Here is a 60,948-nt window from a genome sequence, read left to right on the forward strand (position 1 = left end):
CAAACCACTCTCATGTAAACAAATTTTTGGTGGCAGTTCAGAATCAAAAGGCTGCTGTGGTCTACTTGGGGACTGGCTGAAGTGTTAAATTACACAACCTCTTTTCCTACCTGTTGTATACATAATGCTTTAGTCAGACACAAACAGTACAAATATCCATGACTTTCAGGACACTACCCAGGGCCAGATTTAGCTTTTACTCACCACCCAGGAAATGCCATTGATTCCTAAGCTTTACATGAGGAAATCTAGCACAGCATTTGTCTTTGGTTGTATTTGTTGTCTTTCTTTCATTATAGAGAAATGGTACTTTGATTCTCAGTCAGATTCTACATGTAACCTCTCTTCATTTCCTTATCACACCTTTTGGTGACACTTGGAAAAATGAGATAGTGTTGTCAGGAGGAGCATGTACTGTATGTATTTCTGTATATAATGTATATGTTGAAATTATACACGTGACAACATTTAATGTATACAGATGTGTATATTTGTATTTATTAAACCCATGTATTTAAACTAATTCCAATCTAGACCAAAAATTGTTGCTTCTGCCCATAAATTGATTACAAAGGAATTGTCCACTGGTGTCACTTCCTTTTAGAAACTGGTAGAGGAAATTGGTAGTGTGGGCAGTAGAAACAACTGTAGATGTTGCTGTATTTAGCTCTCTACAGATCTTACTATCTAGAGCAATTATTTCTGCCCTTAGTTGGGTTACTCTTCTTTCTTGGGCCACAGCACTGTGGTGATTTTTAAAAGAAACTGAACAGGATTTCAGAAAAAGGTTTAATAAAATAGATACTGTTTGAAAGTTTTTGAGTTATATTGGAAATTATCTTAATTCTGATAGAAGTCTAATTCCAGGCAGTGAGATATAATGCCCTGTGTTTTCATTAAGGGGTAGTATAGATCACGCTTCCCTTTTGTAACCACCAGTAATCATTTTGTACTGTAAACCCACACACCAGTCAGTTTTTGTATGATATATAGTTTAAGTGAAGATATTTTTGTAAGCTATTTTCCAAAATTTAAAATAGATTTTAATATATTTTTTAAGCATCGAGTTAGTCATATTCTCACCGTATAACAGTATGTGTTGTGTTACGAAACTGTTAAATTCTTCATAATTTTAAGCTCCTCATGATTAACACAGACTAGCTGGTTATTTTACCTTGGGATCAGGGAGCTAGACCCTTTATGAAACTTTCCAAACCAGTTTGGCACTTGCCATAGAATCTTTCCAACCACTGAAGAAATACACTGAAGTCAGCATGGCTGGATGACAAACATTAGTTGTGGCAGACTCCCTTTCCTCAAATGCCCATTGCCAGCCTGGGAGCAAATATTTGCATTACCTGTTTCAAGACGAGCTCTAGAGCTGATGCAGTCAGTTCTAACCTCACACAGAGTCACTGGTAGTTATGACTTCATCTGTTTTAACCTCTCTTGGAGATTTGTCTTAGTAAATACACCTCCTGTAACGTGTCCTAAGTGTCTAAAGAGCGGCACCTCCTGATGGGAGATTCTCTGTGACCTGAAGGGAGTGTAGCTTAAGGGTCTTCCTTGGAGCGCAGACACACTCTGGTAGTGCTTCAGTTCTAACATTTCACTGCAGCAAACTTCCCTCTCCACTTCCCAGACGTGCTTGCCACACCCTCATTTCATTTGGAGTGAAATCATATTCAGAATCACTCCTGTGTGCTTTTAGTGACAAGAGGTGTGTGATAGAGGCAGCAGCAGCAGAACAGTGGCCACACAGAGATACCGATGTTGCATTTAAAGGGAAATAAAAATATTGCTTGTCCCTTGAGATTTACTTAACGCAAGATTTTATTTCACAGAATCTTTTTAACTCGCTGTAGACAGAAAGCTAATTTTGAAAATCCGGCTGTTCAGTTTTTCATTGAGAGCAGGGTAGAGCTGTGTTTGGGCTTAAGACATACATTTGGTATTCTGGCTAAACAAAGCAAAGAGCATCTTTAATGTGCTTTGCAGTGAAACTGGCTTTTTTTTTGCAGCCTTACAAGATGAGAGGTATGGCAGGACAGGGAGCACACTTGAGACAGATTAGTGTTTAAAACTTCATTTACAATTCAGTTGTCAAAGAAACTTCTTTACTAAATCTATAACGTGGCCCTCCTCTAAGAACACCATATGCCAACCAACTTGTTATAAATAGTTTTTGGGCCAGCTACCCACTGGCCCATTAAATAAAGTTTAATTTGTGTTTCATTTCAGCATGCCCCTCCCTTGCACTGGGTGCAAGAGTGAGGAGTTGGAAACTACAACCCATTGTAAACCAGTTCTTATTTGCAGGATTCAAAGTTTTCTTTACTATTTATGTTCTTTTCCAGTTGAAACGGAATGTGAGTTTATTTAAATCTTTTCTAAAGTGTATACTCAGATGTCAGTTCTTGCCTAAAGCATCAGGTAAATGACTGTGTGTTCCTTTTGCCTTGGTAGGAATGCCTTCTCAGCACCAGGACATTGCTTGTTTCTTAAACCACCAGCAGCATTCCGAAAGCACTGAGTAATGAGTGAACAGGTTCAGATCAAACGAAGGGGGGAACAAGTGGAACCTTTTGGGTTAAAAGTAATTTGTTGATATTTAGTAGATTTGCCTTAAGAGCATTCTGTCTCACCATTCTTCTTTTTCAGTGGCTGTTAGCTATATAGCAGATAAGGAGGTTGTGTCAAAAACACTGCAAAGACAGTTCTCCAAGAGCAGCAGACCTCGTTTGTCTTAAGATTTTGTGGAGCTGTCAGGGCTAAGCATTTATAACTTCCTAAATAAAAGAAATTTGAGGGTATAATGAGCAATAAATATAGCAATAAGCAGTTTAATGAAATTCAGTCATTCAGGATCTTACCCTGTGGTTGAAAGGGATAGGGTGGGAGAAGATGGGGAACTGATTGAGTATGTTCATTGCATAGATCAGAATTTTTTCATGTACAATCCCAACTGAAATTTCTACTGAAGGTAGAAATCAACAAAGTGACAATGGTAGGTGCTTTGCTCTTTTAAAACAATTTTGGTTATGAGGATACAACTGATGAAAGTTATAAGAGAGCAAAGTACTTCGCTAGTTTTTAGGTAGTTTAAGTATTTTAAAGTGAAAACAAGCTGCTGTAAAAACTAGAGTAAGCAATGTAGCAAAATTTTGGGGTAATTCATTATGTTAATTTTACCTAATACTAAGATTTTGGGTGAACTCTTTGTGCATGCTAGCTAAGTATCCATTAAAAATCTTGAGAATCCCACAGTCATACCCAGGAGAGCTTCTATTGTATACCAAGTTTTAGCTGTATTCAAGTAATTGGGTATAAATGCTGCAGAGCATTTGTGAAGCATGTGCTGCTTTTTGTCATGTGCATTTTTGTGTGAGCTTCTCATTCCCATCAGTCCGTGTATCCACACCAGCAAGTTGGATAAACTTGACAAGGATAAGGTAACGCACCCTGTGGTGGGGTTTAGTTTGAGGGCAATGATGAGCAAAAAAGCTTGGAGCCCCAACCTGAAAAGAAATTGTACTCTAAGGAAAAGGAAAGCATATAATTTTAGATGTATGTTTAAGTTTAAAAAAAAAAAAATGCTGAAAATACTGCACATTGAAACTAAAAGAAAAAATAAAATATAACTATTACTGTAAGTGATTTTTCTCTGGTTATTTAAAAAAAAGGTCTTGATGCATTCTTGCTGGAGTTTTTTCCCCAGTATCTCTTCTTTTCAGCTACTATCAAATAAGGAGCATTGTTAAGATATGCAGAAATACTTGAACTCCCTGCAAATATAGGTACACTTCACAGTCACAGTGCTCTTTGCAATTAACCAAGGACTATCACAGTTGAGCTTTTAATTGTATCTAATAGTCACGCTTGCCAAAACTTCTCTGGGATTCGAAATGAGATCAGAAAAGGCAAAATTGAAGTGTACAGCTGTATTTGTGAATGAGAGTGTATTTATCTGCAGCAGTCCTGGGGAGGGATAATGTTACACAGGAGAAGAAATGGTTTAACTTGCCGAAGCTTGGTTCCCCAGCTGTTCGGCTGCGGCTGAAAAGAAATTTCTGGGTGGTCTTGCTGCTGAACACTGGAGGATCTCTTGCAGTACTCAACTGCTCAGAAACATCTTGTTTTGATTAACTTTGCAGCACTTGGCTGTTCTCTGGAAACTCTGGCATAAGGTTTAAAGTAGTAGCTTAATGCAGAAAGCACGTGCTGGTTTTGTCCTTAGTCAAAATAACTTTTTTACATCTTGTTTTTCCTTGTCGGCGTCGGTAGCGAATGATCGGCCACTCTTGTCACCTTTTAGTTTAGCTGTGGAACTGAGGAACAGAACTGTGCTGGGGTAAGTTTCTTTGTCTACAGAGCTGACAACTTCTTTAAATAATAAAAAGTCTTCCATCTTTTTGTCACTCAGAGAAGAATACCCATTTACTTTCTGGAAATATTATCCCTAAAAATGAATTGCCGGGCACGGCGAGATGAAGCCTTGCGCTTCGTAGACTAGAATTTTTGAATTTGGTATAACTTTTCTGCTTTCCTCACTGCCTCTCCTGTCCTCTGTAGGTGTTGGGATTTTTCCCTTCTTCTTAGTCAGTGCAGCTGTAAGAGTATTGCAGCCATCATTTGGGAATTGGCAGGGCTCCACCCCAGCTACAAGACAAAAAGCTTTGATTGCTTGTAGAACTATACTTAATTATACCATAAGTTTTGCATACCTGTTTGAAGAGATGAAAAGATTTGTAACTTGTAGGTTTGTTAAAAAGTTGGAAGTAGGAACATGAAAAAGTTTATTCAATATATAGAATGGTATCTCCTGAGCCAAACCTCCTGTTCTTCTATTGCAGCCGTAATTCTGCCTTAATTTTGTTTCTGATCTTTCCCATGGTTTGTACATTCAAGTATGGCAGAGCAGTCCTTACCCCAGGTGCTGTTTTCATATCCTTCAAACTGCAAATGTCAGGGGTAGATTTTGATCGAGTGCAACCTGATTGTTTTACCTCATGATTTACATTTTGGAGTTCTTTCAGCCAGGCCACAGTTTGGGCTCCAAGCAAAATGCAACCCTGAGGGCTGGGTTTGACCATGCACCAGATGCCTACAGAGCTGTGAGCCAGGTTAAGGCAGACCATTTCAATATAGTGGTTTTGCTAATCTAGCTCATCTGGAATTGCATGCTTTGTAAAACTTCAAGTCAGTGTTGAAATAACATCTCCAAATGAGAATCTTAGTCTTTTCTACCCCTTTCTCCCCTTGAGGAAGAGGCACAAAGTGTGTTTTCATCCCTATCTTGCCGTTAAATGGGATTGAAGCATCTGTCGTGTGGTCTGATGGAAATGCAAGTGTAAAGCTTTGCTAACTTAACTTTTCTTGATATGTCTTGTTAATGTTGATGTTTCAAATGCCATCTTTGGCATTTGATTTAACGTCTATGAAAATAACACAATTCATTGTTTAACTTTTGTTTCAGGCAAGTTTGGGCAGATACTCTTAATTATACTTTGTTCATAGTCATTTTTCTTTGCCTTCAGAACTGCTTCAGACTAACACTTTTAAATGAACACTGGATGCTGCAGAGCTGGGGAGGTATTTTTAAGTGCTTTCGAGGCTTCTGATCCTTACATCTCCTGGTAATGTTGCTTAAGCTCATTCCTTCTCCTCCTGCCTTCTTTCCTCTGCCCTGGCTCCTAGAGTAAATATTTCACCTGGCAAATGCTTTGAAATAAAAGGTGTGTGTCATCAATAGATTGGTATGTGACTAAGTAACAGAGAGTTTATTAATTAATTGAGGGTCCTGAAGAAGTGAATTTTAAGAAGGGGACCAAACACATCTGCATTTTTTTAATACTTATTGTAGCAATCTAAGAATATTGTTGAGGTGTTCATCGGTATCAGAGTCAAATGCTTTCACAAGTGGTATTTTGATCTGTGCTTTTGCTGCTTTCCTGCTTTTGTGGTTCTGTCTGCGCTCACTGAAGCAACATGTTTATATACTGCAGAGTTACCTAAATGTGAGCCTGGGGATAATTCCTGTTTCCATTGCAGTGTGATCTGGTAATATTAAAAATGTGAGAAGCGTGATCTGGCACCTGGGAAACATGCAGGCAGCACTGACAGTAACACAACTGCTGCTTCAGAACACATTATCTGGGACCAAGTTACGTTATCAGTGGTAAAGCAGAGATTGTATTATGCTGACAGGTTAGTTTTCCAACTCTACCACTGGCCTGCTGTGGGGTTTGAGTACCCCTCTGTGGGAAAGATACAGCAAACCTGGCCTGATTAGACTTGAGTTGTCTCAGATGGCAGGATTAAGCAAACCTACGTGTCTTAGATCCATAAAAATCCAAACTGCATATTATACCTTCAAAAATAATGATAAATTTGGTGATGATGGAGTGTTGTAAGAAGTCATATTGAGTTATTGTGTTACACTTGAGAAGATTGCTGCACCATCTGTACTGGTGAAAGTCTGAGGGACTCAATTTGTTGCAGTAAAACTTGCAGTGCTTAAACTTCTTTTGCGTTTTTGCCGATGGGTTAAATATCGTCAAAGTGGTTATTAATTATTAACTTCTGTGGGAGGTCTGGTTCTCCTTTGTCTATGCTGCTTTTGTTCTGAGTTAGGCTGAATTAACTCTAGATGAAATATAAATGCCAGTCCCAAACTAACAATGATCAAACTGCATTGTTCTGTGTAGCTTAATTACAAGAAAAAAAATGCGGAACAGCAGATGAAATTTATTGTTTCGTGTGTACTCGGTCATATGTTTCACTGGCTATAAAATCTCATGTAGGCAGGATAACTTTGGGAGCTGAGTAGCATAAACAGGAATTTAGCCCTAAATTACGTATTTTGAAGGGAGTTTCAAAGCCTGTCGTAAGATGAGCATTCATTCCAAAGGAAATAGTCGAGAGTTGACATTTTAGCAGGACCCAAAAAAGAGGTAGTGATGAGAGTTGTCTGACATACGCTTTTTTCCTTGTGCATTTCTGCTCTAAAGATCCAGGATGTGGTGCAAGAAGGAAATAATTGGATTTGTGCAGCAGCCTGGGATGTACCATATATGAGTAAAGAACCTTTTGTCTGCTGGTGGCCAGTTATGGGAAGGGAAAAGCATCCACGTTTGTTAAAAAACCCCAACATTTCCCAACCACAAGCAGTTGGATGGTTCATTACTGTCTGGTGCATATCATCACTTTTCCTCTGTGCAACCATCATCTGATACAAAGGTCCAGGCACTTTGTGGACCTTGAAGATGTTATCTTCTCCCTTGAGACCAAACAGCTGTGGTGCACCCAAGGACACAGAAGCACCTGTGACACTTTTAAGGACATTTCAGGACAGAGCCAGGTTGATAGTTCCTGAGAAAGGGTCCAGGAGCTGAAGAGAGGGCAGGGAATGGCTTCATGTGCTGTGTCTGCAAAGTACAGCCCAGGGACAAAGGAATGACAGGAAACATCATCTTCTCATTCTTCACCTTCAGTGGCTGTGTCCACTTCACCACAGTGTGCCTGAAAATGTTGAAAGGCTCCTGTTGTTAAAGATTTGAGAGCATTTTTTTTTCAGCTGCTTCCAGCTTTTGTGTTTAGTTTTCCCTTGCTCCACGGGTGTTTATAGAGCATCAAGGAAAGGAAACACATTTTTAGTGAGCTGTGATGGCAAGATGAGGGAAGCTTGCAGAACTTGAAACTGCTTCTTGGTAGTGTTTTTTAACCCTTCTAATTAGACTTTAACTTGAGTATTTCTTTATATTTGATTATAAAAAGAATAAATACTTTATTTGTTCTTTGAACTACAATTTTCCCTGTAAATTACTGCTCCAGAGTCAGCCAGAACTGTTATTCTTCTTCATATACTGCTGCCTTTCATCTAGTTGAGGAAAGCAAATGTACCTTTTTTTTCTCTCCTGACAATCAAAAAACCTAAAAGTTTTTCTTCTTTTTCTAGTTACAGTTGCACCTCCTCGTAGTGCTGCATTTTTCTCTAGTGACAATCTGATGGTTTGAATTTTCACAGGTAATATTCTTGCCTTATTTGGTTTCTTGATCACGTGGCAGAAAGTTACTTCTCTGAAAAGATGTTACTTTTAAGTTACACAGTTGTGATGTACCAGTTTTCACATGCAACATCAAGGTTTATCAGACACTGGTTCTTTTTGGTTTTGTAAACTGATCTCTTGACATAATGATTTAAAAAAAGGAAAAAGCATGACTGGAGATTGGTTGTAAAAACTTGGTAAGGCACAACTTATTCCAAAATCTTTAAAAGCTGAGTAATTCTTAGCAGACCTGATGTCAGGGAAATCATTAGGAGAAGGGTTTTGATAGAATGAAGAATTTTGGCTGCTGACCAAAATGCTTTTGGTGTGAGGGATAGGTAGTTTCTTACTTCCCTGGTATGGTTTGGTCTCTTCCAATCCTTGAGCTTTTCTATCTTAGTCAACAGTTTATGTCTAGAGGGTTTTATTGGTTTAATTGAACATTTATGCAACTTTGTCCTGCAAGATTAAGCATGAGGGGCTGGTTCTAGAAGGGGATGTTTTCTGGTGTATCTAGATCTGCTATTTTTATCGTGGGAGAAGAACAGTGCAAGGCAACAGCATTAGTGAAAGAGAATTTAAAGAATTATTTTTTCAGAGAATGTTCTGGTATAAGACTTTTTCTGGAACTTGCGTAAAGGAAAATACATTAAATGTTCATGACTACTCCCAAGTCATATGCCTAAGTTGAAAGTTTTGCTGTTTGTCTCAAACCGAAAGTTATCAAGGCTCCAGAAGGCAGCATAAGCTTTCGTGTGTGCTGACTTTGTGCTCCTGGACAATGCAAGGAGACACCTTTTTCCTCTGATCTTCCATCATGTGAGAACTTTGGATCTGTAAAAAAACTTCCGGAAACCAACTGTAGTGCAAATCAGGGTATGTTAAAATGAGTAAGTAAAAAATACTATTATGGTGAGCCTTCAAATGAACCTTTTTATGTCAACTCTGAGCAAAGGGATGTTTGAATGATTTTGCAGAGTCATTCCTTCTCCACCAAATTTGGTGCTATTGGACATGAGTGTTGGTTTTTTTCCTTTCAAAAACATGCTTTTATTATGCTTTTAGTTTTTAGGGTTTTTTTCATAGTAACTTGAACTGGAACGCAGCACCCAGCAGAGTGCCAGCACAGCCCCTCAGTGGAGCTGTGGGCTGTGTGTCCCGCTGTTCCCCATGGCACCCACCAGCCCCATGGAATTCCCATCCCAGGAGAGGTTCTGCTCCACACTGGGATTTATGTGAGCTGGTGCAGCTGCTGCCTTTGAGGCGTGGGGAGGGAGAGCCTGTGGGGGGCTATTGGTGGCAGATTAAAACCTGAATTCACAGCCGGCTGCTGAAGTGGTCTCTTCCCGAGGTAAAGGCTTTTGTAGCTTTTCCAGTTAACTTTGAGCACTCCTGCCTTTCTGCTCACACAGTTTAGCTTTGACTTTCTTCTCCTTATCTGTCACTAGAGAGTAATTGTCCCTTTCATAAGGACCTTGCTTTAACCTTGAACAGCAGTTCCTGTGGCACCTGATGTGCATTATGAACTATATATACTGATGAAAGAGCGAGGTACAGTCCTAATGTTTTCCTTGATGTTTTCTTTTTAAATCTGTTTCAAGGAGCCCTTTCAGATGGGACATGAAAGCTATCCCACTTATAAAAGTCCTTACGAAATATTTTTATTTTGAAAACAGACATATTTAGAATTGTAGGGAAAAATCATAGTCTTAGCAGGCTGAAGCTGCAATATCCAAGCTGTTTCCAATTGCTTTTATCTGTCCTTTCATCGGGGTCTAAATGTGAAATGTACATTTCATGATTAAATGCATACAGAGCCTTTCATTCTGGGGAATACTCATGCACATACTTCAGTGCAGATTCTTGCAATGTGTGGTATTTTACAGGCTAAAGGTTTATGACAATACTTATGCCAGGGAGTGCTGCACCAGGATTATGTACTGCAGAGGGAGAACTTTCAGGATATGTTTGAGGAAACCCATAGAAGGGTTCAGATTGGAAGAGACCACAGTGGGTCATTTGGTCCAACTTCTCTGCTCAAGCATGGGCAGCTTGTTGTCCTCCAGGACCCCCAGGTCCTTCTCTGAATTCCAGACAGTTCTCTGCCCATCTTTCCAGCCTGCCAAGGTCCTTCTGCAGGGCTGCACAGCACTCTGGAGTACTGGCTGCTCCTCCCAGCTTTGTGTCTCAGATTTGCTGAGGAGGCATCTGCCCCTTCATCCAAGTCATTGATGAATAAGCTAAACAATATTGGGCCCAGTACCGAACCCTGGAGGACACCACTAATGACAGGCCTCCAAACAGACCCTGTGCCACTGATCCTGTCCCTCTGGGATCTGACTTTCATTCAGTTCTCAATCCACCTCACTGTCCACTCATCCAGCCCATATTTCCTGAGTTTGCCTATGAGGATGTGGCGAGACATGGTGTTGAAAGCCTTGCTGAAGTTGAGTTAGACAATATCCACTGTCTCCCCTCATCCATCCAGGTAGCTGTTTCATTGTAGAAGGCAGTCAGGTTGGTCAAGCATGATTTACCTTTAGTGAATCCATGCTGACTACTCCTGATCCACCTTCTTGTCTTCCATGTGGATAGAGATGGCCTCCACTCAAAGGAATAAAACCGAGTTGTTGATCTGAGCAGCCTCCTTGTGCTTGCACCCAGTGGCAAACGTGAGCTGGCTGTGGCAAGTGGACTCAAGCAGAAATTCAGAATTGCTTTGTGAATGGAGGGCACAGAATGGAGGCCATATAAAGCTTCCATGCTTTCTGCCTCAGCTGGGCTTGTGGGAAAAGAAACAGGTGCAGAAACTGAGCCTTTATTCATCTCACAAGAGGAAAGCTACAGAACTGCCAGGCAGTTCTGCAAAAAAGAAAGGAAACACACACAAAAAAAGAGTAGATGTGTTGTTAAGGGCAATGAGCAATGCACATTCTCTAGCAGGATGAGGATAGGAACAGGAACAGACTTGCCAAGCTAAGGGAAAATCCTGTTTTTGAAAAATGAAGGGGAAAAAAACCCCTGTAATGAGTTTTGATAGGAAAAGTAGTGACAAGAGTTACCAAAAATCAGGAAAAACAGCAGTTAAGTGGCCAAGCTGTGCAAGATGACTAATGTTCATAAATCTTCAAAGATGAACTCAGCATTAAATGTGAATAAAACTTGAGCAAAAAGGCTGGAGAGTGCTTGAACTTATTAGCTCATTATCGTCAGAGATCCACGCTGATGGTGTTTGAACAAGCATAACCTGGGCAGATGTGAGCCCAGCGATCACTGCAAGTGCTGCCCTTCTTGTAGGATCAAGCCAAGGAGCAGTCCCAGTGAGGAGCAGGATGTTTTAGTTCTGACCCAGTGTTGCACTAATGCAGTTGTTTGGTGGGGCCTGGGAACAGTAAACTTTCTTCTGCCCAGAATGGAACGTGTGGGTTCTCCCGTCCATCTCCCACAGCCTGCAGGACATATGTAAAACTAATGGAAAAGAAGTATGCAAGCAAGGAAAATTTCTGAGGTAGCTCAGAGCCATAATGAAAAGCCCTTTGAAAAGCGCTCCTAAAGTCTGTGCAAAGGCAGGACACGGAGATGCCAAGAGGAGGAAGGAAAATGCAGTGAGTGAAGTTAGTGGACAAGAGAAATGCAGGGAGATGCAAAGCACCGTGCTGAGATGCAAGTGGCGACTTAGAGAATGAGTCTGTACAGGCATGACCAGTGCAAAGCAGCAAAACCCATCAGTTTTTGTGCAGAGCTCAGGGAAAGCAGCGCTGCTGCCATCAACAGTGATACCGAGAGGAACATGTGGAGATACAGAGACTTCCTCAGTCTGATATGAGACAAGAGAAACTTGCAGGAAGCCAAGCCAAGTGAAAATCAAATGACAGCGTGGTGATTGTGGTAAGGACAAAATAAATGGCATGCAGGGTGTTTTGGAAATCCGGCGTGCTGGGATTGCAGGCCATGAAGAAAATACAGGATTGCTTAGTGAAAGTCAAAGTAGAAACCTACCCACATTAAACTGTGGCCAAATTGTTTTAATAATATATAGCAAGCAAAACCGTTCCAGTTAATTCACAGAGCAGTGAAAACAGCATCATGGGCTCACTAGTTTCTTTAGTCACCTCCCTCAGGATGCAATAGCTGTACTTGATTACCAAAAAATAAATGCAGAGAGAAAGAAGCAGCCCAGGAAAACTGAGACAGAGCCACGGCCCTCAGAGGGCACAGAGGTGAGGGGAGCAGCAGAGAATGGGGTTTTATGCAAGTTCTCCAGGGAACAGCAGGGCTTTCCCATGAAAAGCCTTCTTGACCTGAGGCCAAAGGCTTCAACACAAAGAAGAGACTTCTGCTCCTGATACTACCTTTTTTTCTCTTTTCTCCCCTGAAGAAAAAGAGGACTGGTGAGTGATCTAAGATTAAAGGTGCAGTGTCGCAATTTTAGGGCATTATGTGAGTTGTGAGAGATCAGACTCTGAATTAGGGGGGAAAAAAAAAAGTAAATTGAGAGGCATTACTAGAAACCCCATTATTAGAAAACCCAGCCATAATCTTTGATAAACCCATGAATATTTGCCAAGCAAAGGAAATTCCCCAGCGCATAGGAAAGCTTAAGAGGCAGCAGGCAGTGCTCTGAGCATGATAAAAAATTAAAACCATTACAAGAGAGAGAGACCTGGGGTAGTATGTCCTGCAGAGCTAAAACGCTGCTCCCTGGGGATCTGCAATGCAAGCCAAGCAGCAGTCCAGTTCTGGGGGAGAAAAAGAGGTAAAATCTGCAACAGATTGTGTAATTTTGCTGCAGGTGTACAGTGTGGGCCAGGAGAGGAGGGCTGGCATGGAGGGCTCCTTGGCAGGGGGAGCTGATGCTGCTGCAGCGGGAGATCATCAGCCTGAAAGGAAAATTGGGCTCGTGTGGAGCTGGATGCTTTGCAAGCCAGTGTGAAGTTAGCAGTGCTGAAAGGGATTCACAGTCAGGAGAAGGTAAACAGATGAAATTCAGGGTTAGAGCTGCACATTTATCCCTGCAGAGGGAAGATGGGAACGAGCACACACAACAAATGGGTAAAGTTGCAGTTCGTAGCTTATGCTGGCTAGGATGTCAAAAGATTATGTCACCCTCCTGAATCCAGGGGAGAAAAATTGATTGCTGTGTTTTGGGGTGTCTGAGGAGCAAGGAGATTGCTCAGCAAGGCCATGTAAAGTATTCAGAGGACTCAGTTTTTAACAATAGTTTCACCAGAGGCTGAAAAATCTGGTGAAAGACTCCCTGCTCTGGGAATTGCAGTGGTCAGAGCTGAGTGAGCATGTCCTGAGCACAGTGGAGCAAGTACAGCACTTCAATCTGTGGTCCAAGCCAGAAGAATTTCTGATAATATGTATCTTTCTCTAAAAAATGCTTCACTACCATTGGATTATCACTTGGCCAAAAAGCCATACCAGTAAATGCATATGAACCAGTGATAGTTTTAGTCCAACATCTTTGATTTTTTTTTTCCCCCCAAAATAAACACAGCACTATGAAGTGTCAGCACAACATGTTAAAGGTGCTCAGCAAAATACCTGTCTGGGAGACAGGCAGGATAGAGAAACTGGCGTGCTGGGCTACGCTGGGAATTGCTTCCCTGGTTTAACTTGTGCTGTGGCCAACTGCAGAGCTCTGCTGTCCAAGGGCATCTCTTGGGCATGAGGGGTTAGTCCTGATAAGGAGCTTGAGAAACTGAAGATGAGTTTGAGAAAAGTGCAGCAACCAAAGGCAATCTGGTGAAAGCTGAGTTTTTTGGGGACCTTTTGTTCCACAGAAATACATGACCCTTGTGTTCTTTGATAGACTGAGTATGTTTGATGAGCCAAATGCAGCAGTGGATAAAATGGCTTGAGTTGCCCTCAGGAGGGCTGAAGGGCATCCTTAGCAGCGTGGGTGGGTGCCTTCTGATCCTGGCTTTGGGATCAGGGTACATTTGATACATTTGCCCAGTTGCAGCCCTGAAAGGACAGGCACACACAGGACTGTGACACTGCTGTTAGGAAAGGCATTAGTGCTGTTGCAAAGCAAGCTAAGCATCAATGTGCTCAGAGAAAAATGTTTGAGCATGGCCTGCTGAGAAAAGGATCAGCCTTAGCTAAACTGACTTTTTAATGGTCAGTTTACTGGCACATACTTTTTATTGTCAGCTTAGGCACTGGAATTACTGTCCAGCACTCCTTGGAGATAACATATCCCGTGGATGATGCTGTGTCTGATATCAGCATCCCAGCCTTCCATTCCAGGCACTGGGATGATCACAAAGGGAGTGTAGGCAGAGATGTGTCTGTGGTCAAATCCAACCTCTGCCCACCTGTTCCTATGGCTGTACCTGCTTGCTGTCAGCAATATAGACCCTGGAAACACCTAGAGCCTTGCCCTAGCTTGCTCCTGCAGCTCTGGGAAGGTTGCTTCTGCAAGGTCTTTGAAATGGGAGAAACCTATCAGAAGAAGTAAGCAATGAGGGAGGGAGGGGATATGCCCTGAGAAGGAGAGGACAGCAGCTGCCTTTCACTGCTGTGCTGTGCTGTTCTGGCTGGGTTATTTGTAGGACCTGCACCAGCTGGAGAGCAGTTTGTTAGGACTGTCTGGAGGTACCACTATCTATATATACCCTTAGTTCCCCACTAGTAAGTCTTCCCTGAAGCATTAAATACGAGTTACTTGCATTAAAATCTCTCCTGTTACTTTTATTCAGCCTGGTTTGAGTTGCCAAGCAGCTTATTACATTTTGCCCTAAACACAGAGCAGCTGTGCAAGTTTCTGAGCGAGGGGATCCCCAGCCCGTGTTTCCAGCCCCCTCGGGGATCACAGGCACCAGCCACAGGTCAGTTTGGATTTTGTGAAATGGCTTTGTCAGTCCCACCATCATGTCCTGGTCACCTGTGGGCTGGTGTCTGCTGAGCCCAGGCATGTGGCTGGGATGATCTCTGGGGAGCTGCAGGGTGGTCAAGCCCAGAGCTACATCACTTTGGTGTTGGGGGAATTTTGCCTCTAGCTTTAGTCAGCATTTACAAGTCTTGTTAAACCTGAATAACCACAATCCAGGACTCTTGCTTCAAAAACTCTAGTGAAGTAAATTTGTCTCTTCAGAATTCTGCTTATGCACCAAGATTTTTTTTTTCCTTTAAGAAATAGATGTATTTATGGATTCTAGTTGCCAGTGTTGGTGTCTACTCTTAATTTGTTTGTACTTTCACATGCTTTCCACTGCAGATATTGAAAAGCTCGTGTGAAGGGGGTATTTACACCTATTCACTCCCAGGACTCTGGCAGGGAGGTTTCAGCATGCAAAGTTCCCCACCCCCTCACATGCCATCAGCCAGTGACTGCCAGGTCACATCTGCTTTAAAAGTCACATTTGTTTTTTTAGTTAAACTTTGAAATCTTCAGTTAAGCTAAAGTTAAACTTCGAAATCTGTTTAATTACACTGGTGTAGACCCGTTTGTGGATGCTCCTCTGTGCTTTAATTGAAATCTGCATTGCATTGCTTTTTCTTTCTTTCGGAAAGCTGAATCTGTTTAAGAGCGTCCACATGGATTTGCAATTGGTTTCAATAAATAGAATTAAAACCACATTTTGCTTAAATTGCTGCAAGTTTTAATGCAAACAGGGCCTTGGTGAAATTCTAAATCCCCCTAATTCTTCTGGAGCATTTCTCTCCCCTGTGACACCGAACGTTTTCATGTGTTTTCATGCACACTGCGAACCAGCGAGCAGGTTCTCCAGTATCCAACCTTTTCCTGAAACAAGCAGCCTACTTTGAGTTTAGCAGCCTCTCCCCTGCCCCTGACTGGCTCTTGTGCTTCCAATCAGGCACAGAGGAAACATTTAAACAGGCAGCCCCTCTGCTTTGCCTCCCTGGCTCTGCTCAGAGCAGGAATCAGCCATGCAACTCAGCCCAGGTAAGGCCACACCTCACATCCCCGTTGCGGCCAAGGTACATTTAACAGGTTTTTCCCCTCGAAGTGCCCCGATTTACTCTTTGCCCCCTCACCGCACAAAGAGGGGCAGAGAGTAAACCCCTCCCGTCCCCCGGGAAGGCAAAGTGGTGGTGAGAGCAATCGCACCCAGCTGTGGCTCTGCCCTGGTTCAGCTGACACCAGCAGCTTTCCCAGAGCTGAGGGCTGGGATGGGAGAGGCTGGGGGTGAGACAGGAAGGCTGTTGGACCAGCCCAGGTCCTTGTCCCACTTCTGCACAAGAGTGGTGAGGATACTTTGGGCTTGTGGCAGCCCCCCATCCTTCTGGTGCAAGTGGATGTTTTCACCAGGCAGTGGGTAATGCAGCATCAGGGTTGCCACCGATGAACCGATCCACTGCAGAAAATCCAGGCGGGCGTGCACCTCCTAAAAACCTCCTCTCTACCTTTTTCACACATGCTGTTAAATTACTCTGATGCTTGAGTGTAATCTTCTGGCTGTTCCCTGTGCCCATGAATTACTCAACATGGCATGCTGGATCCTTAGCTGCAGGACAGTTTTTCCAGTTGTTTGTTTTGAAAGCTCTTAAGAGCAATATACTATCAGCTGAGGTTTCTAATTAACTCTGAATAGCTAGTCTGCTGCCACTCAAGTATAATTCTCATTAGCATCTCAGCTAACAAGCCTCAGTGTTTGCCCTCCTAATTAGCTTCTAGTTAGAAGTCTTTCCCTATCCGAAGATGTGCTGTTGTTAATTGCAGTTCCAATTGCTTTTACGGCAAACTCCTGAGAGACTGCTAAAGCCCTGGTTTATATAGCCTGATAGAGATCAATATCTGGGATACTTACAACTGCAGGTTCTTTTATTCTCTTCTAAGTGTGTGTCTTTACGACATCTTTATGCAGACAGGAGGGGGGACGGAGCCGCAGCTTTTAAAATGAATGAGGAAATATTTTGCCTTTTAAACAGGTGGTAGAACTCGAAATGAGTCTGCTTCAAGCAAAGCACAACTTTCACAGCTAATGCTGCATAAACGGCTCTCCAGGTTTTTTCCACGCAGCTGTCCATACAATGGCTAGTTTTCCATGCCCACGGGTTTCCAAGGGTTTGTGAGTGATCCACAAAACGCCCTGTTGCTGCTGACTTTAAAATCACGGACAGAGAGTGTGTCGGGCTGGCTAGCTATTCCTTCTGGGCTGCGAGGTCGGGATGGTATTTGTGTGGAATGCTCTCAGCACGGTTTAATGTCTGCCTGCGAGCTGGATTAACCCCTTTGTCCCTGCGGCTTGGGAGTACTCCCAGCACAGGGATGCCAGTGGGCTCGCACAGCTGAGCCCGGTCTGGGGGTGGAAGGGCTCCCACTAGAGCATCCAGAGGAGAAAGGTGAGTCTAAGAGTGTCACAAAGTACCTGAAGTTGTCAAGTGCTTGTCCCATGGAAGTAAAACCCTTCTATGCGCTTTGAAATCTCACCTTTAGTTCTCAAAGAGGGGAAAATACTGCTCAGCTCGTGAAGTTTTACTAGTGCACTTTTCACCGCAAACATACCCAGAGCCCTCCCGTTATTGCTTCCTAAACCGAAACCCACTTTTTGCTGAAGGTTCTGAAACGGTTTTAATGCATCAGACTGTGTGCATCCTACTGCTCTGGGTAGGATAAGAAAAGGGCTGCACTGAAACCAAGTACTGAATTTTATTGTAGGATGCCTGGATTTTTCTGCCTTGGTAACTTTTTGCTTCTCTTTTTCTAAGTTGAGAGGTAAAGTCTTGAGGTAAAGTCTTGATGATGCCAAGACAAACAAAGTTAGAAAATAAAAATGAGTCTTTTTTATTTTTCGGGGGGGAATGACTGTAATCCTGTGATGCTTTATCATGCTGCAGCTGAAGGCTGTGGTTCTAAAGGACCCTTGCACACAAACAGAATCCCCCTAAAGCAACATATCGGTGTAAGGATGTGCCCCATCAATCCAATTGTAGTATCAGGCTTCTAGAAAGAGAGAAATTCTGGTAATGAATACACTTGTGGGTCATAACCCATTAAAAATTGAATTTAAATATGGCCTACTCAGACTAATAGCAATAGATTTAATTAGTCAGAGATCTTTCAAATCTGCTTTAGAAAGATGTGTAAGAGCTTAGATGGGCCTAAGGTAACTGGGCAAGTTCAAAAGGTGGGAGTATGTTGACACAATGTTGCGTATATGTCTTGTGCTGTTCATGTCAGGTCTAATATTCTGGTCACAAGTTATTAATTAGCATTTTCTAGCTGTAAAATATTTATAATTTAGAATACAGTCCTTGATGAGAAGTTGATTTTCTTGATTTGACTGCCTCTATCTAATTAATGTGTTGGAAAATGGGGGTAATGATGGTGAGCAAATCTCAGTGTTCGAATCTATTTTAGTTACATATCAAAGCAGCATATTTAAATGAACTGGTTAACCTCTTCTATCTACAAAACTGGATTCCAAATCACAAATATGTCATTTACTCTGCTGTACTTTAGTTCCAGATGGCAGCATAAAGTGGAGCACATGATATGATAAAACTTTTTTAGAAGCTGTAAAGTAAAACTTGAATTTGGGTTTAGGGAAAGAAAGAAAGATATTTCCAGTGAGGGATCTGGAGAGAAAGTGTTAAATACAGATTAAGACAAGGCATTGATCAGAGGTAGCAGAAAGAAAAATTCAGAACAAAGGGTTCTGTTGGTAAAGCAGAGATGCTACCAACGTGTTAGTAATGTGAGCCATCAGACAGGAACTTGCATGTCCGGCAATGCAAGGGAGATGTTAACTGTTTTATCTATTTGTGATAATAAAGTAATTCCTTCTTCTCATAATGTTCACTTTGTGAAGACTTATGTGCTCTCAGTGTCTGGGGGGGAAACCACCAAAGAGCTTGGGCTGTGACAGCTACTGCCCTTGCAAGTGGCTGAACAGATAAAGCCACGTAAGGAGGGTGTCTCATGATCTCTGTCCTCTCTACCATGGTCTGCCCTAAGTATTTTTCTCATCAAATCAGTTTATGCAGTGCTGGCTTATTGCCAATTTTGTCACATAAAGTATTTTTCTTGATGTGATTATAAGCTAAATTGGTGTCATGATCTTTTTTCTTAAGGCAAGCAATAAATTAAACTGTGGGATAGAAAAATGGTGCTAAAGCACCATTTATGCTGACAGTGTAGAAAGAATAATATTGAAACAACTCCTAGACATACTGATTGAGTAGGTTGCTCTACCTCAGTCAGGTAGAATCTTCACTCCACTTGGTTCAGTAAATGTTCATGAGGTTTTTTTGAGTCTGAAAATGGAGAGGATCTTTTAACCCTAATTCTTTCTTCTAACAAGGCTGCAATCCAGGCCATTTCTTACAGCAGAACAGCCTTTCTGCATAGATCGTTAGAGAGGGCATCCCCTTAATTATTTATACTACACATACCAGGTGTGCTGATTATGAAATTTCCCTTGAGGCTCCAGAAGGAAATGAAATCCTAATAAATGCATGAGATAGTGGAACAATGCTAAAATCTCCTGGATGAAAATCAGTCATCCGTGTCAGTGATCCTCCTTACAGTGGTTTTTAGAAAACATTACAGAAGCTAATCTTCTTAGACTCGTCATCCAAACTATCCTGGAGGTGTGAAGAAACTGCCCTTCCAGGGAACTTCAGTGCTCTTGTGGGAAACAAAGAAAAATCAGGCTAGAGGGATACATTTCTTATGTCGGGGAGGCGTGGAGATGGTAGTGTTGGAATTGATGTTGGCTGTGTTTGCAATTAGTATTACAAACAAACAAACCAAAAAAATTAAAAACATGGTCGTGAAACCCTCTGGAAAATTCTCTTTATCAAAGTGCTGGCTGAGGAAATCTGAGAACTCTGTTTTAGAAATATGGGAAACATGGGCTGCTCTTGTCTTGGTGAGTGGAGCAATTTCATTCGGGGGAGAGGATGATATTTGTCTGAGACGCTTGTGATCCAGAGAGTGTGCAGGGAAGCACAAGGGAAGAAAGAGCCTTTCCCTGCAGAATTAGATGGAGAAATACCAAAGACACTGAATGTGGGACCAGAAAAGGAGAAAGACCGTGATGTTAGAGACAACAGGGAAAGCAACACGGGGATGTGAAACAACGTAATATTGTTCTTGGATTCTGGGATTTAATGTAACAACGAAAAGACGATGCTGTTTTTAAGCCAGAGCAATGGGCAATGACCATGACAAACTCAGTTCTCTTGTCCCTGTACAAACAAAAAAATCTCTTAAGAGGTAGAATAGATAAATATATGAATGATTCTATGAATTTTGTTGTTCAAAGTATCAGCTAAAAGAATAAGGTACTTGCAGAGAATGTGCAGCTGGTGAGAAGACATTATAACATGAGCCCAAGGAATCGTGTATCCTCTTTTATCAAAAGGATTGAGGAAGACTCTGAAAAGCTGGTGTTGTTCAGTAGAATAGCAGAATGATATTAGAAGTAAAAAACACATCTTGCAGAAACTGGAGGTGATGTCTGAACAGAGGAAATATAAAAGAGCATACAGGCAAGTTAAACAAGGCAGGTAAAATCAGTTCTGAGGGGCAACTTGCTAAACTCGCAGAAACAGTGAGAAAGCCACTTCAAACACATGAAGGGTAGGAAGCCTGTCCACAGAAGCTTGATAGGCAATTGCAGTGTAATAAGAACCCTGAAAGTACACAGCAAGGCTAAATAAATCTTTGCTTTGCTGTTCATCAAAAAGGATCTCAGGGAGCCCTCTCTTCTGGAGCATTTTGGTATCTGAAAGCATCTAAAGGTGTGTTTTAAACTGAAGCGTCAGCAGAACAGGTTTAGAACAATTGGATAAAATGCGTAATACTATTGATAAAAATAGGTGGTAGCCATGGTAGCCACCCAAAAGTCCCAAATGTGGAGTTCTTGAATTAATGGTTTCCTTTGATACAGATTAAATAATGGATGTGACAATTGAAGGTGGCAAATGTAATTGATATTTAAAGGGCTGTGTACAGTGGTAAATCGAGCCTTCCTTGGTCAAATTTATGGAAACTAAAATGGGGACTTGTAAATATGATATATTGGGTAAATGTCAAAATTAATTTTGCAGAAGGAAGCTGTCATAAATCTGTGTACTTTGAAGCCCAGTAGCCCTTGGGCACAGATGATTCAGTTGATAAGGTATAGCTGGACTTCCAGGGTCCCTTACCAATAGTTATTAGTAATAGTTAAGAAATAAAAGGGAATGTATTCCTGTAGTTTTGAACTGGTTATGGTTCTAATTAGTTAAAGGTAATAAAATAGAGGGTAGGGATCAAGTCATCCTTTTCCCAATTGCAGGAAGCCACCAGGCTGCAAGAACCTCTGTTGGTATCTCTACTGTTAAATTACCTACTAATGCTTTAGAGGAAAAAGGAGAGCGGACAAACTTATCATAAGAAATTTTCAAGGTGGTTAAAATTAAAACTGACTGTGAATATTCTCCATTTTCTCACCTTATCTGAACATCTGCAAAGTAATGCATAAAGGGAAAAGAGCCCTACCTATGCATGCACAGAGATGTAACCATTCAGGAAAATATCTCGGTGTCATTGTAAGTAACTCTTGGAAAATATCGGCTCAATCCTTAGCAGTTATCAAGAAGATAAACAGGATGAAAAAGACTTTAAAGAAAGCTTAAAATAAATAAAAAAAAAAAAGGTTTGAGGTTTTGTGTAAATCCACAATGTGCCCAAGTGTGATAACTGTGTCTTGAATAATGAAGAAGTAGAAATAGGACACAGAAAAGCTGCAAGAATGCTCAGAGGTACAGATGGGTGTCTGTGCCAAGAGATTGAAATGTAGGCTTGGAAAGGACCCCCGGGGTTACCATGTCCAGACCTCCACTCCTGCTGGCACCACAGCACACAGCTTTTCACTCAAATGCTGCCAGAGAGTTGTCTGGTCTCTGGTTTGAATGCATTAGGCTTTTTCAGCTCTGCCTACATGTCAGTAGACAGCTGTCCTACTCCTGTTACACCACCTATTGTGTCTCCCCCCACCCTTGTTCAGCAGTGTCATTCATCCTGAAAACTGAGCTAGATTCTAAAACTATTTTCTTTTCTTTATTTTTTGGGTCGCATCTGAATTACCTGTCATATCCACCTGAAAAGCTGCCCAATTTTCCCTTCCCTGTCTTTTTCTTGTTTGTGAAAATCCTTTTTCATATTTGTTTTGACATCGGGGAAGGGAAATTTTTGAGGGATTTGGCATCTGTGGGACGTATGGGGAGAGGTAAGCATGTAAAGTGTCTGATGTCTCTGCTGTTTCCCATAGTCCTCATTAGAGGGAGAAAGGTACACGGCAATTTTTTTTGCTCATACTGTTCAGAGAGAAGAGATGATCATTGGGATAGAGGAGTTCATGATTAAGTTCTGTTGCAGAATAACTAGGCTGCAAAAAATCCCTCATGTAGCTTTTAATTAAAGGGGCTCTTTGCTTTTCTTATATTAGTTTTCTTTACAGAATAACTTTATTTGAGAAGCCATTCCATACCAGCGACCCCCCTTTTTTCCATAATAAAAGTCAAGTCTGTGCAACAATGACTCACTCATAACAAAACTACCACCTCATTGTAGCTAGATATAATTTTAATTGAGGATGTTTATTTTAAATGGGCCAAAATCTTTTATATAATCTATGAAGGGAAAAAAATAATTCTCCATTTTCATTGCTTGATGCGTGTTATTTGCTTGCTTACAAAGTTCTTCAAATGCATCACGAAGCAGTGGTGGATGCCTTCAGTGATCCACTTAACCATTTTACATCTGCACTACTACAATACACACATTGCAGACACTGCTCTCTCACTGGAACTGGGAAGGCTGCCCTGGTCCATGGAAAAGACTTGTGCACTTCTGGTGCTGCTTCTTGTTTGAAGCATGCAGATTTATTTTGGTTAGCACCAGGCCCAGAAAAGGCATCCATTTGGATCAAATCAAATGACATTTGGAATTTGATGTATGTGTTTCAGAGGCTGGACCAGCCTCCTGATGAACCTCTTTTTGTCCAGGGACATAGCTTAAATCTGACTAGAAGCTGTCTTTTTCAGCATTAATTGGGAGTTTCTGCTTCTTAGGGCTGTTGAGCTCTGCACCAACACCCAGTCTCTAGCTTTATGTGCAGCATCTTTGGTGACTGATCTAGACAAAAGTGTGAACTAGAGGGGATATTTTTTTCAGATTTTGGCTGTATTTTCAACCACAGAAGTGACTGTCTCATTGCTGGAGCTCTCACTGCTGAAGTGAATGTCCGTCTCACCAAGAATCTTCGCCCAAGAGCTGGAGCTCAAGGGTTTGAAGATGTTGTAGGCTGGCATGAAGACGCAGGCTAGTGAATGTTGTAGGAGAGCTACACAGTACCATGAAGGAATGTAGGATTTTCTGATGTGATCTTTGCTTCCTTCAGGTTTTTTGGGAAAAACACAGTGGTGGGTCTGGGAAAACAAATGATGCCAAATTGAGAGGAGTTAAAGGTAATAAAATAGGTGATTCAGTGCCAAGGATGAAAAGTCTTGACTGAGATCTGAAAGAGGAGGAAGGATACAGGGCAATAAGGGCTTGTTTGCCACTCAGTGAGGGGGGTGGTGTGGTAGTACCAGCTGTGGGGTTGGATGGCAGCCCATGCTGGAAGAGTGACACAGTTGGTCTCCTCCTGTGGGTGCCAAGTCATTCCTCATATGAGATTCAGAGGAAGGTGATGGTGTGTGCAATCAGCTTTTCTGCAGCCTGAATTCTCCTTCTTTGTGGCACAGAACATACCCTGACAGTACAGCAACTAGTGTGGATATCAGGCATGCTCTGATCTGCACCTTGGTGTTCTGGGGGCGGGGGGGAAATAAAGAAAGCCTGAGCTCAGATGTGCCCTAAGGGGTATGGGTTCATCCTGCAAAATGCACATGGCTGGTCATTCTCAAACAGGCAGAAGGTACAGCTCATTCAAGTTGAGCATATTTAGAGAGACCACAAAAACATAAACCTGACCCTGATTTAGGGCTGGTAACACTGCACTCTGTATTGGCATGTGGTATCATTTATTTTGGGATATTTAATTGAATAGCGTGATAGTGCAAGTAGGATTGGCCAGCGCTGCTCTCCATATACCAAAAAGCAATATCAGGCTTTGTAATACTCCCATACCATTGCAAAACCTGAAAAGAACAGCTGTAGCAAGTCAGTGGAGACACAACTGTGTGTTGTTTCTTCTGTAGCCATCAGGGGCTTGGCTGGAAGGACGACAAGCCCTGTTTGTGTCCTTGTGTTCAAACTTACCAAACCGCAGGATCCTCTCTTGTTTTTCCTTAGAAGAATAATAATAATTTAAAAAAGGAACTCCAAGGAATTTAATCTCTGTGCAACTGTGCACTTGTTCCTAACACAAGTCTCCCAAACACTTTCTGATGCTCTAGATACAGGACATCAAATCCCAGCAGCAGGTGTGTTTAGAGCTGCGGGGGTCCAGTGAGGAGGTTGTGTTCCTCGGCAGAGATTTTTTAATTATCACCTTGTTAAGGTGAGTGGGAAATTCTGTCTAAAAAAAAAATCATCAGCGTGGAATGATGCAGAATTTTACATCTTACTGTCTTATTCTGTGGGAGAAGGTTTCTAGGGGCAATTGCTGTTCACTTTTAATGCTGTTGAATAAAATAATGACTGTGTCACCAGGATGAGTCTGAAATTTAAATCAAAATCTTTTGTCAGACTTTCTTTCTGAAAGGGCCTGAAACAAATTCTGGAGCTCTGGCACACATCTTGCTAGTTGTCTAAAATGAATTGCACATATTTCCATTTACTCAGCCTATTCGTCTGTCCCTATTTAGGGGGTACATCCTCTGTTTTGTCAAAAAGTGCCACTTTTCTACCTCTTACCTTCTATTTTTATGGTTAGTGTGTTTCAGTGAGATTAAAATGTACTTATTTTCTCAAAGGACCTATTTGCAACTTCCAAAGAGTGCTACCTACCCCTCTACTTCTTTCAAATGCGTATTTAAAGAATTGGAAGAAACAACAAATTTGAAGAAAATGAGGCTCACAGTATTTAAAAACACATGTGTAGACTTGCTTTTTAATTACAGACTTTTTCCTCACAGTTAAATGTAGAGCTAGCTGTTCCTTTATTGTGTTGGGTTGTGATAAGAACACATTGGCTAACAGCTACTCTAAAAATTCCTATAAGAAATGCCTTTAGTTAAACTTTTGCAGGTAAACCATTTTAGGTCAAGGATGAAGAAGGTGCAGGAAGCTAACTAGGCACACAACTGTTAGTCAGACTATAGAAACTTTCTATACCCTTTTGGACTTCAGAGAGTTTTATGATCTGGACAAGGAGTCAAGAAGCCCAGACTGTTTTTAACCTCAGCTTAAACAAACACTTAAAAATGCAAGGTAAAAGCACTTTGGTGGTGATAAAAAGAGATTTTAGTTTGACATTTTAACCCTAAAGTAAGGTTAGGACTTTAAACGCTGGGAACAGACGTAACTCTGGTGATTTCAAGAGGCCTTGTTTGCAGGATCTGATTCCCTCCCTAGTACCTGTCCTGGTATCTGCTCAGGCTCCTGGAGACCCTTTTCCCACCCACATCCCCAGCCAGCTCTCACGCCACATCCCACAAGCAGCTCCCACACTCTGCAAGCTCCAAACCCGGCCAGGTGAGTCAAACCTGCCCCTGTTGCCGAGGTCTCAGCTCGCAGCCTTGCACTTGCTGCTTAAGATACAAATGATTGGTGTGGTGGTTTTCATGTAATAACCCGATGGTTTTAATAATCATCTCAGAAGTGGTCGAACTTGGGTTTGGGTCCTCCTTCTCCCAAGGGATATTCAAATCCACCTGTCCCTTCCCAGGCTGTAGGCAACCTCTCAGCCCTTCCTATTGAAGTTGTGCCACGGCGCGGTGAAGGATTCGCAGAGCCGGAGAGGAGAAGCAAGTGGGAGCCTGATTGTGGCCTACCTAAACAGAGGTGGGGAGCAGGTATCTGGCGGCGTTCCCAAGGCTGCTTATTATGTAATTTGCATTAAAACATCTCTGGATAAAAATCAAAACCAGCCCTGGAGGCAGAGTCCAAACCCAGTGCCTCTATCCACAGGGAGAGGTTGCAACCACCTTGTCCTGGCAGCAGGTGCTATTTTGGTGCCACCCCGACCACACCTTCTTCCTCCAGCCATGTCTTTAAATGAAAGTTGGAGCAGCTGCTCCCTCACACTGACACCAGAGCCACGCTGAGGAGCCTTAGCCGTGTTCAAGACCTCCCAGCCCCAACTGGGCTTCCTGGCCATAAGTGCTAAGAGGTTCAGCTTGGCCAAAATATTTGGATCTCAGCATGGATGAAGAAAAACTTCAGGTACCCAAATACCTTCTTTTGGTGAAAAAATGGGTTCCTGCAGACTGCCGGATTGGAGGAGGGGAGAAGTCATGGCTGATTTAGCTCTGTGTTTCCTGTTGTGATTCTCTTCGGGTATCCGTGTGGCTTTGAGGACCTTGCCCAAAGTGAATTGAGAGTGTGTTTCATTGTGAGAGGTGACTGAAGGACGTGCAAGGTTGACTTCAGCTCTGGAGTGTCCAATTCTCTTTTGAAAATTACTTCAGTTTCACAGTCATTTAGAAGCTTTAGAAATTTCCCCCCTTGCTTTTCTCTGGCTTCTTCTTGTGTAAAATAGAGATAACAATACCTTCAGGACCCACCATACTTTAAAAAAAGATTTGCAATCCTCTGAAGGACAGCGGGCTGAGCACTGAGTCTTAACTTGCTAATGAAGAAGTTGGGCAGATGACAGAAAAGTCAGGGAAAATTATGTCTGCTGGTGCCCTGGGTGAGGCTGGAATGTCTTTTAAAGAGACACCTTTTGCTAGCCATGGTAAGATGTGCAGATGAGGATGTGTGTCCTATTCTTTAGGCTTTCGGCACACAGGAATGAGGTTATTGAAGGCCTTTGGGCTGATTCAAGTTATTTATGAAGGGACTATATAGCATGGAGAATGCATTTGTCAGTACTGTTTGAAAGGCTAGACTTTAAAAACTTTAAATCAAACCTACCTCTCTAGACCTTTGCAAGATAACCCTGGCTAAGCACAGCTGACCTTCCTCCTTGACTGGTATGAAATATGTCCTCACTCCCCTCCCCACGTGGTGCCTTGTTCTGCCAAACTCTCTCTCCCCAGATGCGAAGTTCTGCTCTGGGTCCGTGATCTGCTGTGAGGAGCCCTGCTTTGACTCTAAGGCTCATGGAGGATCTTCTGTTCCTAGGACAGCAGGTACTGAACTTTTTCTTCCACACTGTAAAACCCTTGAAGATACAAAGGCGTGGGTTTGTGCACTGAGCCCGTGCTTTCCTTCTGCTCCACCTCTGAAAAGTCAGGGGAGGGAATGGAGCCAAGAGGCTCAGGCTGCATTTTCTGGGTGTGGAGATGTGTTGTCTTTTCTTTGGCCAGAGGAGCTCAAGTCAGTCACTGTTTCAGTCCCTTGTAGGCAGTGATTTTACAGGTTAGTACTTTGTGGACAGAGGAGTCTGTGCTGTAACACCTCTTTCTGTGGTGATCACTGACATGGGTTTTCAGAGGGTTTAAGTGGTTGGTTCTTTGTCCTTGAACTCATTTGCTTCCTTCTGATGCACTGGCTCTGAGGGTGCTGAGTGACTGCACCGTTTCAGACATGTTAGCCAGTAGGCTAGAGGGGTGTATTTTAAAATGTGTTGACTCTTAACATTTTTTTCACAGTTTTGAGAGTGCAACAACTTTTTATGTCTCACTGGCGATGTGCTTTCTTGCAACTCCATATTAGACTTACCTCAAGCTTTTATATGCAGAATTCTCTGATGAGAATTTTGTCCTTCCTTAAAGATGGACAAAAGAATTTTTCATTTTGACGATTCTTATATAAAATTAGAGGACATAGAAGAACAACTTATGGTATCCAAGCGTGGTTTGATTTTTAGAAGTCTGGGATTAGTCCTCAGATGGTGCAGAGTCTGTAAGGACATGCAATGCTTTCTGAATTTTTGGAGAGAAAATACAATGCTCTTCCACTTCATGAGGGTTAGTGTGCATGTTGAGCCCTTTGCCTGCGCTGTGCAGTGAGGCCATGGCCCAGCCTTCCTTCAGCAGACCCTTCCTCTCTTCTTCAAAAACTTATATTGAAATAGTTCCTGTGAGAAAGCAACCAGGTAAAAGAATGTGCATGTGTATTTATATAAAAGTATAAAAAGTGTGTATGTGTATATATATGTGTCTGTGTGTATAAATAAAATAGCAACACAGATGTTGGCTCTCTGTCAAATGTAAATGAAAGCCTTATTCACAAGGTTTGCTTACTGTTTTACTGTGGTTTCATACTGAATTGAGCAATTGGGAATGAAAGAGAGTTGATTTTTTACCATTTCTGAGTGCACTGCAATCATATTATGTTAATAATCTAAACCAAAGCTAATCTTGCTTTCCCATAGTGTAGCATGTTGAAAGTAGTGAGAAGCATCTAAATGATCTTAAAAGTGAGAGTGATTCCAGAAACTTTGACTGGTAACTCACACCATTTGTAATATTTTAAATGCTTAGATGGGAACTTGCACGTGATGCCTGCCTGAAGGAGTTCTTATTTGTAAGATAAAAACAAGGGGGGCAGAGTAGAATATAGCACAATAATGAGATGTATAAAATATTCCAAATAGCTGTGGTGACCAGTATTTGGGGTTCTCCTCTGCCTTTACAGCAGAAGAGGCTTGAAAATGCAAATTTCTGTCAAAGCAGACATTAGTAAGAATATGTCTGATCCTGCTTCTGGGACCTTGAATTTTATTACTGAGTATGGTGTCAGGTTCTACCATTCCAGGGACTTCAAAAAAAAAGCTTTTCAGGCCTATCTTTCGTCTTTCATCTCTGGTTAAATGGCTCCTTTAACCCTGCAAGGCACTGCAGAAAAAGTACATTAATTTTTTTTGTCTGGGGGTCTGCCATGACCCCTCGTTACAGCTTTTACCCAGAGGCTGGAGGAAGCCTGGATGTCACTTGTGGTTATCTGATAGCTGTGTACAATACCCAGAGAGGCGCTGTGCGGATCAGAGGTCAGGGATGGAGCTCCAGATTGGCTGATGAAAGAATTCGGCTATTGTGGAAGCAGGTTAGAGCAGGGATCAACAACAAGTTACAGTGGCTGGCTGTGGTATTCTCCAGATTTCAGGAGACAGAGAAGATCAGAGAATTCCTTGGGAATATTTCATGTAACATCAAGCAGCTCTTGTCAGACTTGCTCCTTTGTTTTCAGAAAGGCAGGATGATATTTTGGAAAACACTTACTATCGCCATTTTGCTAGGCTGGTTTCTACAACCAGAAGAAATGGATAAGGGTTTGTCTTGTCTTGTTTATTGAGGATATCCAAAGTTCTCATTTCTCAGATGCGTTGGGTTGTCCAGTCGCTCCATCTTGTGTGTTCAGTAGTCCTGCCAGATCAGCACTTCACTGAAGTTCTCCTTAATGTATTCACAAAAAGTTATAAAACACTCCGTAAGAGGCCTCACAGAATGATTAGTCTAATCTTCAATTGGTTCCCGCTGAGACTTGATGAGAAATCATTTGACAAGGTAGGCATGAGCTTTGGTATAATCTGCCTGTCCAGTTACCATGAAGCACAGTGTGCAGAGAGGAAAGAGGCTGCAAATGAAGAAAACCATGATGACCATTGAATATTTTACACTGCCACCTGTGATGCGTTCTTGGACTGTTTGACTGGCTTCAGCCACTGGGATATTGCTGCCAGGCATTAAAGGCAGTTTGGGGGATATTTTCATCTATAGGGCTGGTGAGATGCTGACAAGAAGCAGTCTGACTTGTTCTGCCCTTGGTTGGGAAGGTTTGTGGATCAGGCTGTCGAGCTCCTTAAAATCCACAGCAAAATAGGAGCTAAAGCCAGTCAAAGTAGTTTTTACAATAAGGTGAGTGAGGTGGGGGGAGAATAGGACTGAGTTGACTGATTGCCTCTAATAAACAGTTGCACAAGAGTGCCTCCCCTGGGAAATGCACCATTGCCTTCTGTTTGCACAGACAATAGAAAACACTGGCCATTTCTATTAAAGAGAGTGAGACACTGTGCTGCGAAATGGCTTGGCTTTCTGTAAATTGTTTATTCTTGTTTCTCTGCAATCAGATGGTAGTTCTTTGTTTCATTGTTTAGGTCTCTGGTCCTACAGTCATTAAAGCTGTTTTTTATAGCTAAAAAATCTCAGCCTTCTGAGCAATTGAAGACTTGCTTAGAACACGGGGATCCAGAAATGCTCCTTCTGGCTATGCAGAAATCTGTCAACTGTATGTTAAGGGATGAACAGAATAAGAATTCCCTATTGCCAGTCACATCTGTTACAGACTCCCTTCAGACAGCTTGTCTGTACAGGCACCTTCATGCTGGATGTCTCCTTCATCTGTGTGGTTTTGGATTCCATGCACTTCCGGTCTGCACTGCCCCCTCAAACATCTGGTTTGGGTTTCTTATTTAAGCTGCATATACCTCACCCCCTGTGGAGTTTGGCTGGAAATAGGCAGGTTCTGCAGTACTAAAATCCAGTCTGTTAGCTCTTCAGTTTTGTTACTATTCAGAATAATCTTTGCTGACCTACTGGAGGCAGATTTTCTGCCAAAAAAGAGTCATTTGAGTGCTTGCTAATCTGCTACAGGCGAACTGAGGCCAGTTAATCCATAATTTAAAGTAATCTTGTTGATTGCACTTGCATGATCGACTCAGCTGAGAAATGGATGGTGGCAGGTACTCTGTCACTCCTTTTGGTAGTATTAGCTTTGCTTGCATCCAAATCTGTATCGGGGGGAGTTCAGGTTGGACATTAGAAAGAGATTCTTCACTGAGAGGGTGGTCAGTCACTGGAGCAGGCTCCCGGGGAAGTGGCCACAGCATTAGGCCTATCAGAGTGCAAAGTGTCTGGACAATGCTCTTAGTTGTATGGTTTCAGTATTCCTGAGAGCAGCAGGGAGTTGAACTTGAAGATCCTGATGAGTCCTTTCCCGCTTGAGATGTTCTGTGATTCTGTGATTAACCACACTGCAGTGGCATTTATAAGGAAGCAAATGATGCTGCTTTTCCTGGCACAGACCTACACTTACTCGAGACATGTCCTCTGGTTTACAACATTGAATGAAAAGCACCAGGAAGGATTTAAAAATCTGTGATGATATTGGACCTGGAGAAGTTTGCATCTGAAAGTGGTTTGTGTTGGGTTGGGTGTCAATTAGAATCGAAGAACTTATGAAAGGGGGCAGATAGGCTTCCTCAGGCTGGTCAGAATGCTGCTCCTGAGTGTGGCAGCTAGAAAATGTTCCTTTGGTCTGTGGGCTGATAGGTTTGCTGGCAGCTTTGCACCGTGGCCAAGAGAGGAAAGTCGTACACAGTCCTTGGTTTAGTGATAGCCGAAACAATAGGAGATAATGCCTCGGTCAGAGCAGCACACTAAGGCTGAAATATAAACTGAACCCTGGTGTCTGCAGAGTGCTTGGAGCAGAATTGTGCCTGATAAACAGCAGAGAGACAATGGGAGGGGATAACAGCTGGAAGAAGCCAGGAGTCAGTGACAAACATAACAGCAATTGCAGTACAGGCTTGTGGTGATGGCAGTGAAAGATGAAGATGTTGGACCCTGAGGCAGAAGGCTGGTTGGAGAGACACACTTAGATGCAGTAGATGACTCCTCCTGGATGCCCATGGAATGTCCAGGGAACAAGACTGTGTGTTCTTAAAACAAGAGGGATCACAAGACCCCAAACACTGCAAACCACTGTGTTAAAAGGGGCAGTGTTACATGCATATTGCAGTAAATGTTTCTGTGTTGAGATAGGTCCTCCTGCCCATCACAAGATGTGAGAGCTAATGCATATGTTCCCAATACTGTGTTTGTCTTGGAGCTGCTACTCAGAGTCCTGGTAGCTGTAGAATTTTGATCATCTGCACAAAGGCAGAAGTCATCCTTTTGGGAGAAGGATTTGCAAACACAGACCACGCAGGACTTCATGAGCCCCATCAGTAGCTCCCTGAAACACATGGCATTGGGAACAAAGTGCTGTGTGATACTCCCAGTTCAGTCCCTTGGAAGCTGCATGTGCTTCCCGGGTAAGGACACGAATGCTGTGGGATGGGTGACATTGCTGGCAGCCTGTCCCAGAAATGGCATCTACCTCTTGTATGGTCTCAACTTCCATTAGCAGCCACTTAAGTAGATAAGCTCTTTGGCTATCACAGCGTGAGGATGCTGGTGAGTTTGGCTTTACTGACCTTTTTTGGCAGCTCTCAGGTCAGGCAGGCTTTTTTTACAAGTATCGTCTGAACCTTATAGGTTGCAACGCTTTTCCTGAATTTCCGTTCCTGAGGCTGCCTCGCAGTAATACCCAAAACACCATTTACATTTTAGTATTTAAATCTTTTATGAACTGATACGAAAATCTCCCGTGCCCTAAATATTTTATCTGAAATATTTTTTTTAAATCTTTAAATTTTCCTCCAAGGGGCTGGAGAGCTGAGCAAACCTTTGCGGGGGGGAAAGGGCTGCAGCTGGGGGAAGTGTGGGGTTTCTGAGCAGAGAAGTGCAGGGCACTCAGAGAAGCTCCTGCCTTTCTTGACTTGGCAGATATCTTTAAATTTTAATGCTTTTTATTTTCAAAACCTGTGGCTGATTAAAGTGCAGAGCAGCAGGACTTGGTTCCATTGCTGTCCCCCACTGGGATGAGCCTGTGCAAGGTACTCCCTGGGAATTGCTGGGCTCACTTGGAGTGTGGCTGTGGGTTCAGGGCAAGGGGCCGGTCCAGCCTCCCCAGATCCATTGCCAGCCTTGGCAGGGAGCCAGAGAGAGACAGTGTGGGGATGCAGACAGCTGTGAGGTGGATGCAGTGGGCTGCCAAGCCAGTAGCAAACTCTGAGCAGCAAGGCTGGGCTTCTGGCAGGGAATTGCCAGCAATTTGCGCTGCAGTTTCTCTGAGGTTGCTGGAAAAGGGCCCACACCACTCCTCTTTCTGGAAGAACAGCAAGCTAGAACCCATTTAATCAACACAGCTCTAATGCTTGTTACCACAGCGCTGCAGAGACTCACTTAGCTGGAGTGCTGCACCGGTGCCAAGCTCCCTGCACTTGGCTCCCTCTCCTCTCTTGGAATCTGGGGAATGGCTTCTCGCTAATGGATCAATGAATCGATAACCTCCTCTGAGCATTTATTTAAATATCACTACCTTTCATGCTGCTGCTGGCCAGGGATGACACCAGCAGCATTAATTCTTGCCGGGGCAAAAGCACTACGCTCAAACCAGCTGCTGTCATTTTTCATGACACGGCTTTTTTTTTTCTCCTGCCCTGCTGAGTCATGGGAACATCACTCAGCACAAGGCACAGGGCAGACTCCTGCACAACAGGGATTATTTTTCTTCTTTTGTGATACAACTCAAATCCAAACCGGATTAACTCATGGTTTATGTTTAAAGTGAACTGCTTGGAACAGGTTCTCTAGGAGTTTACTTCTGAAAGAGCAATATTTTCATAGCATTTTAGGAGCAGTTTGTAATGAATTAGACACTTTTCAGCATGTACCTTGCTAAAATGTGCTAAAAACCAAACATGGGCAGGAGGACTTATTGACTAACCCCTGTAAGTAAGCAGGGCCAAAATAATTTCTTTCAAGTGGGATTTGGGAAACTGTTCATTGGGAACTGAGTGATTTTCATTGTAATATGGTTTGTTGCTTCCTTGCCAGAAAAGGAGTATGTCTGATACTATGTACTGCAGGGTTGTTTTGTATGCTAAGGATCCCCAAATGTTTTCTTAAGAGGAAGGAAATCTCAGAAATTCTCTGTTCGCTATAAATTGAACTGGGGGTATGACATGTGTAGAACTGATGTCTTTTGCTTTCAATACTATATAACAAAAATTTTGAGAATATTGCCCATTTCTCCCTGTATGCCTGAAAATTTAGGAACATGTGTGACTGAAAATCCATCTAGTTTGGCATCCTGCCTGCATGTATTTTAAGTGCCAGACGTTTGGGCAGTGATTATTTGTACCTTCTGGACACACGGGATTTTTTTTTCCCTCCCCAATATGCTGAACTAGGGTCTGTAGCACAAATGTTTTCTGTGTTTCTGCTAAACTTATAAAAATACAAAGTAATTTAAAAAAAATTCTTAGTATTGTAAATTTTAATCTAATTACTATCAACATACCTGGTTTCTCCAAACAGTGAATTCTTTGGGTTCCCTGCAGTCCATGAGCTCCTTCTTCTAAAACCCCACACAATTCCAGCTCTCTTCCTTGTCTGCTAATGCTTCCTGATCTGACCACAAAAACTGCTGAAGCCTCATTTCCCAGCTTGTCTGCATTCACCTCGCTGTCTCTCGCCATCCTCTCTCCAACTGAATGTCTGTACAAAGCTGGCTTCCATGGTTACTACTAAAATAGGCAAAGGAGATATTTTTGGTCAGAATTTGCCAGTTCAGCAAGATCAAAATGCTTTTGGGAAATGTTCTGATTGCAGTAAAATTCAAGCAGGATATTGTCTTGTAAAATGAAATAAAAAAACCTCTCCAGCTTCCTCCAACTCACCTGCACCTTCTTGGACTACTGTCCTGGGCTGCCCAGTGCCCACTCCACTCTCAGGGAAACCTGTCATTCAGGCAGCCCTGTGGCAGGGCTTTTGTGTGGGAAACATTTGCTTTTCTTGTTCTTTTTGTCCTAAGTGTTGTCATATCAAAATCTTCCCTGCCCTACATCAGCCAGGATGCCTTCCCCTCAGCCAGCCTCCTCCAGAGCACTCATTTCTGTTGTCAGACTTGTTTGCAGGTATTATTTATTTTAGACATCCATAAAAGCTATTCAACCATGCTGTGTCTTTTGCTCAGGAATGTGTTTCTGTCACCTGTCCCTTCTGGTCTTTCCTGTTTGTTTCCCTTGTGGCACGTCCCAGTTTAGTTGCAGACCCTCTGAGGAAAGAGACTGTCCCTTTTTTTATGTATTCTGGCACACCTACTGTACTTTCTCAGCCTGAATAGTTTTTTTTTTTTCCATTCTGTATTTGTAACAGGACCTCCTGCAGTTCGGATAGCTTTGGGTTTCCTTTACAAATGCTGCTGTATTGTTAAACTTCCCTCTCAGTTCCGAGGACAGCTTGAGCTGTGTCCGTGTGCAGTTCTACAACACTGACCTGATGGCTCTGTGCTCACAGCCTTATGGTTTTCTGAACCTTCTGAGCCTCTACAAACCCACATGACTCCCCCACCCAAGGAGACTGGCAGACTGAAGGGTGCATGGGCCTTATTGAAATTCCTAAGCCAGGCTAAAGTGCCTGTGAAGTGCTTCCCTACCTCAGGGTGAGCTCTTCATTTCTAGCACTCCCCTCAGCACAACAGTTTCACTGCCATGGACCTGTTGGTTTAATGGGGGAGAGGAGAAGGCTACTTCTCCTCTCTGATTGCCTATCCCTGCCTACCTTCTCTGGCCAAGCTTTTCAGAAGTAGTGGAAGAGTATTTCCTCTCCCATAAAGTATCTCATAGAGTATTTCCTCTCTCACAGAGACTCACAGTGTCATAGAGGATCCTGAGTTGGAAGGGATCCACAAGGATCAAGGCTAACTCCTGTCTCTGCACAGGACCACCCCAAGAGTCACACCATGTGTCTGAAAGCACTGTCCAAATGCTTCTTGAACTCTGTCCCACTTGATGCTGTGACCACTGCCCTGGGGAGCCTGTTCCAGTGCCCAACTACCCTCTGGGTGAAGAACCTGTTCCTAATATCCAACCTAAACCTCCCCTGGCACAGCTTCATGCCATTCCCTCAGATCCTGTCATTGGTCATGGGACTGAAGACATCAGTGCCCGCCCTTCCTTTCATGAGGATGTTGAAGACCTCAGTGAAGTCTCCCCTCAGTCTCCTCTTCTCTGGGCTGAACAGACCAAGTGCCCTCAGCTGTTCCCCATATGGCTTCCCCTCAAGGCCCTCCACCATCTTCATTACCCTCCTTCAGACACTCTCTAATGGCTTAGTATTCTGCTTATATTGTGATGCCTAAAACTGCACACAATATTCAAGGTGAGTCCACCCCAGTGCAGAGCAGAGTGGGACAATCCCCTCCCTCGATCGGCTGGCGATGCTTTGCCTGATGCCCCCCCGACATGGTTGGCCCTCCTGGCTGCCAGGGCACTGCTGACTCAGATTTAACTTGCCATCAGCCAGGACCTCCAGGACCCTTTCCACAGCTCTGCTCTCCAGCATCTCATTCCCCAGTCTGTCCCTCCTGCATTGCATTTAACCATCTTTGCATATCGCAGTGGGCAGCAATCAGAGACACTGAACCCATCATTCTCCATAAGAAAGTTGGTGTTTTAGCCCAGTGGATAGCAGGAGACAGCCTCCCAACACATCAGCTTTTCTGAACTTAAAACAGAGTATCCCACTGCAATGCAAACTCCAAATGCTTTGTTTTTAGACAAACACATGCATACTAGTACACCCTTTTAAGAAGAGTTACCGAGGTGTGTCTGCACTGAAATGGCTGGAGGATGAACACATTCTCTGCAGTCACTATCCAGCTGCAAGATTTGTTGTTGCCCCATGTTACACTCCTGGTGGGCCAGACTGGAGGATTGCAAGGAACAGTGAACAGTTTGCTTTGGATAATCTTGCTTTCAAAACCTTGCCCCAAACACAGAAGGGTGAAAGCAGCTTTGTTTGTTTGTTTCTTTTGTTTTGTTTAGTTGTATGTATTTCATTACATTACAAAACAAAGACATTACAAAGACATTACAAAATGTTCTGCTGAGATACTCCTGTGTTTTAGAGTTGGACCTGTGCCTTCAAGGGGTGACACATCCTTCTGATGAGCCTTCAGCAGGGACCTCCTCCTCCTCCTGGTGTCACAGCTCCAAGGCACTGCCTAAAAGGGTGTTTGCTGCCAATTAGTCTCAAGACTTTCCCGAACCAAAGCTAATGTGCTTCCATTTCTGAAATTCAAAAGGGCAGTGACCTGTGTGTAAGCACCCCTGTCGATGGCTCCCGTGTGGGTTTCAGACACGGAAGTACATTTAGGAGAAGCTGCAGAAATTCCTTGTATCCTAATGGACTAAATTCTGATTTGCCAAGGATCATCTGCCTGACTTGTACCACAGTCCTCATCAGCAGGATCAGACATGCTCTTCTGTAACCACAGTTTGTGGGTTGGGCTCCGGTGATTGACTGGCTGGAGCCGTTATTCCCCTGCAAGCACAAGGGAAAACACCATTCCCTAAAACCTGGCAGAGGAAGTTTTGTTTGGCATGCGTTAGCCCACACTTGCAAAGCTGAAGGCTGTATATGCAGTCGGTTAGCACAGATCACCTGAAGTGTAGTCAACAGATGCGTTAGGATTAATGGAGTTGTCTGAACTCTGTGATAACATTTATAGGGAATCTTCATTAGATCCACGTCTGCAATTTATAAAACCTTCTACCCTGTTTGGCTTTGTTATCTGTAGAGATCACCATGAAAGGTGGAGCAGCTGTGAGAGCTATTATTCAATTTGATATATAATAATTGCAAAAAAAGGTAGGGTGTTTAGACAGATGATATGAAGAACAGATTTGCAAGAGGATCATTAAATTCATGTTCCTCAGCTCTCAGGAGCAGGTGTGAATTGAAAGGAAAGGCTTGAATGAGATCCTCAAGCCCACTGAGATTGGTGTTCATAAGAACATCCTCTGGACTTGTCATGGCAGTGCTCATCAGAGGAGGGACTGGGGTGAGCAGAAGAGTGGAGAAGGGCAGATTTCTGCTACAGAGGGAAGTAATCTACAAAGGTGTACTCAGTAGCTCTTTTATGGTTTCCAAGACCTTAACATCCTTATTTTATTGATGAGAACAGTTAGAGCTTCAGTTGCTTGCAGGGTACTTGGTGCCAGACTGACTGGTCCTTGGTCTTGAGGAAGATGGTGCTGGAGGACTCTTCCATCAGCAGAGATGTCAGAGTGGAGTTAATGAGGGATATCAGTGCCTTTGGTCTGGCTGAGTTGCAGCTCGTCATGCCAGCAATTACTTTGGGTTTGATGACCAGCCAGTCACTGAGGTAGATGACAAATCTTGACTGGCTTCTAGCTTGAGCTGCCGAGTGCTAATTGAGCTTCTCTTCCCAATGCCCCCATTTTGGGAAGGGACAGCTCTTGCTGCAGGGCTGCTCTTCCCCTAAAGGTCTGCTGGTCCTGTCTTTCCCAACTGAGGGACCAGGACAAGGGCTTAGTGACTCCCAGGAGCTGCATGGATCTACAGAACACCATCAGAGAGAGGCGCAGCCTGGAGAGGTGTCTTTTCCTTCCCCTGGCTCTAGTGAAGACTGCAGGGATTATTTAGGGATAAAAGAAACTTCTCTTGCTTTCAGCTCTGTATAGGAAAACGATCACTTTATCAACCACTTGGCATGCGTGCTTCAGCGAGGTAGAGGAGGCATGCGGGGTCTCCATAATTAACATCAATTATTTTCTCAGAGGAGGGGATAAAACCTGAGTCCTTGAAACTTAGATTCCCTTCTGGTGCTGAGAGGAGGGGAATAAGGGAGGTATTATTAGAAGGCGTTTCTTTTATTTAACAGATGTTAAATAGCACTATACCACTATATCAATCTGTCAAGTACACTAATAGAAAACAGGGTATAGAAAAGTTGAGATGTGAATTTCACAGGGAAACAACCACCCCCCTCCTGCAGGATCCTGGGTTTGGGGGGCCAGTGTGAAGCACAAGGGGCAGCCGCACATATGCCAGGCACATGTGGATGGAGAGGGGAAGGAATAGTTGTGGACTACAACAGAAAGAACTTGTTGCAGCTGGAAAGGTTTTCATCCACCCTGTCTGGGTTGTTGTACTTGAAACTGGATTAAAAATATCTTTAAAGCAGGGATCACATGCGTCTCTTAGTTTTTACAACGTGTGTGTATCATGCTATGGGTTTCAGTGGTGTTAATCGGCATTTTCAGAACCTTGGTGGATTAGAGTCTGGAGGAGAAAAACAAACCTCTACTGGATGATTAAAGGTTGAGAAGCAAGCCTGGCTTTGCAGTAGCATGAACTGGTCCCAAGTCAGACCTAGAGCGATGGTATTTTCTTCTGAGGCACTGCGTCGGTCCCTTAAACTTGTCCTGGTGATCCCCAGCCACTGGCTGTGACTGCAGGCGGCTCAGTTCGGTGTGGTTTTATTAACAGAGCTGCCTGAAGCCCAAGGTTAAGTGATGAGAATTTCAAAACAAAACAATAAATTAATAAAATGAATGTGTCATCAGCTGATCCTCTTCTGACCACCATCTGTCCCCTGATCATGTGATGTCTCCCAGCTGGCCACCCAAGAGACAAACCATGCAAGATCATCATCACAACATATGCTGCTATTTACACATTTTTAAAGGTAATAGTTGCTAGGCTGTCATATTAGTAGTTAAAAGCAGTTATTTGGAAGCTAGGGGATTTTTTTTCTTTATTTCTCTCTCTCTCTTTTTTTTTTTTTTTTTTTTTTCCTGAGGAAGGCAGTGACTCAGCAGGTATATTTCTGACAGAGACATGTTCAGGGTTGTATCAGTGGAAGTTCCTATGTACAGTATATGTGATCCCCCCCTACCCTCTTCCCTTATTCTGTGGTGTGCTGTTGTGCCTCTTGCAATAAACAGTAGAATAAATAAAATAGAAAGAAGGCAATGGTACTACAAATGTCACTAGTGTACCTTTTAGGAACATTATGTGCTCTCTTTGCCCTCTCCAGGATGCAAACCAAGCTGTGCATTTTTAAACTATTGTTAAGATCAAGGATGTGGTTATGAGAAGACTTACAATTTATAGGATACTTAAGCATTAAGGATTGAGGCACAGAACATTTCCTGGGGATTAACGACTGACTGGGTGAGCCTCAGGCCATTAACCCCTGCCTGCCATTAATCTTCAGGAAATGCCCTGCAGTGAGGTCGTTATTGCTGTTATATGCTGAAACAGAAAAATAATAATAAGAAAGGTCCGTGGTTTATTTATTCATATTTTACATAACACGATTCTATTCAGACTGTAGGAAATGCACATCTTTTCCTTTAGCTGGTTGTACTGCTGGAATTAATGCAGTTCCTGCATCTCACTCTTTTGTGAAAGATTATTGTCAGATCGCAGGAGTGTGAGAGGGGCAGGATTTGGCCCACTGCTTGTATTTAATGCAATGAATAAGCGGTGCTTCTCTGGTATAACTGCTGGCAGAATTTAGCCCTATATAAAAACCAGCTCAAAATGCTTGTTTTACAGCAAAGCAATTTATTCGCAGTTCTAAGCATCTCACAGCCTTTTTTTAACTCATTGAATAATCCTTTTAGGTTGCCCATAAAGCAGGTGAAATGCTTCTGCTGCAGTCCTAAGGCAGAACACAGGCTGCATAAATAGCATCTAAATTACTAGGAATACAAAATACACATACAGTAATACATACCTACAAAGGCAAATTCATACTGACAGGACTGCAGTGTGTGCTTATCAGCAGCAAAACATCTCAGGGAAAAAAAGTGGCTTTATATTGAAATTTTATATACATTTCTCTCGATATTTAAACACTTAAATACTATTTTCTGCATGTTCTAAAACCCAGATGCAGGCTCCTTTTTAATGAGCCTGCCTGCTTAAACATTTATTAGCTTAGAGATGTATAGTTTTCATAAAGCTGGCTGATTCTTTTTGCAGAATATCTTTGCAAAAAAAAAAGCTTTTCTTTTTTTTTTTTTTTTTTTTTTTTTTTTTTTTTTTTTGTGTACATGGCCTCAGTCCTTGCAACCTCCTAGAGAGTCTGTCAAGGCGCAACTTAAAAGCTCGTTCAGGCGACCATGACCCCCTGCTAGCAGATTGTCTGCCTAAAAGGTAAGGGAAAGCTAAAAAAGAAGTAGAAACTTAAAAGTAGCTTCTCAAAGGCTGCATAGATCTTTTTTTTGTTAAACCTAAAGTGTTTAAAAGCTTTAATATTGATGGCCTGTCAACTTTGTCCTGATTCTTTGGCTTTCAGTTAAAAGGTTTTTGTTGTTGTAGCTTATGCAGTTGCTCTGTTGCTATGGAAACGTGACATCAAAATGACGTTTCTCTGTTTAAAAGCTTTTAACTAAATTCCTGCCTGTCAGATGTAGGCCCCATTTTGTGCACTCAAGCTTCAAGCTGTTGCAAAAAGGTTTCATATGTTCTGTTGTCATTCAAATTCTTTATCCACATATGCATGTCTTGCACTACAAAAAACCTAAACTAAAAACTCAATCTATATTAAGTGTCCTCTTTTAAAACCCTTTTAGGTCAGTCAGCAATGGCTGCAGCAGAAATTCCCAGTTACATTGTCTCTTCTCAGACTGAGAAACACAGGAGGGCCAGGAACTGGACTGATGCAGAAATGAGAGGTTTAATGCTGGTTTGGGAAGAATTTTTTGATGAGCTGAAACAAACTAAAAGGAATGCCAAAGTTTATGAGAAAATGGCTAACAAACTCTTTGAAATGACTGGAGAAATTCGCCACGGAGAGGAAATAAAGATAAAAATTACAAATATGACATTCCAGTACAGGTAAGCTTCAGTTCATTCTTTTTATTTTAAGAGATTTTAGCAGGGACGGCGCAGATGATTTTTGCCTTTCAGAAAGAAGTCTCCTAGAGGAAATCTGTCGATAAAAGATTAAAGATTGTTCATATCGCTTTTAAAATTCTCTCTTGCCAATGCTGTTACGTCATTGTTAATTTTTCCCCCCCATTTCATGTCAAACTCTGGGACAACTTTGTTTCTTTAAAATTAGCTGGTGTTGTTATGATGCAGAGGGATGGAAATGTATTTAGTGGGGGGAAAGAGATTTATCTGTTTTTTTTTTTTTTTTTTTTTTTTTTTTTTTTTTTTTTTTTTTTCCTGCTCTTTGCTGAGGGGACTAATTGTGTTAGCTTGGAAGCCAGTTCCTTGCAGGGAAACTCCTGCAGTTTGAAGTGGCCACTGAGGATCGGAATTGCGAGGCAAAGTTAAAAAAAAAAACTAGAAGAGAATAATGTTTGGGGGGGGGGGCGATGCTCCTAGATTTTGGTCTCGTGAGTTGAAGGGTTACACTTCACGGGGCCAAGAATAATTGAATGTGTTATTACTGAGTGACACACATTGCTATAATTATAAGCGGCAGCAGTGAAAGAACTATTATATCTGCAGAGAGAGAATCAATGTGCACCGTCAATACTGCTCCTGAGGAGTCGGGGGGAGGGCGGAGGTGTCTACAAGGGGATGATAAAGAACAGGCAGGAGGGGAAGTTGGCTTCAGAAAATGTGAGGCATTTGTGCATTTGTTGTATGCAGGGAGAAAAATAATTAGAACTTAACAGAAATATTTCCATATCTTTTTTTTTTTCTTTTAATTCTTATCTCTGTGAGGCACAAACTGCCTCATACTGGAAATCCTGAGTGATGATTTGAGCTATGTGCTTGTAATGCAAGAAAATCAAATATGTGACTCTTTTATTTAATCTCTCCTCAAAGCTCATATTAATAATAAAAAAGGTTATTACAGCAGGCAACCATGTTAAAACTGCTCGCTTTCCTGTAAGGCACCCTCACTGTATTTAATGCAGAGACTGCTCATCAAATAGAAAACTAGGGAAAATCCTGTAAACCCCTTAACTTTGAATGTCCTTCTACATTTCTATGATCCACAAGCATAACGTTTAACATCATTTGCCACAATATTAAACCTGATGTTTTGTAGCAAATGCTAATGTCTCCAAAATGTTTCACTAACCCTGCTGTAATCCTTACAGTTTCCTTCACCCAGACTGTAGCCGAGAAAGCTGGAAGTAAGATAAATTTTTGCCCAGCATCACCCCAGCAAGTCGGGAGTTGCTGGCTACCAGGCTTTTGCTTAGTCTGCTAAATCTGCAGTCCTCCCTGCTGAGAAATACATCTCGTGGCACTGAGATTTTACAGGTGTCTAGCAACACTGCACGATATTTAAGTGCCGTAATTGCCAAGTGGAATAGGTTATTTCTGTCAGCCTTTGTTCTAAATTTTCAGTGTTGTCATCAATTAGGGACTCTCTTTTTTTCCCCCTAATTAATGTTTTTACTTTAAAGTTGCGTTGGGGGAAGGGGAGAAATCAGATCACTCACATACATGCACTCCGTGTGTGAGTGAGAGAAACTGCACTTTAAAAAAAATGCCCTTCCATTTTGGTGAACTTTTAAGATTGCTTCTGTTGCATGTTGTCAGGCAGCTTTTCTATTTTGCAGTGCATTGCAGCTCCCTGCTTATTGATTGAGATGCTAATTTTGGCGAGTTAGAAAACTGCCTTGCGCTGTCAGAGTGCTGTTTCATTTTGTACCCTTGAATGTGAAATGCATCTTTTTATTGTTTGTTCAAAACCTGTGTGCTTTGCATTCAAGGTGAGGTAGTGCCGAGAACGGGGACAAACGAAAGCTATGACTTAGAATATCTCGTTTTCTGGGTACTTTTTGGTGCTGTGTGAGGATAGGGAACGTGGTGATGAAATTGGAAATGATATGAGTGGCCACTGAGCGCTGGTTTTGCTGTAAGGCAGCTGAGTTTTAATCCATGTTTTGGTGCCTGCAGGTCACTTGAGGAAGATGCTTTACCTGACTGTATTTCTGAGTATCATCACTGCACTGTGGCATAAACTGGAAAAGAAGATCCTGAGAGTAGGAAAACGCTCTATTTTGAGATGATACTTTGTAATGATTATGTAGGGTTAATAAGTGTGACATGGGAGAACGTAGCAGCAGCAGAAATCAGGGGGGTGTTCTGCACCTGAGTGTTTATTTCTTCCCACGACTTCAGGGTCCTTTACTTTTTTAGGCAGCTTTTTACAATGCTTAAAGGTGGAATGGTCTCTAGTCTGCCTTGGACAGCCAGATATGAACTGCATTAGAATATTTAGTCAGATCATATTATTTATGTGCCACAATTTCATAAAGGAACATATAATACTGTCCTACAAATTGCTACACATACCCATATGAATGGATACCTATATGTATATTTTTCTATAAAAGGAAAAGCACTACTTGAATATTTCTACTAATCTTTTTAACCAAGTTCAGTTTTAAAAGTGTTATCACTGGCATATCTTATCCTGGGACATTTCTTGAAACAGGTATTATTGGTCTGAAACATAAAAGGAACTAAAATAGAAAGCAGTGAACGTGTTTATAATGATGCTTTCCAGTTTGAGGATCCCATGGAATTTTAAGAGGCAGTTCAGTACATATTGTTTTATTTATTCTGCTCAGTGAAAGCCATTCGTTATTGTGCAGAAGGTGTCAAAGTCATACAAACATATGAATAAGGAGAGGAGGAGCCTTTTTTATCCAGTAATTATTGCAGTTGCTGCAGCTAATGCAACTATGCCTGTGCATGCCGTGGCAGCAGGCTCAGAATTTGCTCCCAGCCCAAGTATTCACCCTTGTTCTGGATCCTCTGTGGGATTTTCTGCTGCCACACTGTTAGTTCAGGTGTACTTCAGTGCAAGTGAGCATCTATCAGCAAAGCAATTTTAGGGTGAACACATCCCATTCCTCCACATCTGAGGTGAAAACATTATTCAGGTGTTAAAATGCCATATAGAAATCTATTTTATCTCATTATCTCCTCCTTGAATTCTTGTGTTTATTTCTGACTGCCCTATATTTCAATGAGGCGACAGGAGAATGAGAAGTTGCTCAGAAAACACAGTTAGGCTGAGCTGTGGAAAGCTTTCTCTATTGAGAGAAATGGGAAAGTTTGTGAAGGCAAAGAAATATAAAGGAGTTTTAGAGGTGCATAAAAATATACACTACTATTTTCAGAATATAAAGCAGATTTTTTTTTGCTATAATACAAAAAGTTATTTATTAGAATTGCAAGGCAAGAAATGTAAAACTAGTTGAAGTCATATAAATTTGTATTGCACTGCATAATAAGCATGTGGAACTCATTACCATTGAAAATCATTGACACCAAGAGAGCAGCAGGTTGTTTTATTATTAGTTTTACTAAAAATTAGATTTATTAAATAAAAATACAGATGTTGTTTGTCTTCCAATTAGGTAGAGTTATAAAAGACAACAGGTTTCAGGACATTACTAGCTGTCGATGGAAAAATAATCATGTGTTTTTCTGGGTGAATGTGCCCCCAAAAGCTGTCAAAATCATTCTTGAAGTATTTAGCACTGACCTTTGTCAGAAGTGAGGCAGCAAGAGGATGGGCTGATCTGGCAGCAGTTCCTGTTTTCCTCTGCATGACTGTAGTCCAAGTGCATTTGGAGGAAACTATTCAGGGAAGAATATACCGTGACCTGAAATAATTCTTACTGGAGTCTCAGTATATTAAGGGACCATTTCATCCACCGTGCAAATTGACTGGATGGAAAATACTGCACAGCCCCATAGGTGGAAGGAAATTTTTTTTTTTTTTTTGCAGGTGCATTTGAGTAAAATTCTGCTTTTAGGCATTGCTCTAAAATCTGAAATATCTGCTGTGGCTAGATCAGCCACAAGGTTTTTAATGTTCCATTTCAAAGACACCTGTGCAGTGAGCTCTACAAACCTCCCTATTTATCCATCTTGGAAGGAGGAAGGGCTGAGTCAAGCTTCCTGGAATTCAAAGTTAAGCTTTCTGATGCGCTGGTCATCAAAAGTTTTGCTGAGATTAGCATGGCAGCTCTTGCAGTTTAGCATCACACAGAGTATGTGCCAGATTCTTTTGTTATGTAGCCAGCTTGGGGCTATCAGCTCATATGAACCTGCAATTAGTCCTTCTAAAAGAAAGCACTGTCCTGTCACCACTAATATGCTGATCTGTGTAACAGTGCACTGGTAGAATATTGCCACGAACACAATACACACTGGCTTACAAAAAGGGAGCAGGGCTTGTACAGCTTGCACAGTGGTCCACAGCTTTGACTGATTCCTTGTAATGTTTAAAAATAAGAACTGTGAGAATGCAAATTTATTATTTTAAAAAACATCACCCTCCCCAAAGCCTAGAAAACAGGATGCAGCTGTTGCTCTTTGATTTGAATCACAGTCTATTAATGTTAATGATTGGTAAATTTGAATCAGTCTCATGATTTGAATAAAAGAGTAGTCTAATTTTTTATTTTCATGTGTACATGACAGCAATTAAACACTGTTGCTTGTGAAACCCGTTGCTATACTCCATGACCTTAAGCAACCGGAATATTTGACCTCTGTTACAGAAAATTATAAAATATAAGAGTATCCAAATTACTGCAGAAAGCTGAATTTGAATATTTTACAGTCTTTCTCTTTAATTTCAATAATTTATAGCAGATGCACAACTTAATACTGTGCTTTCATACATCTTTCTTTTGCTCACCATTGATTGGTTCATGAACAGTTGCTATTTATTATTTATTTTGAAAGCTTTTCCTAGAAACCCCAGGAGATGAATCTTGTATCCATTCCTTGAGGCAAGTAGTAATATCAAATACTGCAACAATAATAAAAAAGTGATACTGTTTTGAGCAAAGCCTAAAAAAATAGAGGCAAGCTATAGATTGCTTGCTTTTTGCTGACTAAATATGACGATTTTAAAAATAATTCTGTAGAACATAATACGATAATTTTATTTTAGAAAGTGGATTAATAGGCACAGATAATAAAGCCTGAAGAAAGGTCAATGGCAGCAAGAATGACTCGACAGCTGTCTCAGTCCATTCGGCGGAACATTTTGGCAGTAGGATCTCAAAGTCCATTAATTTATTCACTTCTCTGGAATAAGACAAGCAACCACCTTTTAAATTAACTGGGTTGGCATGCCTTAGATATTTGTCTGCTGGAAATCTGACTTTGTTCCCTGATTTTTTGGAGAGATTTCTCAGTTGCCTCTGCTCTCAGCTGGATTTTAATAGAGCCTCATGAAACAGCAACAGGTCTAGATAAGCCCAGTGTGAATTTGTTTCGCAAGCTCTGCTGACTTGCTCCCTTACCCCTGTTTCTTACCTAATTTTTCTGCCTGCCTTGCTCATTCAGGCAGGGATTTGTCCAATTTCAAAGTGCACATCTTGCTCTCTCATTTCTGGACTATTGCATTCTAGCCTTCAGATTGTAGTGTTTCTTTTTAACATCTTCTCGTTGCATTATAACAAACAAGCAACCCAACTTTTATCTTTTGGAAGCAACTAAGGTTGCTGTGATGAGTTATAGTAATGACTGACAGCAGTAAATTAATTTTAGACTTCAGTTTTGCCAGGGTTATGCTTACTTCATTGCAGGCAAAAGCTCTCAGCTGTCTCACTAGGTTTTCTGGGCTTCTGGTAGTTGCAAAACAAACAATATCAAGTTTCAGTAAACCCTGAAACTTGATATTAATATTACAAAGTTAGTTATTTGATTTGTTTTTACCAGAGAGCTAAACCATGACCACTATTCCAGTCAATGTTCTCCCTATTTATCTCCACCTGCAGTGTTTCTACTTCTTTTCCAAAGGACTGACACTCCCTTCCCCTTTATCTTCTCATCTCTCTATCTGTTTCATCCTTTTTACTGTATGCAGGAGCCTGACTCCATGCAGGTAGGTGATTGCTGCTGGTGCTGCTTTTAAGCTAACACAGTTCTCTTGCCTAACTCCTGGGAGTGATCCCTTTTATTTGGCTCAGAGCTATGGTAAGCAGTCAGAAGTAGAAGAATTACTGTCCGCTCAATGCATTGAGAGCCAGAGAAACACCTGGGTTTGTATAGCAGTAGCTACAGCTCTGTGGGCTGATAATAAACAGCAGCTCTTCCTTCAAAATCATCGTAGCTCTGGAAAAAATGGGGTCTGGGTGCACAGCCGAGCTTAGTCAAATAAACCCCAAGGTAATGACCTACTCAGGCAAAATACCCGTTCTTCAAACCCCCCTGCCATGGGCAGGAGCACCTTACACTAGACCGTGTTGCTCAAAGCCCCATCCAACCTAGCCTCGGACACTGCCAGGGATGAACATCCACAGCTTATGTGTGCAACCTGTTTCAGGTTCTCACCACTCTTATTATTTTTTCCCCTTATATTTAGTCTAAATCTACCCTTTTTAAAGTTTAGAACCGTTACCCCTTGTCCTATCACAACAGGCCATGCTGAATAATCTCTCCCCATCTTTCTTTTAGGCCCCCTTTAGCCACTGTCTCTGTTGCGTGTGCCTGGAGCAGAGGTAGTGGAAGTATCAGTAGTAGAAAAGGACTGAGCTGGAAATCTTCTCTGAAAGTCTTGTGAAGACTGAGGGAGGTCCCTGGGGACTGGAAGAAGGCTGTTGAATCTTCCAAAAAGGCAGGAACAAGAATTAAAAGTTGATCATCTCCCCTTCAGCTCCTAGGAAGATCACAGAGCAAGCTGCCCTGTAAGCAATTTCCAGTCACTTAAAGGAGAAGGTGGTGGCTGGAAATAGCCAGAATGGATTTAGTAGGAGGAATTCACATCTGACTGACCTACTTGCCTCCTGTAATAAGACTAGATCTGTGGATGAGGGTAGAGCAAAGTGTGTTGTGTAACTTGACAGTAGAAACCTTTTTCACATGGTCTCCAAGAACATCTCTGTATCCAAGCTGGGATGTTACACTCCAAATGGAAGTACTGCCAGCTGGGTGAAAAACTGGCTCCATCTCTGGGCACAAAGAGTAGTTGCTATTGGCTTGTAAACTGCCTGGATGCTCTTGCCAAGTGTAGGACTGCAGGGGTTTTATATTGGGACAGGTGAAACCAAGTCCTGTGAAGTCTCAGTGCAGCTGGTGGCCTTGGCAGTGCAGGGCTGAGATGTGCTCACGTGGGGCCTTTGGTCATCTCACCCGTGGGGATGCTGAGCATGGTGGATGCACTACAGTCAGCAGCTGGGGATGGTGATGTTTTAAACACCACAGCTTGAATACATCACGGGGTTCAACACAGGGAAATGAATGTGCCATGTAGACTTGGCTAGTAGCTTATAGTGGTTTAATTGATAGGTTTTTTTCATGCAAATAGCCTAAACAATTGAACTAAAAATAATCAATGTCAATTGATGGTCGTTGTCAGCCCTCTATTTAGCTATTTTCTATCTGTGCTAAATGGATATGCATGTATTTGTAGGTTGTGCTAGATATTCCCTGACTATGAAATTGCAGCAGTAGGTTGTGAAACATGTATGAAATTAAAATTTTGAGTGCATAGAGGGCATAAAAGTATGGATGGCTGTGAGGCTTTGCTGTGCGGGACTATAATGTGCATTTCTAAATAGCTGGAAAAGCTCATCAGACCTTGCAAGGACAAGGAAAAAAGAATCCTTAAATGGCTTTAAAATCTAAGCAAATCTTTCTACCTTCTTTTCTCACTGGTGGATTTCCCCTTACTCTAGGCTGAGAGCTGTTTAAAAGGAATAACTTCAAGTTCTCACTTTTAAGTTTGGCACCATTTTTATTATGTTTACATGTTATTTAATTCTACCCCTTGCAGGACCAGTGTGGGCAGGATGGATTCTGAGAAGGAAAAACCTGAAAGGCTTCAAGAAAAGGGGGTGGACCAGGTGTCCAGGAATAGTTTTTATCCTTTTTTTTCCCCCCTGCAAATGGAAACCTCTTGCTATCTGTGAGAATCAGATTTGGTTCAGCTTTTTGTTAATTTGAATGAAATCTGGTTTATTCAAATGGATCATTTGTCATTGGTCTTGCCTTTCCTGTTGTGTTCCCTTCCTGCATTTTGATTTAGAGTAACAAGATCCCAACTGGGAAAGGCAAATGAAAAGAAAGTTTGGGGCTCTAGCTGGGCACTGGAGCTTCTGAGATGTATAATTCCTCTATACACCTCAGTTTTATATTTCTTAGTACAACCAAATAAAATAACAATGGGTACCAAGTGGGATAGCAGTGAAGTTTCTTTGAGGACTGAATAATAGATCTCATAGTAAAATGCATGTAAAAAGACAAGGTCATGGTTGATACTCCATTCACTGTAATGTTTTTGCTCATGCTATTTCTAATGCATTAACTGTTTTAGTTTGTTTGATTTTGGTTTTTTTTTGTAAATGAATGAAATTCTGTGCTTCTGCCTGCATTGTTCTTTATTCTGTAACAAATGAACAGATATCTACATCTCATGGTTATTATTGAGATGTTTACCAAGGCAATTCAGAACTTTTAAGAAATATTAAGAAAAATATATGAATTATGTTTATAGATTTGTATTCATTATGGAAAACAAATATTCGTTCTTCAAAGAATGGAAGGACAGGGCTGCCCACAGTTTGGTAAAGGCTGTGATGTGTTGCCTACTTAGCTGTCAGGGACTGTTGTCAGATTGGTTAGCCTGGTGTTCTGTAAGGGCATGAAAAATTATTCAACTATCATCATAGTCCTGTTTCTGTTAGGAGTTGTAATGTTTTTTATTTGTATTCAGTTTAATTTGGGGTTTACATGCGACTTTTAATCACAGGTCAAACCCAGGAAAAGAACCTGAAAGGCTTCATTGGAGATTAGAAGAAGAAAAAAGTGTCTAATTTTATTCTCATTAAAAACATTCACTTCGAGTCCTAAATGTGACCAGAGCAAATGTTTTTAGATAGGTCTATATGAAAAGCACTTTTCTAGGAAAACAAACTTTAATGTTGTGTGCCTTTTCTTGCAGGAAATTAAAATGCATGACTGATAGCGAAACTGTTGCACCTGACTGGCCTTACTACAAAACCATTGATAGGATCTTATCCAAAGTGACAGACCACAGCGATGTGAAAATGCATGAAAATCAGCAACCAGGTCCTTCTACATCACAGACAGAGGCCTCTCAGTCTCCATCAGCTAAGTCTACACCGCTGTATTTGCCATATAACCAGTTTACATATGAAGGAAGGGAAGAATGCTTTGAAGATGAACATTCAGAAAGCTCATCGAGCTTACTTTCTTACAAGCTGAGGTAGCACCTATTTCCTGCCCTTTCTTGTATTTTACAGAATGAACCAGATCTGCTCTGTGAAGGGGACACCCTCACACATTTTTCTCTGACAACTCTTGTGTTTCTTCTGTAAATCACGAATGACATCTGTTCTCCAGTCTCAGCCATTTTGCTGAATTAGGGCTATTTCTTTATGGGAGACTGAAGGGGAGTAGGAGAACTGGGCAAAAAGTTGTATATTATTGCCAAAATTCAGCATGCGTGACCCGGCTCACATCAGGTAGAGTGTTTATAATAGGAGTACAGGCACGTTCAAGAGAGTCCTGTGGTGCAATCAGAGATGTAACACACTGCTTAGATGATTTTGGGCTTGCTATAGTTTTGCTTTTGATATGACTGTGAAATTTTTCTGGCTTCAGTTATTATTAAGATGGTGAAAAGATGCAAACTAAATATTGCTGTGGACACTGAAAAGCTATTCATGCAGTTTGAAAGTACATTGCAATGTTTTAAATATAATTGAGAATGTCATTTTTAAAAAAGTAAATGCTAGTTTGAGATGCAAACATGTGTTTCCTTTTTTGATATGATTGGAGCTCTCTGGAAGGCAGAGTTTTAACAAAAGGCAGGGTTGTACTTCTGACACAAATTTTAGACTTTACTGATCTCATTTTTCATCCAGAGTGGTGTGAAATAAGAGTTGATTACAGTTTTCTGGCAGGAAAAAAGTTGATCCTAGAGATCCTTATCATGAGACTGTGAGGCTTTAACTGAAGTGGTAAGAAGAACCAACCTAACAAGTTTGAATTATTGTTTCCAGACCCACTCTTGAATGAAAAAAAAAAAAAAAGGGTAAATTCATTCAATCATTCAAGCAAATAGTCCTTGAATAGTTGATTATTTTTTAAAACTTTTTTTTTTGGCAACTGAATATTCCTTAGGCTGTGTAATTCTTGAACTGTAGCAACCCTTTTGTTCACAAACAATGATTTTTTTCATTCTAGTTCACTTGTAAGTAGTTGATATTCCTGGTACACAAATCCATTTGACTTCAGGATTTGCAAACTCCCCAGTCACATTTCAGAAGCAATAACTTTATTCCTAATTCACAATTTGATTTACAATAACATTAAAAAAATATATAATTAGAAGGGGTTACTTCTCCACAAATGTGGTAGAGTTTATTCACTAGACTATTTAAGAATGCAGGCATGCCCTCACAGTCTCTACTATAAAAAAATTTGTGCAATATAACAAGGTGCATGCTATTTAACAGCAAGATATGTACTCATTCACAAGTTAAAATTTAAACACTCCACTGTGTTTAAAAAAACGAAAAAGTTGAGCAGCAGATACCACTTGAGAGATCAGTGTAATATTTCATGTGAGCATCATGATCAGATTAAAAACTAGAATGTAGTTGTGATAATGGGGCGTGTACCTGGCAGGGAAAAAAATGTTATTCCAGTGGTCAAAGGAGGTTGGAAAAGCTTGTCCAGATTGTCTAGAATGAGAGAAGAGTAGGGAACCATTTCTTGACCAGAAGGAAATACAGTAGTTGCTGATGGTACCAGATGGGTTAAAACCACTTAGAGTTGCCATGGTAAGACAAGGAAGTTAATTCTTTTAGAGTTACTAATGGAAAATTATGAACTGAGAAGCAATTTTCAGCCTAAGAAATTAGTGTGTCATCCTTTATTTAAAAAACACTTTGAAATAGCCAACAAGAGAGAAAAGAATTAGCATATAAAATTTGGGTCAGTCTTGGCTCTTTTTGTAAATGCCCTTTCCTCTAAACACACAAAAGGAACTGAAGACAATATTAGGATTTGAAATTAAAAGACATTTTAGGTCCTCAATTTCTCTTTTTTTTTTTTTTTTTTTCCTGGTGCTTAATGGCTCGGTAAAACAATTACTTTGAAAAACATTTTGAAAAATATACAGACAAATCTATATGTAAAATATAGATGTGTTTTACAGCTGTATATTTTACAAGTTACACTATGGTTTTTTGTTTTTTTTTTTTCCCAGTAATAAAAATCCCGATGTTATGGCAACAACAGGTAGTGAGAAAACCCCTTCAAACAGTAGTTATAAGTCAACTTTTAAACTTCTGAAAACTTTCCTGTAATTCCTTTAAAATTGCCAACATAGCTTTTGAGTGCCAGCTTTGTGTTTTGCACAGTATCCTTGAACATAGCAGGAGACTACATGGCTATATAAATTCCAGCTTAAAAAAATATTTCAATGTAATGCTTAGCTTTCATGATAGAGAAAATGTCAAGTTTTATACTTCAATCAGGCTAAAAATAGTTGAAACTGGTTTTCTTTGCATTTTGTTTGAGTTTGGAACCTTCTTACAAATACCAAATTTTGCTAGTTAGTGATAATACAATTAATATGGGATAAAATTAATTTTTCTTTCAATTTGCAGATGAGAAAAACATCTGGAATCCCTATACCTCTTTAATGGGGTGCCTGCTATTTCTTTAGCATTGTTCTAACACTTGGGCTTCAACAAAGCTTGTATTATACTGCATAAAACATCTGACAATAATAGATTTATTCTATTATGGCCATATAATATAATGCAGTGTGGTGGAGGCTTGCACTGCAGCTTAAACTTTTAAAATCCAAATTCCTGACACCATTGTAAATGATGTTTTCTATAATTGCAAACAGTGTTTCTTCACCCTGTGGACTAATTTTCATTGTTAAAGTAATGGCAAAATTTAATTATACAGGCTGTGAATTTGGTTCATCTGTTCTTCCATTTCTATTGCACTGAAAATGGGGGTGAAAGAGTTACTTTCATAGATTAAAAGACCGTAATAAACCCACCATGTCATCTAGTCTGACTTCTTGATAGATAGCATTTGGATTTGGTTACTCCGCTGTGGAGCCCAGAAATGTTATGGAGAGAGAGGGTTCTGGGACATCCTTCCCTTAGCAGGGGACAGCTGCACTCAGGAGCCCCATGTCTCTGCTGTCCTCCACTTCTTTGTTTCTATGATTTGTCTGAGTCTTGGAAATGTTTTACTGGATATCCATTCTGGATCTGATCAGTTCCAAAGATGGAGAATTCACTCTTTCCTTGCTTCCAGTGATAAGCAAACCCTTGTTTGAACCAGGAACTTGTTTCTAATGAAAATTTAGTGAATTAAACTGTCAGATGTTGCTTCTATTTACCTTTCTTTTCACTGTATTGGAGATCCTTTCAGTTTTTTTGCTTTTTGCCCCAGGGTAGTTGTGTACCATGATCGTACTGTCTTTGGTATTCTTTAATTTTTAAATGTAGATTAAGTGATTTGGTACAGAAGTTTTACACATGGAGAAACAGTAAGAATTGGTAACATGAATTAACCGAGATATGAATTAAAAGAAATGCATTAAAACTTGGTGATCATGCTAATTCTGGAAAAAGCAGTTTTGGCAAAGCATTTAATATTTCTAAAATTATGCCATGGCTATTTAATCTGAATGGGCATAATCTACAAAGAAGTTTGAGCTTTAGGCTATGCACATTATGTAGTGCATCTTAACTCATTATGCAGACTTGTTATCATAGCAAGGTGCTTTGCCCAGGCTCCAAGCCATTTTTGTGGTTCTTTTCTATGCTTTACTTCAAGGATGAGCCTCTTTAATTCCTGAATGCATTTGGCTGTGTTTGAATGAGCTCAGTTTACCAGAAGATCCAGGTTACCTGATCCTTGGTCCTTGTAATCCTGAAGATCTTTGTGCCATCTCCATTATTAATATTGCTTATTTCCAGATCGTTGTTAATTATTTTTCCTAAAGGTATGGGTTATGGAGGTCTGCTCAGATTCGTACATAGTTAAAAAAGCACAAACAAGCAGAAAACAGCTGTTAGGTGTTGAAGGCCATAAATTCCAAAATCTGATAGTACTGGAGACCCATTTGCCATGAGGTAGTCAGAAAGTGGATTTATATTGAGTTCAATACTCTTTCTATTGAACTCCTGCTTCATTAATTATTCACACACATCCCTGAAACAAGCCCTATTGGATGAGTGTAAGCAATCAATCAAGGAACTTTTAATTGAACAGTGAATTAAATTGATACTAGATAGGCAGACAAAAAATGCATTTGAGACTAGCCTAATATCTTGCCTGATTATATCTGGAGGTTTTGCTTTGTTCCTCCTGTGTCCAATACACACTGTCCTTTCTGCTCAGTCTCCTACATGAGGTGGAACATTTTCTTTCCCTTGGTTTACTTCCTTTGAACCCTGCCTCTCTGTTTTAGAGCTGGCATGCAAATAGCTTGGTGAGTTTTTACTTGGAATGTGGTCCCAGTGCCAAAGCTCTTTCATCCTTTGCTCATGTGGCCAGGGGAATGCCAATGCCAACCTTTTGGAGGCTCCCTGGCATAGATACTGGAAGTCCAAGAGCATCAGCAGATTGTATTAGAGGTCCTTGATTTCCTAGGCCCTCTTTCCTCCAGATCTTGGAATTTACTTTCAGAGTCTAGGCTTGGCAAAGAGGGAGATACTTTTTTGGTAGGGGCTGTGGATACTGTCATGAGCTCTCCTTCAGGAGCTATTCTGCAAGAGGAGACGATATTGAGTGCCAAGTCCTTACTATGAACTTGTAACCACAGAACCCTCTCATTGACAGTCACTATGGCTGGAAAGGAAAGAAGATAGGACCACCACCAAAGCCTGAAATAAGTATTTCTTCCCAATGAAGGCTGCCTAATTACCAAGTGTGATTTGTTAATGGTAAACAAAGAGAGTACTTTGGAGACCTTGATAAGAATCCTTGTTCTTTTGGGGGCACTTCTGTGTGCTGGAAGACGATTTTGATTTAGTGCTCATCAGCGAATGCTTTCGTAGTTATTAACAGACTGCAGATACTGCTGACACAGTTCCCCAGGTAGCTGCCATCTCCACCAGACATTTTGCTGCTTTTTTCTCTCTGGATCTGTGCAGGACAGTTACTGCCTTGGATGTACAATTTTACATCTCACAGATTTTGGATGGATCACATTTAACTGAAAAACAGGTAAAATCCTTTGCAGACTCTAGGAAAGTAATATTCAAAGATTTTTTTTTCTCTTGAAAATAAGACTTATTTTCATTTTTCCAATCTAACTCACTCTATCTTTATTTTTTTATGGTTTTTTTTGTTGGTTTCAATTGAAATTAAAAACCAAATAGCAGCCACGAATGCCAAGAAAGCCACACAATACTCGGTGCATCTCAGTACCAGTGACAAGCCTTGGATTCTCTCTCTCACTCAAGGACCATTCTCACCAGGGCTTACTTTGGCAACACACAAGCCCTCTTGTGGCTCTAGGAGTGAGTTCCTACTTGTTTCAAGATAAGAGATCTTGGCATAGCTACTTTGTACTATTATGTAGGGAAGAGGATAGAGATTCATCAGGTTTTCAACATTTAAATCCTCTGTTAAGACAAGTTTAAATTCAAAATGTGACTTTGGCTAAAACAATATCATCATTTCAGAAAGGTTCTTGCTCTGCATACCAGAATGCATGAACTGGTTGTGAATGTGAGTTCAGTGATGGGAACCTTGGAATAACAGATTCAGTGTTGTCCTTAGACACTTGCCTGACCTCTTTGAGAACTATATTTGAAATAATTCAGTCCCTTAGAATTAATGAGGAGAAACAGAATTTGGTGTTAGCCAAGACCTATTCTCACAAGATTGGCTGTGATAATTTTGGTCATCATCAGCAAGCTTGAATCACAGTTTGAGCAGAGCAGCATGTATTTATTTTAGGCACATTTTTTTTATGCCCCAAATCAAATATGCTATATAGAACCTGCAAAGGTGAGTTTATTTTGCATACCTTCCAAAGTTTTGTTTAGTATAAAGATGATAGCTTCTCCTTTCTCTTACCATTGCCTTAGCAATATAATTCGGATGAAGTCCTTTGAGTTGTACAAGTAACAAACTCTTGGATAATCTTAAAGCCAGTGGTCTTTGTTCACCCTGTTAGTGTACATTTATGAAGGAAGATTGTTGCTCGTTCCTGCCTGTGCAGAGGGGGGGCAGCACATTCAAATGACTAAACAGTACTCAAAACAGTTTTCCTCAAGACCAATTCTAATTTTTCTTTCTCTAAGAATTTAATAGCATTTAATTTAATTACTTGTTTCTTTCTATAGACCTCACTCTTTCTGGGTCATTGCACTCTTAAATGTCAAGGGGCTTGTGTCTTTTTCTTATATTTGCATTAAGTCTTCAGGGGCTTAGGATTGTTTATTTCTCTTGCTGAGAGATCTGAATGTCATAGTCACTGTTGCACAAAGACTGTCAAGTAGGATAAGAACATGAATGAAATTATGATACAAATCTGCCATGGCTGAGTGACCTCACCTCCACTACCCTTCCTCACATTAATAAAAACACATTCCTCAAGAGTTCAACTTATCCTTATTCAAGGATGTCTTAAAATCTGCAAGATGTTGACATGGCATACTAGTCACAACTGTGCCATCTCATTATTGCATTTCACCTAGAAAGGATACTGCATTTGGCAGAACATGACTGAGATTGCTGTTTGTGTCAAGGAACTTCAAGACACATCATCAGATAACTTTGATGCTGGGGACTCCAGTCTGGAGTTACAAAAAGCCTGAATGAAGACATGGACTAGCACTTGAAGTTAGAAAAGAAGTTATCGATCTCTAACTGGAAGTTTCTCAGATGTGTGATATGCTTACACATATTCCTTCTACTTGCCTTCCTTCCTCCTTCACGTTTTAGCATGACTCTTAGATTACAGGTTAAGAGCAACAGATCTCTGTGTGTGTTCTCACTTGTATGCAGTGTGGGCTGATTTTGAATCCATGTGTTGTTCAGTCACCCCGAGTTAGGACAGCCATGTGAACTATACACCTCGAAAGCAGTGCCTTTATTGCATGTTTATCTCTCTACCACAACAGAAACTCAGAATGATACAGCATAGATGAGATTCTTAAAATATGCCCCAAATTGAACATGGCAGTTCTACATGTTTCAGATGAGGATGTACAGTTTGATACGAGCTTGTCTAACTTCCATATCCTGAGAGAGAGTTAAAGATATTCTGCTACAGCAACTGCTCTATCTTAATGCAAGGGCAAATTCCAAGATTAATATTCTGTATTGGGACCAGCCCGACTGATGCAATGCTTTAAAAAACAATCTGTAAGTTACCACCACATGTAACCATGTAGCACTTTTTCTCAACGGGATGGTTATTGCACCTTTAAAATTGAAGTTTCAATGCCCACAGAAGCCAAATGTTTCTCTCAATACAGTGTATAAATTCTATGTGTAAGAAATGTCAAGATGAGAAAAAGAAAAAAAAAGTCTGCTATTCCACAGGGAAAGTTCTTATTAAAAACAATGAGCTGGAAAAACTTTTTATAATCTCTAACACCATGCAATAATACAGTAAATACTTATGCTTTGGCATGAACTTGAGAGGGAATTTATTGGAGAACACAGGAGTTTAAAAATACAACTAGGTTGTAGCTTGGCCAAGAATGTGCTATAGAATTTTAGGTTCTAACTTTTTTTTTGTTTTTTAATATAAATATGAGTTTAATTGTTAACAAATATTCACGTTTCAGAGCTGAAGAAAGACCAGTTAAGAAAAGAAAAATGCAAAACTGCAGCTTCCAAAAGAAGAAGCTAAAATTAATGGAAGCCATGTTGGAAGAACAAAAGAAGTTGAGTAGAGCTATGGAAGAAACCTGCAGAGAAGTGCGCAGGATTCTGGATCAGCAAAACATCATTCAAGTTCAGAGCTTACAGTTACAGGAGAGAATGATGAATCTACTGGAGAAAATGATCTCCAAATCTAATGTGTAGTTTCCTTTGTGAATGCCTCTGAGATTACTATTGCTACTATAGATAACCCTTTATTGCACACCATATGTGTGTCTGTTGCTCTATTCCCAGGTTTTCCATGGAAATTAAAACCCTAGTGTAATCTTAGTTAAGCAAAAGGAGAGATAATGCAGGGCGAGAGCTATCCAGTATGATAAAATTAGTGCAATATATGGCTAAGTTGAATTATTTTTATACGGAAAGGTTAAGGGATGAATAGCTCGGGGAACTGAAGTACCGTTTATGCCTAGGTCAGGTATTGTTTTGCAAACAGTGGTGTTGTATATTGCTTCACATCAAGGACTACAGATTGAACTGTTTTAGGAGAATGAAACAGTGCATTTCTAAACATGGTAATTGCACCTTGACTTTGCTGATGATTAAACCCTGTTTTGAAACGTATGCCTGATTGTATAAGTGACCTATGGTTTTTGTGAAGAGCTAGTTGGGACCATGAGATACATCCTTTTAAACTCCATGCCTGATATGAATAGTACTCTAAAGTATTAGGGTAAAAATAATCTATTAAAATACATTTTTTGATATGAAAAGAACCCCCCCAACCCACCTTACTATATACTGAATACTAAAATGTATAGAAGATACTTGAAGTTGCTTTTGATATTAAACATTTAATTTTTTTCATTATTAACTGGAATCTGTTGACTTAAATAACCAGCAATGAAAACTCTCATTTATTCTCTATCACAAAAGAAAAAAATATTGTACTGTGTGTATATACATATATAATGTCTATCAAATGAAATAAAAAAAAAAAAAGAAGAAACTTACTTATTATTGCTGGGCAGATAGTTTGTTTTGGGACAGCAAAAAATACTGGGAGCGATAACCATTGTCAGAGGTTTACAATGAATAATTGCAGTGTAAAGATCTCCTGTGCTGATGCCCAAAATATAGAGATGAGTGTCAAGAAGAACATTCAACACCTCAGCAGCAGTGTTTGCTGCTGGCATGGCTCCTGTGTGCATTTAGATGGTTGAAGGGGGGCCTGTAAGGCTGATCAACAGGGATGCACCACACGAGGGAGCCGAAGGCATAAAGGATTGTGCCTTGGGAGATAAGATGAAGCACCAGCAAGTGTTTGGCTCTTCAAAGAAACAAGACATTTAAGTAACCGTAACCTTAAATTCAAAAATTCACCGGCTGAATTTCTTATAGACCGTTTCTTATTGTGTTCTCCTTGAAAAATATATTTCTGCTGCTTTTTGTATAGGCAAGAGTGAAGGTTGGATGCAGGTATGGAAACTATAGGATTAGTTAGTACTAGAACTCAGGCCATTTTCCATTCTTGCTAGTCAACAATGCCCCCTCTTGAAACTTTGCCTTTGAAGGTGTTTGCATTCTCCTATGTAATTTAAGGTGTTGTTGCCTGTGCTAAGGTAAGCTAAACTATTTTAAAATCCAGACACAACAAATTAATCTCTTAATTGTGCTTGCTGAACAGGATAAAGGTTATACTCACCAAGCAAATTAATAACGCATGGAGATATTTCTTAGAAGATCCTGCAGGTATGAAGATTAAGAGTTATTAAATATCTAAATGTGGCCCATTCCTACAGTTTAATTAACGATAACAGGATAACGCAAATGTAGTAGAAAACTGAAATTGCAGAAAATGGTGGCTGCTGAAGTATAAACAAAATAACTTTCCTTCACCTTTACTACAGTAATTGCATGATTGGAAAAGTGGCAAGTGTCTGTTCTGATTCTGCAAAATAGTTCTATATATTTCAAATGTAGATCTGTCACAGATTCAGGTGAGCTGATGTATCTGTGTTGTTGTGCTTCCTGACACTTTAATGTGTTTAGAGTAAGATATAAAGAAACTCTCCCCTGACTCCACAGGAATTAATAATATTTACTGATGCTATCTACTTGAACCATATAGCAATTAAATCCAATTAATGAGCAGTAACAATGGCAGCATATTTGAACCTTGTACCATAGAGTAGGTAGCCCCTCTCCTTGCATGTTATTACAGCTCCAGAGCTATAGGAACACAGGAATGGAGGAAATCCACGTATTCCTTGCCTGCTAACATAAGGAACCATGTCATATAATCCCTCTGGTAAATGTGTAGACCGGTATCTTAAAATGAGTTAGGTGGTTTGTCCTCAGAATTACATTCATTACAGATGGGTAAGCTGCCATTTAGAAGATTGCTTCTGGGATTATTCCTGATCAATTTATACCAATT

The 60,948-nt window shown here is 41.1% G+C and overlaps 2 protein-coding genes across 10 annotated transcripts in view; both read left to right on the forward strand.

The window, feature by feature from the left end:
- The window catches only part of HTT (huntingtin), a 77,738-nt gene extending 74,085 nt beyond the window's left edge, over positions 1 to 3,653 (forward strand). For all 5 annotated transcript variants that reach the window (XM_027891430.1, XM_027891431.1, XM_027891432.1 and 2 more), the window contains one exon: positions 1 to 3,653. This exon is cut by the window's left edge and continues 1,353 nt beyond it. The gene's annotated coding sequence lies outside the window, so the exon portion shown is untranslated.
- A 12,278-nt stretch (positions 3,654 to 15,931) lies between these two features.
- MSANTD1 (Myb/SANT DNA binding domain containing 1) lies at positions 15,932 to 59,518 on the forward strand. Of its 5 annotated transcripts, none has more exons than XM_027891436.1 (4): positions 15,932 to 15,966; positions 41,291 to 41,555; positions 50,605 to 50,889; positions 58,472 to 59,518. In XM_027891436.1, exons 1-4 carry the CDS (start codon positions 15,951 to 15,953, stop codon positions 58,710 to 58,712), a joined length of 807 nt encoding a protein of 268 aa, XP_027747237.1. In that variant the 5' UTR covers positions 15,932 to 15,950; the 3' UTR covers positions 58,713 to 59,518. The 5 variants fall into 5 exon arrangements, with proteins under 5 accessions (XP_027747237.1, XP_027747241.1, XP_027747240.1 ...); XM_027891440.1 differs by lacking the exon at positions 15,932 to 15,966 and adding an exon at positions 27,095 to 27,257; XM_027891439.1 differs by lacking the exon at positions 15,932 to 15,966 and adding an exon at positions 40,785 to 40,871.
- The last annotated feature ends 1,430 nt before the right edge of the window (positions 59,519 to 60,948 follow it).

The sequence above is a fragment of the Empidonax traillii genome, unplaced genomic scaffold (genome assembly GCF_003031625.1).
Source record: "Empidonax traillii isolate 1590-97213 ecotype Southwest subspecies unplaced genomic scaffold, ASM303162v1 scaffold321:size1084243, whole genome shotgun sequence".
Taxonomy (NCBI): Eukaryota; Metazoa; Chordata; class Aves; order Passeriformes; family Tyrannidae; genus Empidonax; species Empidonax traillii.

Excerpts from the sequence above, each read along its gene's own strand:
- MSANTD1 (XM_027891440.1), top strand. The coding sequence starts at position 27,101 with ATGAAATATGTCCTCACTCCCCTCCCCACGTGGTGCCTTGTTCTGCCA. Across the intron at positions 41,556-50,604 it reads AATATGACATTCCAGTACAG|GAAATTAAAATGCATGACTG; the intron begins GTAAGCTTCAGT and ends CTTTTCTTGCAG. Across the intron at positions 50,890-58,471 it reads TTACTTTCTTACAAGCTGAG|AGCTGAAGAAAGACCAGTTA; the intron begins GTAGCACCTATT and ends TTCACGTTTCAG.